Below are 72,089 nucleotides of genomic sequence, written 5' to 3' on the forward strand. Positions count from 1 at the left end.
TCTCTTTTCTTAGTTTTAGACATACTGTATAATATAACTGCTTTTCTTTCCTTCCTTTCTCTTTCCTTTCTTTTGCATTTATGCAACCTTTTATATGCCATGGTTATCATCATCTGTGCCTATAGGGACTAATCTCCATCCCTCCCAACCTTCCATTGCCATTGTCAGTATCAATCCATTCTAAATATGCTTTCTCCCAAAAGTTGCTTACTTTGTAGTACAGCATAATCATTGTGGCTAAGAGAGTAAACTACAGCTAGCATAAAACCTGCATAATATTCTCCAACTTGCTTTCCAGAAGCGTTGGACTTTAAATCCCCTAAATCCCCAGGCTGGATGGAGGATTATGGGTGTTAAATCCAACACATCTAGAAGACATTAAATTGAGGAAGGCTATGCTAGCATCGAAGCAATCATTCTGTGAGGATCCCCTGGGATGTTATTCTGCACTGTAATGATTGGGATTTGCACCAGAGCACTAACATTCATCCCGGTACGGTTTGCACAATTCTTCTTGATGGATTGTGTCCCTGGTGCAAATCATTGTAATTTTTGTTTTGTTCAGAGGACATTTCAAATATACTCAGAATATTGTGTGTATAAAGACTGGGGAGTATTTTCAATGAATTCTACCAGGCCTGGTTTCATTTAAATCACAGCTCTTTCCCAACGCTGTAAATTCACAACATTTTATAACTGCTCTAAAATGACATCAGGTTTTACAAATGCCAATGCACAGAGGAATGCAAAGCATAGTCATCAACAACTAAACCCTGATGGCGGCGGTTAAAAGTTTTCAAAACATACATTGTAAAAAGAGAAAAAGAAGAAAAGAAGGGGGAGAAGGAGAAAGAAATATAGGGTTTCCTGCCTTAGCAGGGAGTTGGACTAGAAGTCCTCCAAGGACCCTTCCAACTCTGTTATTCTGCTATCTTGCTTAAAACATAAGGGCTTCAACCTTTGTACAACTCCAGTGTGAAATTGGGTTGCTAAGGCATTACTCTTTTCAGCTCTTACTCAAGTTTACCCAAAAACTTCTACCAAATGCAGTGATGGAATTCAATTTTTTTTACTACCGGTTCTGTGGGTGTGGCTTGGTGGGCGTGGTGTGGCTTGGTGGGCGTGGCTTGGTGGGCGTGGCAGGGGAAGGATACTGCAAAATATCCCTTCCCACCCCACCCCAGGGGAAGGATACTGCAAAATCCCCATTCCCTCCCCACTCCTGGGGGGAAGGATATTGCAAAATCTCCATTCCCACCCCACTCTGGGGCCAGCCAGAGGTGGTATTTGCCAGCTCTCCGAACTATTCAAAATTTATGCTACCGGTTCTCCAGAACCTGTCAGAACCTGCTGAATAGCACCCCTGAGCAAATGTGATAATCAGTGAAAACTCATGGAATCTAGGAAAAGGAAGATACTAAAAGGAGAGGTCCAAGAATTTCACAAATCACTCTGGACAAATTTCCTTTTGCCATTAACCAAGTAAACTTCATTTAATGTTGTGCCTGGAACAGTTTAAACCAATGATTCTATAGTTTTTTAACCATTCTTACTTCTGTTGTATATGATCAAGAAAACTCTGCACTATTCCCTTCTACACACTTAAACAGTCTTCCTGGCACACAGATGCCTTTTCAAAAGGCAACTGGACTTTCTTGTTTTTAGCTTGAAGATGTTCTGCTTCTCATCCAAGAAGTTTCTTTAGTTCTGACTGGAGGGGAGGATGGAAGCATTTATATTCAGAACTGAAGAAGCTTCTTGGATGAGAAGCAAAACGTCTTCAAGCAAAAACAAAGAAAGTCCAGCTGCCTTTTGAAAAAGCACCTTTGGGACAACCATAACCTGGATGATTTAGAAACTCCATGGACCTCTTCTTGGCTCAATTGCTGGGATCAAGAGAAAGGATAAAAGAAAGAAAAAGAAAAGAAAGCAAAAGAACCAACATTTGCTTTCAGTTATTGCATATTCTCTATCTGGACACAATTTCCAGGAATGATTGGAAGAGATATTCATTGGATGATTTTAGCAAATCAGTTCATTCTAGAAAATTATTTCTAAGAGAAATAATAACAAAGGAAAGTGATGCATATTGGATCAGGTTTAGTCAGAGCAGAAAGAGGATGACCTTGGGCCAGTGATTCTTTTTCAGCCCTAGGAACAAGGTATTGCATGCATTTTAACTAGTTATATTAACTGCATAAATAAGAACAAGTGCCTGAGAGTTTATTCTCCTCTTCCTTTTCAAACTCTTTTTCTTTTGTCTTTTAAATACTAAACCTGACAGCAGGATGAGAGAAGGATTTGAGACAAAATAATGAATACCACATTACAGAATTATGATAAGCATAGTAACTAAAATTGCTTTTCAATCTGCAAAGGATATCTGATATTCAGAAACCATGAAAGCATTAAAAAGAATTTAGCATATATGTTAATGCGCTTCCTGTGTGCTTATAAAAAATTCTTAAACTACTCTTTTCAATTTTTTTCCAAAGAGGTTTCTTGCAACACTAAGCCCTGAGTTTTATCTGATTCAAGAATTTAAAAACTACAAGTTTTAAATAGTCTTGTTTGAAGTCAGGGATTCAATTCCTTATGCTTGATTTAATTATATAACAATACAACCCAATTTATCTTTTACAGCTAGATAATGTCCATCATCTGTTTTCAAGGCTAACTGATACAAGAGTAATAATAAAAAAAGACAAGCCATTACATCTGCAGTTCCCACCAATGTTGAAAATACAGGTAGTCCTTGACCACAATTGATCCCAACTTTTCTGTTGCTAAGCAAGGCAGTTGCTAAGTGAATCATGTCCCATTGTGTAACCATTTTATAACAGAGTAGGATCTTGCTTTCTAATCTACCAGAAAGGTCTTTGCCATTAAAGAATTTAGGAATAAGAAGAATATGGTTAAAAGATTCTAAGCCACCTTTTATTACTACGATATCTTATACCTGCAGTAAAAGAATAGTCATTCTTATACATAAAATGCTTAAATTTGCATCACTTATAATGAGTGAGTCGAAAACCCAAAAGAAATTTTCACTATGATGATATGTAAAATAAGTACTATTTGTCTGTACTAATATCTTTGCAAGGTTTTGGTAGTTAAAACTGGAGAAGAAATGGATATCCGGTCACAATTAAACGAAACACTTGGTTGTCTCCATTTATCTCTGTAGACAATTCTTCCACTGGGTCAGGACTACTTTTAAATATCAACTAGGAAACAACCTACCAAATGGTTGGCTGACCCTGGTCTTCTAATATTTGTCTGTGGATGATCACTCTCTTTCTCCTTCTTCCCTTATTTTTCTCAACAGAATTTAATAGATGGCTTTAAAAGGTTTCATGGTTACATTGTCATTAGATTATGCAGTAGTATAGAGATTTTAGTGGCTCACTTAGACCATTTCCACAGCTTTACAGAAATTTTTCATTCGTGCCATTTGGCTGAAATTTCCTCTTTCCAGTTTCAGTTTCTCTACTAACAATGTCTAAAGGGCAGAGAGATGTGCACCAATCAATTGGACCAAATGGTCATGAGGGAATATCGCTCACAAGCAAAGAGAAAGAAAGAAAGAAAGAAAGAAAGAAAGAAAGAAAGAAAGAAAGAAAGAAAGAAAGAAAGAAAGAAAGAAAGAAGTGTGTGTATATGTGTGTGTGTGTGTATATATATATATAATTTCAATTAAGTGATAAAATTAAAACAAATAAAAGCTAATAAGAATTATATAGGGGAAATTACAATAGAGGTATAATGAAATTATTGCAAAAATGACACCTATGAAACATTATAATCTACACTGATTGCTCAAGAATTGATGCAAATCTCATTATCTGCATCATTTATTTGTGGCTTCATGTTGCATTGGACATCATTGTGCCTTGCATCCAACATCTATGAAAAAGTAATAAATTATTTGCAGTACATAAATGAGAGGAAAAAAAATAAGTAAGAAAACCCTTAGCATAATTGTAAAAGTGTTTTCTTTAAACAAAATGAACAATTGAGATGTGTTTAGCAAAGGGAAAGGATGGATTTTGAAACAAGAGAGATGGAAAATTGGATAAATTTATTACAGCAGACCCTGTGAGGAAGAAAATTAGGATAATAAAAAATAAAATGGGTGGAGGAGTGTTGCAGGAATACAAGACAACACAGAAATTACAGAGGGGGGGAATGCATCTCAGCCAATGATGAGATGTGACTGCAATAACAGCAAAATTGCATCCATGAATTTGAGTTAAAGGCTGGATTGGAGTACAAGGTCACTCTGGTTTGGGGATAGGTTTGTCAGACTCAGAAACAAAGACTTTAATTTCCTCCCCTCAAGGTATTACTTGAGCAACCATTAAAAGATAAAGCTTTTGTGTCTCTATTCTCATTTGGGGCATGCATTTTTATTCCCTTTCCAGCATGATAAACTTCCAAAATATTTATCAGAAGCAAAGCTTCATGGAGGATTTTAGATTAAAAATATGGTAAATTAGTCACCTATGTCTTGCCTCACTGTGTTCCATATTGGATTTTACATTCTTTAAGATACTTGGTTTGGGTACACAGGCAATTTGCAATTTAAGTGGTTGTCCCAAAAGTGCTTTCTTTTTCTTTTTCAAGAGGCAACTGGACTTTCTGAGCAAATATAAGGGTCAAGAAAAACAAAGTAAGTTAGATGGAAGAGGCTAATTAGGGAAGACTAATTAGCTGAATTAAGAAATTTCAGTGATAGCTTCTAGCCTGAACAGGCTGCATTTGTGGATTGGAACATAACCACTTAAATATCTATGGAGATTCTCAGTCATCCAGGTCATCCAGGGGTTTTTTGGAAGACATTTTGCTTTTCATTCAAGAAGCCTCTTCAGCTCTGACTGGATGGAGGGAAATGGAAGGATTTATACTCCTTACAGATAGTTGGTCATTGGCATTCTTTTAGCGGGTTGTTAAGGTTACCTGGAGATTTATCTGTGCCATTAGGATCACCTGAGTGGTGGAAATTGGTGTGGAGCCTTCTTGGAATTGTTGAAAGGACCGTGTTGTAGATTGGAGATAGTTGATGTCATATCCCTCCCCCTCTGGTGAGAGAGGGCTGTTCAGTTTTGACATAGATGGCCTCTTTAACCCCTCTTTCAAACCAGCGATTCTCCCTGTCCAAAATATGGACTTTGTTGTCTTCAAAAGAGTGGCCTGTGTCTTTTAAATGCAGATGGAATGCAGATGCTGAATCTAGTCCTGATATGTTTGTTTTCCTATGTTGTGCCATGCATTTATGAAGTGGTTGTTTAAGTTCCCCAATGTACAGATCTGCACATGGCTCATTGCATTGTACTGCATATACCACGTTGCTCAGTTTCTGTCTGGGTGTTTTATCCTTGGGGTAGACAAGCTTCTGCTTTAGTGTATTCTTGGGTTTGAAGTGTGCATGTATGTTATGTTGGCTGAAGATCCTCCTTAGCTTTTCCAATATGCCTGCAACGTACTGAATGACAACTTTGCTTCATTCCTTCCGTTTCCCACCATCCAGTCAGCGCTGAAGAAGCTTCTTGGATGAGAAGCAAAACATCTTCAAAGAAAAACCAGAAAGTCCAGTTGCCTCTTGAAAAAAAAAATCACCTTTGGGATAACCATGACTTGGATGACTGAGAATCACCATAGATATTTAAGTGGTTATGTTCCAATCCATGAATGCACAGTGGCTGTGCCCTGCTTGATCATCAGTTTTCAGCTATTATTTGATTTTTAAGTAATAAAAAACTTTTACTTTCACTCAATCATGGTGATTAAAATGTTAACCAACTCCATCTGTATCTAACACATATATCTAAAATATGTGTAGCTGTAGAGGACTGGTGCTTTAAGAATCCTAACAGTAGTGATCTGACAGATTTTATATACGGGTTTAGCTCCATATTTCAGAATTGTAATGAATTGTTACTTACTTGACTATGTCTCTGGTTGGGTAGTTTTTTTTCTACTCTTCAAATTTTCTTAACCAGAGTTTAGCTGAAAATTACTAGAGCAGACTTTTGTACCAAAAACAAGGTGATTGATCATAAGCAAGGACAATATATAGTACTTTGCTGCTGCGTGCATGCTTAGTTATTATTATGCTGGGGCAATGCCACAAAACATACTACTATATACATTATAAAGGCATTAGCAAAAAGCAAGTGTAGGGGTCTGGGAGCAGGGTGTTGGGGTTCTCAGAACAGATCTTATCAAATGCTTGTGTTGTCACCTTCATAATTTTGTTCCCTCCCCCCAACCACCATTTCAATGGGACAATTGTCATTTAGCAGTAATTGAAATGCCAACCATCTAAGTCAGGGGTCCCCAACCTGTGGGCCATGAGGGGTTTGCAAGCAGGTCATGGAAACGGCTGGCAAGCGCATGCGCAAGCGCATCCTCACTTGCACGAGCAGTGGGCGAGTGCATTGCACAAGTGCTCCGTTTGCATGAGTGGCAGGCATGCATACATGCTGCTCACACAAATGGAGCTGTGTGCACACATGCGAACTTGCCAGCCACTTACCTGGAACCATCCCATCTCCCCACAGCACCGGTCTGCAACTTTGGAAATGTTGGGGAACTCTGATCTAAGTAATTTATTGCACTAAGGTAAACAGTTGTTCTTATCAGTGTTCAGAGTTCCAGTATGTTTGGAACATAAGTGTAACAAAGTATCAATGGAGCCAATAGGATATGATAGTAAAACTAGGTGATCAGGTATGTTTTTTATGAATAACAGTGAAATAGCAATAGCACTTAGGCTTAAATATTGCTTCATAGTTCTTTACAGCCCTCTCTAAGCGGTTTACAGAGTCAGCCTATTGCTCCCAACAATCTGGCTCCTCATTTTACCAACATTGGAAGAATGGAAGGCTGAGTCAACCTTGAGCCAGTGAGAATTAAACTGCTGGCAGTTGGCAGAATTAGCCTGCAATACTGCATTCTAACCACTGCGCCACCACAGAATCAATAATTAAGGGACCTGAAAAAAAGTTATTTGCATTATACACAAAGAAAATTGTCTAGATATCTATGTTTAGATGTTCTAATTTTTCAGTCAAGATGTGGGGATTTTTTTTTTCTTGCAAATCACTTCCGCTCCACTGATCATTCTGCTAAGGATGGATAAAAGTTTGACCTTAATAGCAGTCATAGTTTTAGAAATAGGATACTAAGAATAGTGCCTCAAACCTTTGTGTATGGTAAATGACTGTTTATGTTAATTGTGATTTAGTCAATAAAATACATTTAAATTAGATATTATTTAGAACAGCCTTCCTTAATGTTGATCCTCACCAAATGTGTGAATTTAATGGTCTAATTTTGAAATCTACTTCTCTAGAGGACAAGAAGTTGGGAGAATTTTTCTTAGCATGAAATGCAAATAGGATCCAGAAAATTTTATGCAAACTATTAGTTAAATACATTTATTTGCAACCATAGGTTTTAGCCAATTTCATATAAAATTACAACAATTCATACCAGTTCACTTCGTTTTGCCCCCAAAATTAAAACTCTCAACATCTGCCTTTATATCTTCCTTGTAGTTATTTTAGAAACAATGCAACATGTTTGTTACATGTTCATCTATATCAGTGAGCAGGAAATCAGGGTTTTTTTTTTCTTTTCCTTCTATTCTGGACTGATTCAGATAAGTTCACAAAGACATAATAAATCTAGCTCTGAGTTCCTGAAATAATTTGCAATGTAATAAGTAACAGATAAGATCTTCCACCTAGGAATTATCACAGATGCATAAATGCTGTGTAATTGGCAATCCTTTGTATCTTTCATTCAGATAAGCTGTTGGCATTATCTGAAAATTAAGTTTTGTGAAAGCTTGTCTCAGGGAGTGGGATGTGAAAGGCTATAAATAAGATGATATTCTTTTTACATTTTTAAGTGATCCATACCACTTGGCCAACTTTAGCTTGTATACATGCTCTCTATTTTGCCTAAAATCTTTAAAAAGTAAACGATCCCTCAATAATGTGTGATCAATCATGTCATTCAACAGTTCTAGATCTAGTGATAATTGTGAGAATATTTTTAGACACAAATTCACCCATCCAGTATTATTAAATTGTTCATGGAGGCATGGTTTTGCCAAATAAGTATCAAACTACTGCTTTCTTTACCCTTATATAAACTGATGGAAATCCCACTTATAATCTCAAGACTGGAGTAAAGCTAGAACTGACCTCATAAATTTGCTCTGGACACCCTCTAATTCTTCTGGTTCACTTAAATCCCAAATTGGGCCCCCACATGTTCCCCCCACTATGAACATCTTCATGTCAACTGTGAGATTGTCCTTCTCCCTCCCCCAGATCTTGTGAGCAAACTGGCCTCCTTATGAATAAAAAAGGGAATAAATTATTGCCATGGATAATGTTTTAGTAAAATGGGAGCTCAAATACTTGAATGATTTCACTTCATTTAGGGTTCATCTATGATGCTTTGGCCTTTTGCCAAATACTATCTTGGTTTTGAAATAATTTATTTGTATTTATTCTTTCCTAGAATAAATGCCAAATTCGGTCAAGATTCCTGCCCTCGCAATTGTTGACATAAGTACTGTATCATTGGCATACAATAATATAGAGACCTACCTACTTCCGACTGATGGAGCATAATGTGAAGGAGCTTGTCTACAATGTTGTTTATACAGAAGTTAAAGAGGAAAGGAACCATGCAAATTGTTGATTCCGATAACCTTCAAGCTTGTTTCAACCTTTCAACCAGTTAATCTTATGACAAACATAAAATAAGCTGTGTTGTAAACTGATTTGTCATACGGTAATATTATCTAGGTGAAGACAATCATGTTTACAATTTATTCCCCTGTGGAATAAAAATAAACCAGCTTGTTTTCACAATGTTGTATCCAGCCCAAGGTTCATTCATATCTCACCTGGAGCCCATACAGTAACTTGAATTGCTCTTGAAATTGCCAGGTTCTAGAATTTGTCAAAATCTGTGTGTTTTTCTTCTCTTTTTCATTTTAGCTTTGAATCTAATTCTAGAACTTCTGTACGTATCTGCCTCCTGGCATGTGTAGAAAACAGCCAATCTTAATACAACATAACACATGAACATGTTCTCAAAAACTTAGTAACCACCCAAGAAACTCGTACTTTTGATGATCCAGTCAATCTTGGCCAAGTTAATGTCTTCCAGATCAGTTGCACAATAATTCCAGTTTAATAGGAAATTGTAAAAACTAATATTTAATAATCTGAGGAGTGCTTGCTTATGGAAGACAGATCTTGTTACAGATAGTCCCCACTTAATAGCCATAGTCGGAGCTGGCAACCCATGCAATTGTTAAGTGAAGCATCATATGATCATGTCTAAGTTACATCAGTTCCACTGTAGGCATTAAGTAGGTCTAGGGGTCATTAATTATGACATCATATAAATAAGATTTGTGACTTCCTGCCAGTTTTCCCATTGACTTACTTCTTAAAAGCCAACTGTAAAACTATAAATAGTGATCATGTGACTTCAAGACACTGTAACTGCCATAAATGTGTGCCAATTGTGTAGTACCTAAATCACAACTGCCATAAGTTCAAGAACTAGTTGTAAATCTACATTTTCAGTGCCATCATAATTTTGAAGAGTTGGACACAGCAGTTTGTAACTGTCTGTATTTGAATGAAAAAAGCTTATACTGAAAATATTGCAGTTTTTTTAGCTCAGAAAATCTTTCCTACTCTACTTTAATAGAAAGACATAGTAGAAATATATCTTTCCACCTAAAGCAGATAGAAAAAACACACCAAAGTAGCTTGTGAAAACACAATTCATGAGCTTGAGGGACAAGATTACAATAACCATTCTGACATTAATCAGCACTGACTGGAAATAAGATAACTATCTTATCTATAAAGTTCTTTTTAATCAATCAAACAAGGATGATTATGGATCCAGCAATGATATCACAAATGTATCAGATTTTAAAGTATAAGACTGTCATTCTGAGAGTCTTGGCTTCTCTGTATGTATGTGTGCACACATGAGAGAGGGAAAGAGAGAGAATTAAACTGAACCATTTTTTTGTTTACACCAAGAAAATTCCATGCCTAGCAATTCACATGGGACAGTTCTAGGACAGTTAACTCTAAAGCTGAATTTATAAAGTTTTTATGTCACCTTCAACTGAACCCTATTAGATGGCTTTACAACTGTTATTACTTTATAACCTCCTGACTGTAAATTCTTCCATTATACTTTATTTATTCAAGGATAAAAATGTGTGCCCTGATGGTTTGTTATTTAAAAATAAAGGATTGCATGCACTTAAAAATAAGATGATTGGTAGATTAGATAAAGGAAATGGAAACCATTCCCAGTTACAGGTCTCTGGGTCCGCTGTGAACATGTACAGTAGATGGAACCGGAAGATATGGTAGATAGCCTTTTACTCTCAAATGGAATTCTCAGAACACAGAAAGCTCTTAAGAATAAAAAGTAATGCAAGAAATAATAGCTATAACATTCCAGTGGGGAAGTCCATTCTTAAAATAGTTCAACATTTAGCAACATCCAGGAATTCAGATGATTTGAGTGAATTTCAGATTTCAGCGTATCTTTATGGTTAAGTACATCTTTTTCAAAGACAATTCATTTCATTTAGAACAAATCAATTGATTCAAATGGACAGTTGTGGGTGCTCTTTTTTTATATATATAAATTCTAATTATTATTTTGGATCCCTCTGAGATGTCTTTTAACTACAGATTTCTTCATCGACAGTTAGCATTTCAGTCTAACATCCTTCGATAAAAATGTGGATATGGTTTATGAATTATTCATACAATATATACTCACAGGTAAGCTGAGAATTTTTGGTACCAAAATACACTCCCAAAATTAGGTTTGGCTTATCTGTAGATGGATCTATCCATGAATGTGTATGGTAATAGTGCTGCTTAGCTATCAGTAATATTATAGGAACTTTGTAAAACAACTTCTGCCACTGTAATCATCTTTAGAAGGCAATAGTTAGCATCATATCATGGAAATCTGTGAAGAATGTCAAAAAAAATCAAGATGGCAGCTGCAATCACACTATAGAAGCCCTGCTTTTTGATCATGTTCTGGCTGCCATCTTCACTGCTACCTGCAGACACTTCTGTACAAAAGCATCCTTCTTTCTAGACCAGTGCTGTCCTTTGGTTCTGCAGTGGTAGTGGCCAGGTGGTGGAGTAAACTTTTTTATTCATAGTTTAGCCCTATGTTTTTATTTGTAAACTTGACAATGAATTTACATCATAAGAACATATCATCTCTGAGTACAGGTAAGCTATGCTATTTAAATTTCTCCCATATGTTAAAAAACTTACAGAAAGAAAGGGAAAAAGATGTCCTTGTATAGAGTAGAATATTAGAAATAGGGCTATGCTTAAATTTTTCTTCCAAACTGTAAAAATATAACACACAAAGATTTGTAAGCATGAACATTTATTGATCAAATATCTATATCTTAAAGAGAAATTTATTTAAATTTCTAACCTGTAGGGGGAAAAAAGACAAAACACTTGTGATCTACTATGAAGTATTGCTTCTTCATTGTGTGTGGATTTTAATCACAGTGCAACAACTATGTCAGTCTTTTTCTGTTAGCATCACATTTGCAAATATTCACTCAAATATCCATTCCATTTTAATGTGTTTTTAATTTTATTTATTTCATTTATATATTAATCTTTTATGCTGCCCATTTTCCCTAGGACAGCTTACAAGTTATAAAATAAGTAAAAATAGTTAAAATATTTTTTTAAAAAATAGAATGACACATATTAACATGTTATTAAGATTAATATGAACTTTCATACTAATGAATGAACATTAATAATATGAACATTTGGATTTAAATATATATTTCAACATTTATTCTCAAAATATATATTCCTACATGAACCAAATACCTATTTATGCATTCATGATCTGTTGTTTTGAGTGAAGAATTGTACCACAAAATTTTGACAGCAAAATCCTAGATCTTGCTTTGGGAAGGATTGCAAAGCACAGATTAGTGAAGCAGCCCTAGATTTATAGCTTCTTGTCTCAAAGAACAGCAATATCTTCTTACATTCCAAAAAGATCAGTCTTTTATATTGTATTTTATCATCAGAACAACTCTATGAGATAACTTTGTCTGAAGGATGGTGATTTGCTCAGTGTAAAAAAATTTCATGGCTGAATAGGAATTTGAATTTGAATTCCCATTAAATTCCTACTCTGAAACTGCACAGAGCTTTTTATTATTGTTATTACTTCTCTACATAGAAATATTGAATAAACCATTCTTCACACTAACAATTTCTATATCAAATGATTCCAATTGCCACGCCACAAATATTTTGAAGTACAAATGCTAGTATTCCAAGTTATCATGGCCAATATTTATATTGATTGTGTACATGCTTAAGTAAGAGACAGTTTGGTGTAGTGATTAAGGCACCAGGCTAGAAATCAAGAGAAACTAATCCTGCCCCAGTTGAATGACCTTGAGCCAGTCATTTTCTGTCAACCCTAGAAGGGAGGAAATGGCAAATCACTTCTAAAAAACCTTGACAAGAAAACCTGAACATGATTGAATGGAAGAAAAAAAAATATTGTGTTTCTAATGTAGATAGAAGAAATGTTCCGCCTCTGTCTTGAATTATGATGCTGCTTAATTTATTTCAGTCCAAGAATTATATTTGTTTTTTGAATGACAATTTACTGGTGAGAGAAAGAAGGGAGGAGGAGGAGAAGAAGACTATTTAAAAAAAAAAAAAGGCTTTCACAGTGCCCATATTCAACACAAACATTGATATCCTTTGGCGTAAATTATGTGGGGTCTGTCTGTCTTTCTAGATATGCTGTTTGCTGAAAACATCACCTCCAGGTTCAAAAACAGTAGACAGGAGTTAGCTAAATGAAAAGTGATATGAGGCCACAGTCAGAATAAAGCTAATATTATATTTCTTCACAAAGTATCCCATTTAAGCATGTTTCATAAGACAATGTGAAAGACAACATGGCCCTGAGGGACAGAGTCAACAGTCCACAATATTTATTGTTTGGGTTATAGTTTTAAAAGGCCTTTTTAAAGATCGTCCTGCTGCACATAAAATCGGGGTTACAATTTCAGATATTGATAAGGGGAGGAACATTTTTTTAAAACACAATGTATAGGATTACTGATGGATACTTTCTGTATTATACTGAAAAAACAGTGAACATTAATTATAATTTTGTTTAACTTATTCTAATATTGATAATAACTATACAGAGCGTCAACATGCACCAGATAACTTTATATTGGTATGTTTATTGTACATCTTTGGGAGTAACTGGCACATATAGATATTGAATAGTTTATAGAACAGGAATGGAATGGAATGGAATGGAATGGAATGGAATAGAATAGAATAGAATAGAATAGAATAGAATAGAATAGAATAGAATAGAATAGAATAGAATAGAATAGAATAGAATAGAATAGAATATTCACCAAGGGTGATTAGACACACAAGAAATTTGTCTCTGGTGCAGAAGATCTTAGTGTACATGCACAGCAACATAATAATGATAACCATGATAATATACCAATAAGAGGAGAAAGTAAGAAATATAATAAGAAGGATAAATAATAATGCTACAGCCATACTAATTCAGTAAATATGCATACATATTAGACAGCACTGTGAAAATTGGGTGTTCAGAGAGTGATGTCCTCAGGGAAAAAAATGTCCCTATCTCTAGTTGTTTTGACTTGCAATGCCCTGTAGTGTCAACCTGAGGGGAAGAGTTGAAACAATTTATGTCCAGGATGTGAGGGGGTCTGCAGATATCTTCTCAGCCCTCCCTCTGACCCACTCAATATACAGGTCTTCTATGGAAGGCAAGCTGATTGCAGTTATTCTTTCTACAGTCTTAACTATGTGTTGGAATCAGTACTTGTCTTGTTTGGTTGTTGTACCAAACCAGATAATTATAGAAGTACATATGATAGACTAAGAGGACTATATCAACAGTTCCTGGGGCAGTCTGAACTTCCTGAGTTGACACAGAAAGAAAATTCTTTGTTTTCCTTTTTAATAATGGTTCTAATGTTGAGTGTATAGTTCAAATCCTGGGAGATTTGCTGTTTTCCACGCTTTGTTGGAATCAGTCTTCCAATATCCTTGAAAATGTTTCATTCTAGCTGGGATGTTGGATCTGAGGTCAGTAACATCTAGCTAATTCCCAACTCCTGCCAATTCAAATGTGGAAACAGGAGCTGAAAATATAAGCTAAATTGACACATTGACTGAAATCTTAGTTTCTCAAACCACAGTCTGTTAAATCTGCTTTAAATGGCTTAGTTTGTATAATACAGAACAACATACCATAAACCAGGAATAGATTTTCAGCTAGAATTGTGTTTAGAATTTTAATAGCACTTACTGGGTGCAATCACAAAATGACCACCATAACAGACAAATCACAAACTGTCCATCTGCCAGTGTGATGTTGCAAGCCTGAAGATGTTGCAGCAAATAAATGTATTAATAAATAGAAACTCAAACTAGTGCTTTCCTCTGCAAGTTGCTAGCTTTGTATTCATTTTGATTAAGTAATCTTTTTAAACTACAGGTACCAAACCTCAAAGGAGATCTCTGATGGTACATTGGCAATTAAAGGCTCAACATTGCCTATCTGCCATTCTGTAAATTATGGCTTCTAAATCACATTAGCTATGTTTACATAAAAGAATAAGCCAAATCCAAACAAACTTCAATAACCTTTAGCCTAGGTAAACCTAGTCATGAATCTTTTAAAGTAACAGTACTAACAGTTATGAAGGTAATTGTTGTTTCAGCCTTCCAAAATGTTTCCTCTCTTCAAAGATCTTCTGGAAAATGATAGATATCTCTGCTTTTTAATCCAATCTAGAAATTCATCCTTAGATAATATTCACAGAAAGAGTAAGAAGAGAACATACACAGAGGCACCATTTTGTTCCAATTAACTGATTTAACCAATCTTGATTTTGGCAAAACATTTGATGCAATACCCCATGACATGTTGATTAACAAGGTAATTAAATATAGAATGAACAGCATGACATGTAACTGTCAGGCCTAACCCAAGAATGATGTAAAACAATCAGCCAAAGTTCAGTTCTTTATTTGCTTATCTGTATAAACAAAAATCTTGCCAGACTAAACCTCTATCGCCCTAACCTAATGGATATATCTGGAAGGTTCTTTTTTTTTTTTTTTTTTAAATACTTTATTGAATTTTCCAATTTTTTAAAAAGACAATGTACAATCACAATCTTGATCCGAGGTGCAATGTTTACACATTTCATAGATCAAACATTAAGTGAATTTCATCCATAGCTATACAATATACAGTTCTATACAATTCTCTACATTTCTATACAATTAAGTCCATTTCGGGTGTCTAACAAATCGTAGCCTATTATAATATTTTTATCCTATTCTTTAACCAGTTATACCAAATTCCCCATATTTCATAGTACTTGAAGTTCTCTTCATTTTTTAGCTCGCTCGTCAATTTAGCCATCTCTGCGCACTCTAGAATTTTATTTATTAATGCTTCTTCAGAGGGGGTAGAGTTGGATTTCCAGAGTTTCGCAAAGGCTAATCTAGCCGCAGTAATAATTTGAATTGCCAATTGGGTTTTATTGTTGTCGAGACCATCTTCAATCATACCTAGGAGGAAGGATTCCGGGGCCAGGGCTATCTCTTGTCCCATTATTTCCGAGAGCCAGAGTCGGATCTTTAACCAAAACTTTTTGGTCTCAGGGCAAGTCCACCACAGATGGTAAAAGGTGCCGACCGTCTTTCCACATTTCCAACATAAAGCAGAAGAATTTGGAAATATTTTGGCCAGCCTGTCCGGGGCTAGGTACCACCTATGCAGCATTTTGTAGTGATTTTCCCTGAATGTTACCGATTTCGTTATTTTGAGATTTCTGTTCCAAGCTATCTCCCAGTCATTGAAATTAAGGCCATATCCTAAATTTTTCTCCCAAATGCTTAGCTGATTTTTAGCTATCTTCTCAGCTCTATCCTCATCTAATATAAAGTTATAGATTTTCGATAGCATTTTCTTATCTGGTCCCCAAATAATTTTGTCAAAATATCCATATTTCATTTCAATACCACGTTTATCTCTATCTTCTTGAAATCTAGACTTAATCTGAAGATATTTCCACCAATCCAGAATAAACCCCTGGTCCCTCAGCACTTCCAAGGGCTTGAGCTTCCCTTCTTCATCCAAGATATCCTTATATGTGCCCATTTTATAGTTCTCTCTTCTATTTGGGGCCACTAGAGCATCCATAATCGACAACCAGCTAGGAACCTTGGTATATATCTTCTGTCTAATTTCCAGCCACGTACGGATCAATGTCTCTCTAATTTTATGTTTATAGAAATGAGTTTTCTTCCTATCCTTTATGTCCCAGAGATAAGCGTGCCATCCTTCAAGGAGATCGTGTCCTTCTAGTGTCAAGATTCTACCTTCTTGTAATTTGATCCACTCCTTTATCCAAATTATTTTTGCTGCCTTTTGATATGATTCCCAGTCAGGGAGCCCGAACCCTCCCAAATTTCTTTTCCCTTGAAGTGTCTTGAGAGAAATCCTCGATTTCTTACCCTCCCACAAAAAATTCCTGATATGTTTATTCAGATCCGAAAATTTTTTTTTATCTAGTGATATCGGTATATTTTGAAATAGAAATAGAAATTTCGGTAAAATATTCATTTTGATCGCCGCAATTTTACCAGTCAGGGACAATTTAAGCCTCCTCCACCTATCAAGGTCTTGATTAGTTTTCTGCAATAAAGGGATATAGTTATCATCTTTTAATGAAGAGAGTCTCGCCGTAATCCATATTCCCAGATATTTTATCTTCTTAACTACCTGGAGGCCTAATAAATCTTCTAATTCTTTCGTTTGTGGGTTCGTCATATTTTTCACAATTATTTTGGTTTTGTTCTTATTAAGTTTAAGGCCCGCAACTTCTCCATAATTCTGAACTTCCTGCATTAATTTTGGGCCGGTGTCTAATGGGTCTTCTAATATGAAGGCAATGTCATCCGCAAAAGCCTGTGTTTTAAATATTTCCTTCCTAATCTTCAAGCCTTTGATATTTTCATTAGTTCTAATCTAACTAATGAACAAAAGAATTAGAAATTATATCTGGAAGGTTCTACGCTGTGGCTATCCTAAGTCTGTTTGTTTTTTCCCATGGTCCAACTCCAGTCTATGATGTCTCTTGTTTTACCACCACCCCGTCCTTGGAATGTGCTCCCTCCTTCCTGGGAACCTGCTGCGTTACTGTAGTTCATCACAATAGTCGTCATGTAGTTTGTGATGAAATGGGGAAAAATTATCACAAGGATCAGTCTGATTCTCAAGTCTTCAATATTGTTATTAATCACTTAGATGTAGAGGAAGGAAATGTTTATCAGACTTGGCAGTTGACTCAAAGCTGCCTGAGGTAAATAATATCCTAAAATATGGGAGATAATCTTGATAGGTTACTAGTAACAGAATGAAAACATCAAAGGTAAAGAGATTTTCAATTACAAAAAACAAATCAAATGCATATTAATGGCACTATGGAAATAGATATTGGAGTAATAATTGACCGCAAACTAAAAATGGGTCAACAAAAAATGCAAATGCAGTTTTAGACAACATTAACAAAAACATACTTCTAAATCATGGGAAATCATTATTGCTCTTTACTTTGTTTATGCCAAATCCCACCTTAAGTATTATCACAGGACACCATGAACATGTCACTAAATCTCTCTTTTGGAATACAATCATACATTCATAGGTTTGCTTATTTGTTTTATTATATTTATACATCACTGCATTGTATTGTATTTTGCATTGTATTATACATCACTATGATCTATAAGGACTTCAAAGGACTTCATACCAAAAACACTAAAACATAATTAAAACATATTACATATCAGGAGGTGTTTGTGTGTGTGTGTGTGTTGGTTACTCATTTCTCAGCATTAGATGCTGATAGCATCTGTACCATATTCGAGAAATGAAACTCTCTGATTTTAGACTCTTTACACAGCTTTGCCACCTTCAGCCCTCAGAAGAACTAACAAATTTTTGCAGAATCCTTTAAAAAGGATTAATAGAATCAGAGAGTTGTGAGTTAGAAGGAACCACCAGGATTATCTGGTCCAGAAGGGCAACATGGATGATGAGGGGACTAGAAACTAAATTCTATGGAAAGATATTGAAAGATTGTGTAGTTGTTGATGTTTTTACCCCTGTAAAAATGCAGTTTTCTCTGCCTTATTTGATGAATAAAAAATATTTTGGGGCAAATTTTGCTATGCCTTCAAGACCAGGAAAGTCATCTTCTTTGCCTTATTGTTCCTTTATAGGAAACGGAGAAATTTGTTACAGCCCCATGGCAACATGTCTTTGACTGCTTTCCTTTCTCCTCCCCTTCTTGTAAAATGGCCCACTCACCATACAATACTACTTTGTCATCTTCTTCCTCCAGGGTCTTTCCAAAAGCAGAATGAAAGAGGGATAATACTGTTCCGTTGGTGCCATCAGACTGGATTTGGTGACCATAAACCTTAGTAGAAGTAGCAAGACACTCCCCATTGGCCAACCAGTAGGGGTCTCCAATCGTGGGCCTTGAGCCCTTTGGAACTGGGCCACAGAAGTGGCAGGCAAGTAAGTGTGCATCCCCACTTGAGCGAGCAGTGGAGAAGTGCGGGTCTGCATGCTCCATTTGTGTGAGCAGTGAGAAAGTGCATGCTTACAGGCTCTATTTGCGCAACCAGCGGACACACATGCCCACCACTCATGCAAATGGAGCTGCACATGCTTACCCAGTGCTCACGTGGAACCATCCTCTCTTTCACATACACACACCCAGCCAGTCCAGAAAGGTTGGGGAACTCTGAGTTAGAGATTATAACTACCTAATCACACTTTGTTCTAAATGGTCAACTTGGATGGAATGTGAAAAGGAACTGAATTGAGCAGCACAGACTTGATCCAAATATATATCATGAAGTGCAAGTAATGCAGTTTGCCAGTAATCCACCAAATCCCAATCACTGATCTATTTGTTTTATCAACTGCAGATAAACAAGATTTATTTTGAAAAAAAATTGTCATCATATATTAATTAACTTCTCATTAACAGAGAGGAAAAGCCTCCAAACTACCATAGTTTTATGCTTTAAGAATAAACATTTATATACAGACTTTAGCAAGAAAAGCTTCCCACAGCCTAGGGATACCCAGTCTACTAACTGAACTGTTATCAGTCCATCTGCCCTTAAAGTCAGAACTACAAAAGCTAATTCAGAATATAGCAATATTTTTGTTCCTCTCTCTGTATATAATATATTCCCTTGAAGTGGAAGGGAAGGGGAAAACAGCATGCCAACAAACTGAGTTAATATTTGGATTACTCAAAAAATTGGACAAGTGATTTTTACGCAAATGTATAGGGAAAGATGGAAAATTATACATTAAATTATAAAAGGCTCTCTGCAAAATCAAAGATGTACCTGAGAAGATACAAATTGGTACATGTGATCCTTTAAAAAGCCAAGCGTCGTTATCATTCCAATATAACATCTTTTCAGACAATTAACATCGTTCCTCATCTGTTTGACTTCAAGCATACACCATTCTCAAGATCTTTAAAAGTTGATGTCTCAGTTCTTCTGCCACAGGCGAACATCATGGTCATTAAAGCAATGTTAATTAATTAATATCCATAATTTGATGTGAATAACCATTCTAATCTAGCTTTTCACCACCATTACTTTCTTCTTCTAATTGATTGAACATTTCCAGGGCTGCTTTTGATGCAGAAAAGGAGATATTCTCAGATTGAATTAAACTGTGGATCTTGCTATGCAGAGCAACTTACACTAAAGCAGTAAATACAGTTCATGAAGGGCATATTGCATAGTGCAATAATTCTGTTTGTGTGGTTTTCTTCCTTCCAATGCTGTCATTATATATTTTGATATTTGCAAACATTGAGTAAAAGCTTGGAAGAGAATTGTCCAGCTTGACTTTCAGGTGAAAAAAATAGACAAGCTAGCTATGTCAAATATGAAAGATCAAATGAAGGCTCCTTCAATCTATTTGTGTAACTATGACATCAGCTGTCATCAGTAGCTCATCGATGACAACAACAAAGAATTCTGTACAGTCTTTAAATTCCAGAGGTAGTAGACAGCTGGATACTTTTCCTCTTCATTTTAGGGGTGGAGAGATTAAGCTTTGCAGAATCTAAAAAACATAAAGCAGGGGTGTTAAACTCGTGGTACACAAGCTGGATGAGTCACGCACTGGCCACGCCCACCCCCGGTTTAGCGAAGGGGAAATATGTCATGTGACAACAATGTGACACCGCAACTTTGACACCCCTGACATAAAGCAACCATAGTATCTGCTGAAAATGAAACTTCCTCAGACTGAATGATTTTTCATACTCAAGGCAATTAAGGGGGAAATTATGTCTTCAACCTTTGAAGATACTCACCCACTAAATCCCCCCAAAATGAAAAGGGGCCTGGAAAATTAAAGCCCAGCCCATTCCAGTAATGCAGTAACAAGACTAGTGATACTACATCTCAATAGATTCCACCCAAGCTTTGTTTTGACTCTCCCTAAGCAAGAAGGCAAATTAAAGTATTTCCATGACAAGGAACCTTTGAGCAGCACAAGTGTTGTTTCAGTTCTTTCTGCTTGGTTCTTACTCCAGATTCTGCACCACAGCTCAGTGCTAACAGTAGTACTACAATTTCATTAGAGATGCAAGAAAGGAACACAAAGCCCTTTTGTATCCACATCTAGTAAGCTGATTGATTTCTAGGTGGATTTAGATTACAGCTTAAGTGCTCCTGTATGAAAACACGGATAGACTGCTTTAAGCCAGTTTTAGTTGTCATGGTTTCCTGTAAGAAATCCTGAAGCTGCAGTTTGGTGCCAATGATAAAATTCTGAAGCAGAGAACAATAACTACTCACCACACACACACACCCTCAGCATACACAAATATAGAGAAAGCACAGGCCCTAGAATGTTATCAAAAGCATGTTTTTTGGTGCAGCATAGAAAAATTATCCTGCTTTTTGCCTATTAGTTCTCATTCCATTTGCTTAGGATTTGCTTAGAATTCTTTCAAAAGATAATATTGGAGAAATTGTTCTTGCAATTATTTTGTTATGTGATAATCATGTGATGTAAGGACCACTGAGTGTGCTTCACATTTTGCCAAGACTTAGCCAACAGAGGGTAAGTGGATGCTACCACTGCCATCCCCAACCTGTGACATACTAGTTTAATGTCTTGTCTAGGACTCTTCAAGGATACAGAACCACTCAGAGACTCTCATGGGCCTTTGTGAGAACCAAGTATTGACCGATGGATCTGAATAGCACAGGGAGCTTCTGATCCTTGGCATTCAGCATGTCAGGATAGAAAGGGAAAGTAATGAAGGCATACTATCATGGCAAGCCATCCTAAAAAGGCTTATGGAGGCCCAAGAGAAGGCTTATGCTCAGTGCAAGCCAGCTAGAAGCCAGAGAAAGCAAACCCACTCATTTTAGCTCTTTTGAGGATGGAAACAAAGCCTGGTTCATCTCAGGCAGTAAACAGCTTTTTCTTGGACCAAAAGATATAGATCGTTTTCCAGGGAATCTATCTCTGTGTTTGTAGATATAGCTGTACCTACCTCTATCTATATGTGAGTTTCTGTGTATGTGCATTTACATTAATAAAAATGATGAGATATGAAAATGAAACACATATATCACACATAAGTAGCTCTTCGGTTATTTTATTTTCATGTCGGAAAATTTATAAGAATATCCTATAAAATAATGGCTGGAATCTAACATCACTTTAAACCTAACTAAGTCTTATTAATTAAGCTATCATGGGCTGGGATTGCACAACATGCTAATAAAACATAAAATAAGTTTTATGATGCTCAAACATAAGTCTTCTTCAAGATTTTGATGCTTATATAAACCCCTTGCTCTAAAATAGGCCTGTCAAACTCATGGTCTCTGGGCCAGATGCGTCACACGCTGGCCACACCCACACCCGGTTTAGCGAAGGCAGGAAAGTTGTGATATGTCACATGACGCTGCCATGATGATGCGAGTTTGACACACTTGTTCTAAAGGATTTAATTAAGAAAGATTAGAACTGAATAGAGCCAGCCAATTACCTTAACTTTAAAATAAAACTCCAAGTAGTGGGATTGAGAACAAGGCAAAATGTTACAGAAATACACAGAAGAAAGAGATAAGAAAACAAAAGGAAGAGAAAGCAGAAACATCTCAAGGATAAATTTGTGTTTTCAGGGAGACTGTCATGACCCTGTTGGAGTCTGAATCTGTGGGGGAAGATGAGCTGGAACAAGAATTGACAGCAATTGAGAGGGCAGCTCCATTGGCATTGGAGGTAATTGGGGAAGGACAGAGTCAGTCCAGGCAAGGCTTTTCAAAATTAGTAAGGCCTACAGGCAGGGAGGAACAGAGGCAGGATGAACATGAGAGACAGAGCTCAGATGAGGAGCAAGGACCACCCACTCCTGATCCAAGGGCTCGGAGAGTGCAGAGAAGGCATGATCAACGCAGACTGAGCAGGCTACTCGGGAGGAGAGTGCCCGCCCATCTTCACCAGGCCCACCTGGGGAATGAGACGCTGTGGGAAGGAGCCTTTGTTGGGAACAAACACTGAGTTTCTGAAGTGTTGCATGCCGATGTTTGAATTTGCCAAGAGTCCTTTTGGCATTCTGGACTAATTACCTGGATCTTTTGCTCCCTGAACTCCTTGATTTTTCCTTGATTTTCCAAATACATTTGGATTTATTGCCATGCAGCCTTGGTGCAGACAGCACTGGGCTGGATTAATTGCAGCCAGAGGCTGCTTGACGTTTGTTATCACTCTGCTCTGGGACTTTCCAGAAACATGGGAGTGTTTGGAGAGATTTAAAGTAATAAAGGGGTGGTTTGAACTTCCAGCTGTTTGTGTTATCTCTATGCCGTGCCCTGGGTTATCACAGAGATGATGGAAGAGTCTATAACATAGTACAAATGGTACAAATCTATTTGTCTATACTATATACAGTAGAAGGTCCAGGAAGAATAAATAGTAATCATAATGGTCAAGCATAATGGAGCAAACTTTCATAGGATGTTAATTTGACCACTCAAGATTTTCCTACAGACCAGAGACACCTTCTGAGTCACAGAGAGAATCAATGATATAACCTGTTACTAACTGAAATGGAGTGTGTGACTCACTCACTGAAGAATAATGTTGTCGTGCCACTTAGCTTTACAGGCATTTCCCATAGAAGGAACTCACTTTAGTAACACCTGAGTGCTGATAATTGGCCCATTTCCAAAGGACAAAGACAAGAGAAGCTGATTAAATCTTATTATACAATATTAATTAAAGCTGGTGTCACAAGTCCAAGAACATTGGCTCTGTCACTTTCCAACCTTACATAAAGCCTACTGCATGAGCCTACTGTTGAGAACTGAAGAAGCTCCTTGGATGAGAAGCGAAATGTTTCCAAACCAAAAACAAAGAAAGTCCAGTTGCCATTTGGAAAAAGCACTTTTTGGACAACCATGACCTGGATGATTGGGAATCTCTATAGACAAGGCATGTTGACTTTTTTTGAACAGGAGCTAATGAGTGCTTAGGTAGCAGATACCATTGGCTGGCCTCACTTGAAGAACAAAAGTGAGATTCTTAAAGCTCAAGCTACCTACTTACATAGTTATACGATCTGGAGTTAGTAGAATTTCGAGAACACAGAATCTAGAAGTGGCTTTCCAATGACAAGAAAGTTTTTGTAGGCAATTCATGATAGAATTATCAGTGGCATGCTGACCGTGACTCTCCTCAGGTTACAGGGAACATGGTATGTGTTAAGTAGATCCTTTGGAAGTTTCCTGTCAATTATCAATCTTCTTGCCAAAAAAAAAAAATCCTCTTTGGCACAAAATTCTTGAGGATGAAGGATGATAGAAGAAACTCTGACTTGCAGAATGCGTTGATTATCATTCTTTCTTACTCTGTCAGAGATGGCATCGTAAAATGTATAAAGAAAGCTCCATTTCTCCCTGTGATTATGGATACAGGTCAGCATATGCATTTATATCCTTACTTAGACTTCTGTGCTGCTGCAAACAAACAAGACTAAGCAGAATAAAACTCCTCTAAGCTGTAAATCAGAATAAATAAAACAATACAAAACTATAATAATAATTTGGCATCTAGAAATATTCCCTCACATCCACAATATACACAGTGTACCTAACAGCAGAAAATGCACTACATACTATACCCAAAGGGGTGCATTGGAAGATCCAGGTTTAAATGAAACCTTGAACCATAAACTAGCCCACTACAATTTAATTTACTGTGTAACACAAATACAGTCTGTGTGGTTAGTTGGGGATAGAATACCTTGCCAGTCCAGAAAATTAGGTTAATGAATATATAATGATAAAGTAATCTGTGGTAAGCCACTGTGGTAGAGCAGGCCTACTTTATATTACCTCACAGATGTTTCAAATATTATTTTTATAGAGCCAGTTTGGTTTAGTGGTTAAGGCCCCAGGCTAGAAACCAGGAGAGTCTGAGTTTTTTCAATAAGCAGAAGTAATTTTTTATGAACCCTCCTAAAAAGATAAAAGGGGATCAGCTTCTGGCTTCAATGTTAAGTAGATAATATCAAGTTAATATACTGTATGTTGAGATAGATATTTCTCTTTTGTTTGCTTCTTTCTCACACTAGCAGAGAATTTAAATATTCTGGCTGCTTTTTCTCTCCCACTGTCAGATTTCTCTTGTTCGGTTTGCCTAACCACAAACCACCTTCATATGCAGGAGTGATAAATCTAGAAGGAAACAGCTCTGTCCTTTTCTAAAAAGGTTGCTCTTTCACCTGCTATCCACTAGAGCATATCTTCCAGCTGCCTAGTAATGACATTACGAAAAGCAATTCAGCCCACATTGAAGCACAGATGGTACTCTGAGGTAGTGTGCTCCAACCAGTCATTTTATGTATTGTTTTGGAAAAAAGCTGGAATCTGTTACTGCTTGCCATGATGTTAAAGCACATATTGCCTGAAAATTTCATGGTAAACTGGAAACTGGGGGCGGGGGGGAGGGGGGGCTTCTAAAAAAACAAAACTGAATTTTATTTTATTACATTTCCAGTGATACCTTTGTCATGTGCCAGTACATTTCATATTATATTGATAATTCCTGATAACAAAGTCTATGACCTACAGGGAGATTTGCCTATTTCCAAAGTAGCCATCCTGATGGACATGGGCAGTCATAAAACTCAATTTTCCAGCAGACAGAGATGGGTGAGATTGTTCTCTGCCCCTTTCTCTAAGCGGCTTCCTACCAACTTAAGGGCATCTTCATTGGCAGGCAAGCAAAGCACTAGGCTGTAGGAAACACCATTTTAATTTTTTAAGAATGTCTCAGGGCCTGTGTAAAGTCTAGAAGTATTAGGTAAATAAAGATTATGCAAGAGTCTGCACTTTGTTTTACGGTGTGCCAGTTTTCCATGTGTTGATGATTTTGGCAATAGTGTGGTTTGCTATTGCCTTCTTCCGATATTTTTTTTTCAACTTCTCAGATCATTCTGTAGAATTTTCCATATGATGCCCGTCTAAGCTTCTGAAATTAGCTAAAGGCAGTTAAGTGCTTTCACATAACTAAACAATCAATTAATAAATAGAATCTTTAAAACCATTAACTCAGCCTCAGATTGGTGAAAACCAGTGAAATGTCCATGGACATCCAATTGACTACTCCAGTCATAGTCCAAGGGACAAGAACAAAATGATGGCTAGCTTGGTATGTGCTACACTTAAGAAATACATAATATTCATATGGGAGATTTGTTTGCTATGGTGTCACGTGTTGAATCTGTTTTTTGTCCAGGGCACTGGTAACTCCAGTAGAAGTTGGGAGTGTTCTTATCGGTCCCTTTTCATTGATAGATCACTCCATGCTAATCTTAGAGTTCTCTGTGGCTCTCCCTTTGCAGGGAGGAAGGGTCAGTTTGAATGGTCCACCCCAGACACTTCATGGACCAAATAAAGATCCAAATAGAATTTGAAGTAGTCCCTGAAGCCTGTTGCATGGCTCAACCAAGAACTCAATCAGTAAGAGGCAGTGCTGGCTTGGATCATATTGTGCTTTTGTTCACTCTCTATGCAATTGAATCTCAGAGACACCTCTAATTCTCAAAAGAGATGAAGTAACATAGACACTTAGACCATTGTTAGAGACAAAAGGCAAGTATGATCCAAAACATGTAAGGGTCTTTATTAAGGATTACCTTATAGAAATGAGAGCAGTGAAATGTACTCATTTCTCTATTTATTGCATCCATAGATTATTAGCTGGTGACCCTGTTCCATGTGATTAATACACTCCTAGATAAGAATTCCTGCATGGTCTTTGTGGGGATTACTCTGTCCATCTGTTAAAAAAAAGATTGTTTCGATTTGTTTAGAGGTGGACTTCGGCTCTACATATCCTATGAAATTGATTGATTGAATTGATTGAAATTGAAATAAACAACTTTGTTCATTATCTCTGAACCTGTTACCCCTGATGAAATAGGGTCTTGGCACATTAAATTATAACACCATTGTTAATGATAAATCAAGTTGCATCCCAGTGGTGGGATTCAAATTTGTTTACTACCGGTTCTGTGGGCATGGCTTGGTGGGCGTGTCATGGCTTGGTGGGTGTGGCTTGGTGGGCGTGGTAGGGGAAGGATACTGTTAAATCTCCATTCCCTCCCCACTCCAGGGGAAGATTACTGCAAAATCCCCATTTCCTCCTGATCAGCTGGGACTCGGGAGGCAGAGAATAGATGGGGGCAGGGCCAATCAGAGATGGTATTTACCAGTTCTCCGAACTACTCAAAATTTCCTCTACCGGTACTCCAGAACTGATCAGAACTTGCTATACCACCTCTATTGCACCCCCAACCCCCAAGAGTTGGTGCACAATCTAGCTGTTCTCCGGGACAGACAGTTCCTGCCTGAGGAGTGGGTAGAAACTTGTTAGCCCTTCAAAGTACATCAGAATAAGAAAGCTATGCAGGTAAGTCAAGACTACATTTATTATAACAGTTATAGTAACAGAGTCTTGCAAATCTGAATGAGCTTCCCTGCCTTTATCTTTGTGAAAGCTAAGAAAGGGTCTGACTGAGATGTTTACCCTTGTTATTTTCTTGACTTGGGCTCAAACCCCTTTTATCTGACTGTTCCCTTGGTAGTGGATACCAGTCAGATACTAGGGTTAGCCATTTTAAAACTTTAGTTTAAATATTAATAGATACACTTCCCTCCCCTTCTGTCTGGTCCTTTAGTCCCCTCTAGTGTCCATTTGCAACATTCAGAGAATCTTAGTTCCTAATATGTAGTTAGTTCAATTTCAATTGTTTTGCCTGTATGTATTAATTACATACATGTTTTTCACATTTTACAGCAAAACTATAAATGTTCCAAATTCTTCTGGTCTTCTAATCTGTTTATAACTTTCTTAAATCAAGAAAATGGTTTGGGGTTGGTTTTTTGTTGTTGTTATGGGTATATTTTTGCTTTCTGCCAATTATATTTTTAAAGTCTTAAGTCTCTATTATAAAATTTCTTGTATTGAAGAAAGGTAAAACACACCAGGTGTTAAATTAAAATTAAACTTGATTTTTTGAACGTAATAATATCCATGAGATAGTTACATACAAGATATGATTAGAAAGTGACTACAGCTGGCTTAAGGTTTCACCTTAAAGGTTTCACCTTTTAAGCTTTTTAAGGTTTTTAAAAGGTTTTTAAGGTTTAACCTTTTTAAAGGTTTCACCATGGCTGAGTACAAGATTTTGTCTTCCTCATTTCCTGGTGTTCAATCTCTCATATGAGACTGCTGTTCTTTGTTCCCTTTGCAAGGAGCTGCCATTTGGAGTTTCTGTGGATAACCCACCATTCTCTCCTTCTCCTGAGAGGTTCTGAAGGATCAAGCTACTTGCCGGTCTCTTGTTCTTCATCATGGTTGTCACCAGAGAAATCATCAGTCAGCAATGCTTCATCTTCAAACTTACCTAATTTTGTTTTGTTGATATAGGCCAAAGAGACAGAATCTTGAAAACCTGACTCTGTAAATATAATTCCCCCATTGTTCACCTTTACAGCCTGAAAATTTAGAAAATTCCTTCTAAACTTTTTGTTCCACCCATTATACAGCTGAAGGCTATGCTGTCTCTTATCTGATGATTATCTAGACAGTATCTCTCTTCATCATCTTTAAAGGTATTTCTCATATATCAATACAATAAATAGCTTTAACTGTTACTTTGAATTGTTGCTGTTGTGCTTACCTGTTTTTGTTAGTTTCCCAGAGATACTAGCTTCAGATGGGCAGTCATATAGATTCTTTTAAACAAATAAAGTAAAACTGACTTGTCAGCAACATGGCTGACAAAAATGTTACGGCTTACAAACATTTGTTGAAGCTATCCCTTATTTTATCTTGTTTGGCAATATATTTAGTAGTGCCAAATGTTAGTATTAAATAAGAATACATCTCTTTTTTTAAAATGACACACTAAGGAATAAAGGGAAAATCTGTTTTATTAAAACTCCTGGCAGTTCTATATAAAAATTCTGAACCAATTTAAAAGAACTTTAGACTTCTGCATTCGCAGCTGTGTTACTTCCAGCTCAACTCCAATGTATTTGGATCCAATGTGAAGTTAGGCTTCAAGGTGTTTATTTTGGTGCTGCAAGTTCATTTCCCCAATATAGGAAAGGAAGTCTTATCTCATCCTTCAGCTCTTGGAAGAGGCTTAGTTAAGGTTTGCAATTCAGACAAAAACAACAGGGGTGAAATTGACAAAGGTTTTGCCAGTTTTTTGCTTCCAAGTTTTCAGTCCCAGAGTAACTGCAATTTGTCCAAAATTCAGTAAGGGCAGGGGTGAAATGCTACCGGTTCGGACTGGTTCAGGAGAATGGGAGCGGAGATTGGGGCTGGTTCACCAAACTGGTAGCAATCGCTGGCTGGCCACGCCCCTGAACCAGCCCTGCCATGCTTCCCTGCCTTCCACTTGGCCTTCCCGGCATCCCCATGGCCAGCTTGTGAAGGCAAGCAAGCGGAAGGCCACGTGGAAGGCGGGCAAGCATGGCAGGGTGCAGGGAAGGGAGCTAGGAGCCTACTCCCTTCCCTGCAGCCCACCCATGCTTGCCTGCCTTCCATGCTGCCTTCCCGGCAGTCCCCCATGCCCGCTTGCCTTCCAAGGTCGGTGTCCAGCCCGGCCAGGCCAGCCACTGTTCTGAGGCTGAGAAGGGTGGTGGAGGTGGCGGTGGTGTTCCAGGAGGATGGAGCTGCAGCCGCCAGCCTTACCAATGCTCCCTATCAGAGGATCCCACCACTGGGTGGTTCCTCCCCTCCCCCTCACTCTTTGCCTGCCCTAAGAAGAAAAGGGTGATTGTGGCGGATGGAGACTCACTCCCTATTCATCTCTCATCTCTCTCTTTCTTTCATCTTTCTCTTTCTCCCTCTCTCTTTCTCCCTCTCTTGTTTGTGTGTTTGCGTGCATGCACACGTGCATGTTCCCTCTTGAACCATTTCAATATGGGGAGACGTGCTCCAGCCGGTGTCTTGGGATGGAGAAAGTCCCCATATTCCTCTCACCGCCTCCATGGCTGCTTGCTGCTTTTGCATTTAAACTTAGCGTGCTGCACAATGGGGGAGACGGCATCCCGTCCTCCTCCTCCTGAAGCCCATTACGATGCGGAGCACTGGCTGCAGCCGAGCAGCCCAGCCAGTGTCTAGGCGTGGAGAAAAGTCATGCATCTCCCAACAAGGGCTGGAAAAAGAGGCAAGTAGAGGGGCGCTTCGCTTCCACTCTGGATTACAGATTACATTATTAGTGAGTCTCCATCTGCCACCGTTGCCCTTCTCTTCTCAGGACAGGCAAGGAGTGAGGGAGAGGGAAGGGGGAGGGGGGAAGCCAGCTGACAGGGAACCACAGCAGGGGGACGAAAGAGCTTCATTTATTTGGGAACCTGATATGACTCTTGATTTAAATCATATGGTAAAAAGCACCTAGAGAAGAAAGAACAACATCAGCAAAAAAACCCCAAACAAACTCAACCCTCGCCTGTTTTTGGAAATAGTTCAAGAGAGAACATGCACACATGCGCACGCACACACACACACACACACACACACACACACACACACAAAGAGAGAGGGAGAATGAGAAAGATGAGAGATGATAGGCAGAGAGGGCTGCCTGCCGTTTCCTGCTGCAGTCAGGCAGTGAGAGAGAGTGAGAGAGAGAGAGAGAGAGATTCAGCTCTGTCTGGTCCCCTCGAGGCAACAGCCTGACAGTCACTCCTTTTGCAATGCAAGGTTTATTTTGGTATCTTTCCAGAGACAGAAAGAACATGGCCGAATTTCCTTACAGTTATTCCCTTTTTTTTTTTAATTTGTTATTAAGTTTTTAATTAAAGACAAAACACAAAACACAAAACCACACCCAGTGTATAATACTGTTATGTCCTTATAAGGACATCCGCCCTGATTGGCTGCCAGCCATCGGGCGGGAGATTTGAATCCCTGTCAAGGGGCGGTGCGTCTGCCGGGAGCGAATATAAGGAGAGCTCCGGCAGCGCGCCAGCAGTCTTGACTCGTTACTTTGTAATGAATAAAAGTTACTTTATGTATCGAGCTGGTCCAGTCTTCTTTTCCCTGCGCCGGATCTAACACTGGCGACGAAGGACTAGAGAGAAGAACCTTCACAAGACTCTTGGCACGATCGCCCACCGAACAAAATCACCACACCACAGCGATCTTCCAGAATGGCCACCCCGCAAGCCCCGATGACCGCGCTGAACCCGTTCGACCCATCCCGGGAGAAGTGGAGGTCATACATGGTCCGATTCCGGCAGTTCCTGCGAGGAAATGGATACCAGAACCTCGATGAGGAGAGAAAAAGAGCCCTCTTCCTGGCTCATTGCGGATCGGACGTTCTGGAGATGGCGATTGACCTCGTGGCACCCAGGGACATCGAGGAGATGTCCTGGAACGACCTGCAGGAAGTCCTACAGGAGCACTATGCACCTACAGGCACCCCCATCGCAAACAGGTTCACCTTCCAGCAAAGAAACCAGCGGGAAGGTGAATCCATCAAGGAATTCGTGGCAGCGCTTCGCCAAATCGCTGCCAACTGCGAGTTCGACAATGTGGACAATGACATCCGGGACCGCATTGTGTTTGGAATGCGAGATGTGGGGCTGCAGAAGAAGTTCCTCAGCCGGAAGAAGATTCCGCTAAAAGATGTCCTCGACGAGGCAACGGCGGCTGAAACGTCTGAGCAAGCAGCCGCCGCGATGGTAAAAGCAAGGGGGATCCATAAGATCCACAAGTCGGGCCCGACCTCATCAGACGAGGCAACTACTCAATCCGAGTCTGATGAGGAAATGGCCGTCCACAAGGTGTCCCGCCCTCCCAGGCGGGAAAACCCACAGCATGGCGACCGGGGAGAGCGATGCGGCAGCTGCAGAGGCGACCACCCCAGGGCAAACTGCAGATGGAGGGACGCGACCTGCCGCCGATGCCTGAAGAGGGGCCACATCGCAGAGGCCTGCAGAGCCACAGATCCAGCCCCGGAACCACCCAGACCACGATTCAGGGAAAATCGCAAAGATAACCAGAGGACATCCAAACGGTCCTCGAACCAGTCCCGGCGCGGGGAGGAGGAATATCCCCGCAACAGGACGGTGCACCAGACCACCACCATTGCTCACACAAGCGACGAGGGAACCACCAAGTTCCACGTGACGCTGCTAGCAGAGGGGTCTCCGTGCAAGATGGAGGTAGACTCCGGATCCGCCTACTCCATCATGGACTGGCAGCAGCTACAGCAGCTGAACCCGGCATACAAAAGGACCCAGCTGAAAACCCCGAAGGCGAGACTTGTGGACTTCAACGGGAACCCCATTGAAATCCTAGGCAGAGCCACAATCCGGGTGAAGTACAACGACTTCAACGGAAAACTACCCATCACCATCGTGCAGCACAGCCGACCGAACCTGTTGGGTGTGGAGTGGTTCAAGCCGCTGGGACTTTCACTTCAGGGCATCCACGAGATCCGCAGGGACGAACTCGACTCCATCATCGAAGAGTTCAAAGAAGTCTTCGATGGTAAGCTGGGGAAATTTGTGGGGAGGCCAATCTCCTTTAATCTGGACAAGGGAATCACCCCAATCAGGCTCAAGCCCCGCCGAGTTCCATTTGCCCTGCGGCCGAAAGTAGATGAGCAGCTGGATAAGCTGATCGCCCAGGGCGTCCTGGAACCGATCGATCATGCCTCATGGGAGACCCCCATTGTGACCCCACTGAAGCATGATGGGTCTGTGCGCATCTGTGCTGACTACCGTTGTACCATCAACAAGGCGTTGGCACAGAGCGCATACCCAGTCCCAGTGGTGCAACATCTGCTGCATTCCCTGGGATCTGGATCAATTTTCGCGAAACTGGACTTGGCCCAGGCTTACCAGCAACTGCCAGTGGATGACAAAACGGCGGAGGCTCAAACAATTGTCACGCACAGAGGGGCATTTAAATGCAACCGCCTCCAATTTGGAGTCAGCGCTGCCCCTGGCATCTTCCAATCCATGATGGAACGCCTTCTCCAAGGCGTTCCAGGGGTGGTGCCTTACTTCGATGATGTGCTCATCTCCGGTGACTCAAGAACCCAACTCCTTGAAAGGCTCAGGCTTGTCCTGCAGCGGTTCAAGGCCAAGGGTTTGAGGGTCAGGCGGGACAAGTGCATCATAGGAGTACAGGAAGTCGAGTTCCTGGGCTTCCTCATTGATAGCACGGGCATCCACCCCACCAAATCAAAAGTGGAAGCAATCCATGAAGCTCCAAGCCCAAAAAACAAAACGGAGCTTCAGGCTTTCCTTGGGTTGCTCAACTTTTACGCCATTTTTTTAAAACAGAAAGCCACAGTTGCTGAGCCACTCCACCGCCTGCTGGGAAAATCGGCTTCCTGGAAGTGGGGCCAGGAAGAGGAAGCGGCATTCCGGGCCATCAAAGGACTATTGACGTCCAAAAGCGTACTCATTCAGTACAGCGAGACGCTTCCCATCAGACTGACCTGCGACGCGTCGCCTTACGGGGTGGGGGCAGTCCTCAGCCACGAACTGCCCAATGGCTCGGAAGCCCCAATCGCGTACTTCTCAAAGACTATGTCCGGCGCAGAACGGAACTATAGCCAGCTGGACAAAGAAGCCCTGGCCATCGTGGCTGGAGTGAAGCGCTTCCACGAATACCTCTACGGAAGAAGCTTCACCATAGTCACAGACCACAAGCCTCTCCTGGGACTCCTCGCAGGCGACCAACCAACCCCGACCTTCATGTCCCCGAGAATGACGAGATGGTCAATCTTCCTAGCGGGCTACTCCTATAGGCTCGTGCACCAGCCAGGCACAGCCATAGGAAACGCCGACGCCCTCAGCAGATGCCCGTCGAAGAAGCCGGTCGAAGACCCAGCCCCCACACTCCACCTACTGCACATTGATGACGACGCCAGCTGCCCGGTGTCATCCGCAGATGTGGCCGTCCACACCCAAAAGGACCCCACACTCCGCACAGTGAAATCCTGGATCCTCAGAGGGTGGCCGTCGGGAAAGCCAGAGGAAAGATTCAGCCCGTTCGCCAGGAAACAGGAGGAGCTGTCCACCATGAAGGGCTGTCTGCTATGGGGAGACAGGGTGCTGATTCCAAGCACTCTGCAACGGCGAACGTTGGAGACCTTGCACAAGGGGCACCCGGGCATCGTCCGCATGAAGGCACTGGCACGGAGTTATGTCTGGTGGCCCTCCATGGACAAAGACATTGAACAATGGGTCTCCAGATGTGACCCGTGCCAAGAAGTTCGCCCAGCGCCGCCGCAATCCGAGGTCGCGAAGTGGGAGACCCCCGGCAACCCCTGGTCGAGGGTCCACATTGACTTCGCGGGTCCGATGCAGGGGCGACACCTCCTCATCGTGGTAGATGCCTTCTCCAAATGGCTCGAGGTGGTGCCCATGGCATCTACCACAACGGACGCGACGATCCGAGCCCTGCGCCGTCTCTTCGCCACTCATGGTCTACCGGATGTGCTGGTCTCAGACAACGGCCCCCAGCTCACATCCTTGGCCATGGAATCCTTCCTGGCGGGACTGGGCATCCGCCACGCCCTGTCCGCCCCTTACAGGCCGGCCGGAAACGGACAAGCGGAACGCATGGTCCGACTGACCAAAGAGGCCCTCACCAAGATGGGCCCGGGGGACTGGCAAGAGCGCATAGACAATTTCCTCCTCACCCAGCACATCACGCCACACGCCACCACCCACAAGAGCCCGGCCGAACTGTTGATGGGCAGAAGGTTGAGGTCACCCTTGGACCGGCTGCACCCCCAATACAGCCCGGAAGTGACCGCAACCGCCAGCCGCCCGCTTCGCGCCTTCAGCAACGGAGATTCAATTTTCGCGCTGAACTTCAGCGGCTCTCCTAAGTGGCTGAAGGGGAAGATTGCCAGCACAACCGGCCCCAAATCATACATCGTCGAGTTGGAAGATGGACAGTTCGCGAGACGTCACATCGACCAACTCCGAAAAAGGTGGGGGGGAGCGCATGAAAACCAGCCTGACGAGGGAGGCCTACAACACCCCGATGAGGTAGACCTCCAACACCCCAGCGAGGTAGGCCTACCACACCCAGACCCGGTAGGCCTACAACAACCCGGCGAGGTAGGCCTACGACACCCCGACGAGGTAGGCCTACCACACCCCTGCGAGGCAGAGCAGCACCACCCCGTCAAGGTCGGCCCAGCCCACTACCAGATGCTGACACGCCGGCAGCCCAGCGAGGTAGACCGGGGCCAACCGCACGGAGGATGGCAACAACAACCCAGCCAGGTGGGCACCGGGCACAGCAAGGCCAGGGACCACCAACCCAGCCCGCAGGTAGACCAGGACCTGCCCAGAGGAGGAGCAACGCACCCCACCAGTGACAGCAGCCCATGCCAGCCCAGCCAGGGAGACTGCAGTTCAAGGCGAGTAGACCGGGACCCAGCCAAGACGGGCAACCCACGACCCACGGGCGAGGGTGGCACACTACTCACCGACGTGGGGGACCCCCGCCCATCACAAGAGACAGCCAAGAAACGACACCCCGACCAGGATGGCCCCAGGCACCAACCAACGGTAGACCAGGGACTAGGGGGAAGGGGAAGTCGACAACAACCCGGCCAGGGAGACCTGCACCACCCCGGCAGGGGAGACCTCCGCCGCCCCGCGGAGGTAGCACCGCAACAACACCCCGACCAGGTCGACCACCGCCAGCCAGACAAGGTAGACCGACGCCAGCCCAACCGAGGGGACCAACGCCACCCCTGCGAGGTCGGATGGCACAACAACAACAACGAGAGCCAGCACCACCCGAACCGAGCGGAACCGCCACCCGAGCGGCAGCAAGCCGGACCGAGACCGAACCACAGCGCCCGGGAGACCAGGGAAGAGCAAGAAATGGACTTACCGAGACTCAGACGCTCTTCCCGGGTCGGAACCGAGCAGCCGAGGCGAGGCGAGAGATCCACAGGACAGGAGGAAGACCACCAGGACCAGCGATCCAAGGTCTGCGGTCCGGCCGGAGGCGCTGGGGGTGGCCCCGCTCACTCGACAGCCGAACCGAGCCCGGTTCCGGAGAGGGAACCAGGAGACGAAAGAGCCCCGTCCTTCCAGGCCGGAGACGGAGGAGAAGTGAGACTGCGCAGGTCAGCTAGGGTGCCGAGGCGTCCGGCGTACCTGCGCGACTACGTAACGTTTGTGAATGAGATTGACATTTTGGACTAAGGGGGGAGGAGTGTTATGTCCTTATAAGGACATCCGCCCTGATTGGCTGCCAGCCATCGGGCGGGAGATTTGAATCCCTGTCAAGGGGCGGTGCGTCTGCCGGGAGCGAATATAAGGAGAGCTCCGGCAGCGCGCCAGCAGTCTTGACTCGTTACTTTGTAATGAATAAAAGTTACTTTATGTATCGAGCTGGTCCAGTCTTCTTTTCCCTGCGCCGGATCTAACAAATACAAAATAGGGAGAAGTGGAGGAATTTTTTCTTCATCTTCAGGTCTTCCAAAATTCTCTTTGCATTGGCACTGGCATTATTTCTTCCAAGTTCCCGATTGCGTAGTCCACAAATGGTTGCCATATCCTCCAAAATATATTTTCTTTCAATAGTCCTTTTTTGAATTTTATATCACACGTTAACTTATCATTAAGAGCAATTTTCCAAACTTCTCTAAACCATTCATTTATTTTGTATTCAATATTCAATTTCCAGTATCTTGCAATCACAATTCGTCCCATAATGACCAATATCCTTACAAGCTCTCTTTCATCAATTGTTAACACCTTGTCATTCAACTTTAATATGAGGATGGTATCTACTCCCAACTTTACCTTCTTTTTAATTATTTTACTAGATTCTTCTTCTATTCGTAACCAGAAATTCTTCACTTTACGACATCCATACCAAATGTGTTCATATGTCCCATTCTCCACTTTACATCTCCAACATAACTTGCTAGCATTTTTATTCATTTTATATAATCTTATTGGGAACAGGTACCATTTCCAGATAATTTTATAACTATGCTCCTTTATTCTTATTGATAAGGTCCTCATTATTCTACTATTCCAATTCAAAATCCATTCCTGTTCTATAATATCTGTTTCTAAATCTTTTACCCAATTATCTTTCATCACCATTTGTAAATTACTATCCAAATTAATAATTTTATATACCTTACTAACCAATCCCTTAATTCCAATTTCTTCCATTCCTAATTGGGATACTATTTCTTCAAATTCCGTTTTTAACCTTTCTACCCTCGTTCTATCCTTATATTTCTTATTCCAATTATTAACCTGTATCTTCTCCCACCAATTCAATTTCCACTTTTCATATATTTCCTCTTTTTTAAAATCATCTCTTACCATGTTTATCCATTCTTTTATTCCTTCCAGATTTTCCTCTTTTAACACCTGTTTCCTCTCCCTATTTAAATTTATGGGAAAATCCCCATCTTCCAAATTCCCCAGTTGTAATCTGTCTGGAATCAATTTTCTGTCAAATTTACTCCAAGTTTTCAACAAACTATTTAACAAATCATTTCTAACTTTAATTTTTTCCGCTCTATTCTCCATAAAATATATTCTTCCCCATTTTTCAATTTCTCCCAACTCCAATTTTCCCCATAATTCATTTCGACCAACAATTATTTTAACTACAGTCCTCACTTGAAAGGATCTATAATAATTAATCAATTTAGGTATCCCAAGACCTCCTTCCTTTTGATTTTGATACCATAATTTTTTAACTATCCTAGACCTTTTATCCCCATTACAAAATTTGTCAATTTTCTTTTGATATAATTCCATATCCTTTTCAGAGATATATATTGGGAGCATTTCAAATAGAAAATTGAATTTCTGTAATAACATCATTTTACTTAATGCCACTCTCCCAAACCAAGAGAAATTTAATTTCTTATACTTCCCGATTTTCTCATCAATTTCTCTTATCAGTCTGTCATAATTCAACTTTTTCATTTCATTTATCTTTGTTGATAATATTATTCCTAAATATCTTATATTTTCTTTAACTTTTATTCCAAATTGATTTTTAAATTTCTCTTTACCTTTTTTTATATCCCAATTTAATAACATTTCTGATTTAGCCCAATTTATAGATAATCCAGTAAGCTCTTCAAATTCCTCTAAATGCATCTTAATCTTTTCAATATCTTTTTCTGGATTTTTCATTACAATCAGGGTGTCATCGGCATACAAATTAATTTTAACATCTTTATATCCAATAATATCTTCGTCTTCTTCTATTTTTACTGCTAAGATCTCCATAGCTAGTAAAAACAATACTGGGGATAGAGGACACCCTTGTCTTGTACCCGCTTCCAAAATTATCTCTTTTGTTAAGATCCCATTCACTTTTACTCTGGCAACCCCCTTTTGATATAATTTTGAAATAACTTGAGTAAATTTATCTCCAAATCCATAAGCCTTAATCAATTCTATAATCGTTTCCCATTGAATTGAATCAAATGCTTTAAATATATCCAACGCTAATATTCCTATTCTATCCTTATTATACTCTGCAATATTTATAATATTCAAAACTCTCCTAACTATGTCTGACATATATCTATCTACCTTTCAAAAAACCTACTTGATTACCATTTATATATTTATCTAAAGCTATTTAATCTATTCACTAAAATAGCTGTAAATATTTTTGCATCCTGATTTATTAGGGAAATAGGCCTTACAGTTATTCCCTGGGAGTGGGTGTGGGGAGTGGGGGAGAGGGAGGGAGGAAGAGAGAGAGAGAGAGTGAGAGTAAGAGTAAGAGGAAGGAATTTTTAGATTTCACCACTGGTTTGTACGGAGGATTGGCGGTGGGAAATGTGCAGCCCTCCGGGATGGAGAGCAGGGCAAGAGAAGGCTCCGATGTTCACTTGGGTAGCGGAGGGAAATTCAAAGCGTTGGGGGCTTCAGAAGGGGCAGAATGTGCTTCAAAATGTACAGCTCTTGGTTCTAACAGTGAGTGACATCAAGTTGGCAATGCCCACCCAGTCACATGACCACCAAGCCACACCCATCAAGTCACACCCACAGAACCGGTAGCAAACATTTTTACATTTCACCCCTGAGTAACTGTAGTTCTTGCCTTACAACAGTTTGTTGAGTGAAAGTTCAAAGTTGCAATAGCACTGAAAAAAGGTGACGTAACTGTTGCAGCATCCCCATGGTCACATGATCAGAATTCAGATGCTGACTCATCTTTATGATGGTTGCAGTGTTCCTGGATCATGTGTAGTGCTAGGAGGCACTGAAGCTCTGGAACAGCTTGTCTACAGAGATCATATTACATCCCTTCCCGCTGGCTTTCAGAACACTATTGAAAATGAAACTATTCCAAAGGTCATTATCTTCATTTAAACATTGTTACCTCTTTGTTTTTTGCTCGTTTGCTGTCTTGGAGGAGCTTACTATGCTACCATTTGTTTTAATCATAATATGGATGTTGTTTTATTGTATTCTCTGTAAACTGCTGAGAGTCGTTAAATTGCAATGGGATAGAAGTTTAATAAATACTGTAAAAAAGAATAAAAGCTGCCTGATGGTTTATGCTCTCGTTCCCTTTTGAGGGAGTGTTTTTGATAACACAGAACCCACAGCAGCTCTAGCCTCTGAAAAACAGTGAAAAAAACTGATTTTTCACTCCTTGCTCTTAGTATTTCAAGCTAGCAGAAGTGAAGGTGATCCTGGGTCACCTTCAAGCTGCTTCTAAGGCTTGGAAGTACAAAGAATAACAATGCCCTTTGTTGTATATGTAAGGTGGCTAAACTGGGGGCCTGCTTCTTATCACCCACCCCACCCCCTACATACTCATACACAGTATATAAGGGTAAGAAAGTATTTTGGAGCAGCCTTTGTGCTTACTCTTTTCTAAAAGATAAGCATTGGAACAAATTATTTTCTTTCCAAATCGCAGGTAAGTTTTAGTATGAATTGATTTTATTTGTTACATTTATAAACTGTCTTTCTCCAGAAGCTTAAGCCAGCATATGTAGAACTCCTTCTATTTATCATCATGCTACCCTGTGTTATTCTACTGCTGCTAAAGCCTTTTCATGTTATTCTTACTACTGCAGCAAAGTAGTAATGTGATTCCCCTCAATGAGATATTTTTCATCAGTTCAGAGCCTCATCTGGTAGTTGCTGAAGTGCAAAGGCCTCTTTGGGCTACTGGAACTGCTAGAAGAGGCCTTAAAGCAAAAACAGTGCAGACATATTGTTTCCTGTTAGAAAGTAAAAATTGTATCCTAGAGTGGTTTCAACGGGGTGCTTTGCACCAGCCTTCAAGCAAAACACCTTTGAAGATCTACCATATATACCCATATTATATTTATGTAGTTAAACTCTGGCAGATTTCTCTTTCCTTTATAAAATCCTAAACTCACAAATATATATAAACCTACCACACAGGGAAAAACATTTCAGAAATAGGTTGATTTCCAGTGAATGGAAATCAACGGAAGGCACCAACTGTGGATTTCTTCAACAAGATATGGATTCATCCCCCAAGTCAAATAAAGCAGTTGCCAAATCAGTCTGAGGCTAATTAGATGATTATCTGAACCCAAGGTGGTAGTTACGCATACTCCTAATTTAAATCCAACACTCCTCCTTTATTATCACATTTGAAAGAAGGAAGCATGGATATTTTCCCCTTTGGGTTAGTGAAACTTTTTTTTAGCAATTTATCTTTGCCACATCCCTTGAAGGACAATGCATCACTTACTCTCTCTTTACCTTTTCACCCCTATAGCCCTGGTTATAATGTGAAGTTTATGATGTAATTATATCAGACCCAAGTGAAATAGCCCTCCCTCCCTTATCACTAAGCTGATTACACTTAGCATGGCATAAACTCCTTCTCCCACTCTCTGCCAGGAGTCCAATTTTAAGCTCTAATTGTTTTATAGGCCCTTTGCACTCTGAGGAAAGGGATGGGGGCAGAGAAAATAAGGGGAGGGGGAGTTTCCATTTACATATCTTGCACCAGAAGACACATTCATCACCTGTCTTTCTAAGCAAGCCACCCTCAGCTTCCCCCCCGCCACCCCATTTGAACAACTACTTAAATACAAAGCGGAGGCTATGAATCATTAACTCTGAGGACTATCAACAGTAGGGGAACAAAATTATCTATGACTGTTGTGCCTTGTGGGGGGGCAGGACAAAAGCTTTCTTTGACAAGAGTCTACCACTCGGTTTGTGTGTTTACAATATATACTACCAAATTAGACCAGCCTTCCTCAAGTCGGTGCCCTCCAGAACTGTTTGCCCATTCTCTACAACAGAAATGGAAATGCAATAGATGCCCAGATGCCTTTCTGAACAGACCCACTCTCTCCCTTGTTGTCTTTCTGTGGTTCAGAGCCACACAATATGAGGCAGAAGACTTTTGGGGTGGTAGTTTGTTTTTGTTTTCTTTTGTTATAACAAACCTTTTCGATTTAGGAGACCTATCTGCACGCCTGTTTGATTTATGAGTGTATATAGCACATTTCTGATCATGTCTTTCTTATTTATGGACAGGACATTTAGGAAAAACATTGGGGTATATACTCTTAAAATGTAATTTGAGAATCATTATGATATGGATTTGGTGGTGCAAATCTTTCAGTTACCAATGCTGATTTGCAATTAGAAAATGTTATTTTTCACAAACTGAATCATGCCTGCATAGCTAATATTTGAGAAAGACAGGAATTATTCATACACCAAATCTCATCTAGTTTAGTACTCAATGGAAGAAATGGAAAATCATCTAGATCCAGATATTATAGGCAGCACTGAATGGTTTAAAGATGCATATATACAAATATACACATAAAGGTGGGTGACAAAGTTGCCAACTGGTTGGGACATGGTGAAGCAGGGGGTTTGGAGGGAGGCATATAAATTCCATTCCAGTAACTAATAAGAACTCCATCTTTCCACTGATAACCTACAGGCAGTCCTCACAACAACCACAGTCGTAACTGGTAATTCCATCACTAAGCAATGTGGTTATTAAGTGAAACATTACATGATCACATCCAATTCACAATGTCAGTACTGCTACAATCATTAAGCAAATTACCTACAGCATGATGTCACATGATCACAACTTGTAAATTCCTGCTGCCTTCCCCATTAATTGTTTGTCAGAAGCCTGCTCTGAAGGTTGCAAAATGTGATCATGCAATAACAGACTACTACAACCATTTTAAAGATGCACCCAAGCATGATCATATGGCCATATATTTGAGAACTGATCACAAATCTAGTTTTTCAACAGTCTTAAATTTAAATGATTGTTGAACAAGGCAGCTGTTAACCAAGGACTACCTGTATCAAACTTTTTCAGCTAGAGATTGCATTTCATTAAATGCATTAAATTAAATGCATTCCTAGTCATTAGAAGCTTCATGGCATTGACTAAGGGTATAATGCAAGAAGGGAAGAGTTAAACAATGCTAGTGATTTGGAGGGTTGCAATATGCACTAATCCCAGTTTGTTTTTCCATTTAAACTCAATGTTTGGAACCATCATTCTAGTGAGCCACTGAAAAGGGGATTTGGGGCTGCAAGCTACTCAGTTCAGGTAGACATTGTCCAAAGTTTCATACATGATTGTCCCACAGTCCAACCTTGAGATTCCAAAGTAGACCTACAACCTAGCTCCACCATCTGTCAGAGAAAAGTGGTTTAAAGAAGTTGTGCTAGCCATGTCAGAATCAGTTTCTTTTTCACCAGCAGCATCCTCGGCCTCTAGGTCCACCTGTCATTCCTGCCCATCACTATTTTAAGGAACTGGCCCTAATTTAAGTTTCAATCACATGAAGATAAGTTTGGACACTATTGTAAAAGAAGAGTCACCACCAATGTTTCCCTGAGGAATAAAACCATTTCTCTTAATGGAGGCTGTGTAAATTGTTGACTTGATTTAGATCAATCCAATTTGAAAAACTGAATTGATTCATTTTTGTGAAGTGATTTGGGATAAAGAGTTTCTGTGCATGTGTCTGATTCAATGCAATCTGAGTCATCAGTCTGGTTTGAAAAGTTGATCCAATTGTCTTTGACTGAATATCCAGGCTGAAGCTTTATTCGAATTTAATACCCATGAACTGAATGCTACTTCATATGATAATCTTATTTTTCAGAGTCATAATAACTGTAATTAATAGTTCCTTAAAACAGTGACACCTTTTTTTTCAGTCTTATGTTGAAGGGATTCAAACCCAGGGATGTCCTAAGTAACTCGAATGCTTTGCACCACAAGATAGGTGACAAATACATTTGATGATAGATAGATAGAATGATAGGTACATAGGTAGGTTCAGTAGACAGACAGACAGATCCAAAACAGTTTTGAAATCTGCATATCCCTACCCTTCAAATAAGTCCAGCTTGGGTACTTTTATGGATTCTTGCTTGTCACATAGGGTATTGGCAGCTTTCTTCTCCTTCTCACTGATTAGTCCTATGGTGTGAATGAGTAGACAAAACATGATCTTAAACAAAGGGAAACAATATACAGATAGTTCTCGATTTATAACAGTTCATTTAGTGATTGGTTGAAGTTACAATAGCATTGAAAAAAAATGACTTATGACCGTTTTTCATACTTATGACCATTGTAGCATCCCCATTGTCATGTGATCAATACAAGACTACCTGAAATAGGGACAGATTAATTCTTGGAATTATAGCCTTTATGACCTAATGAAGGTTGTCTATAAAAATGTATTCACACCTTCATAGTGACTGATAACAATCTAAGTCACGGGTGTCAAACTCAATCGCATCACATGATGTATTGTGACTTTTTTTGCCTTTGTGGAGCTAGAGTGGGCATGGCCTGTGCGTGATGCAACCACCAGTTTGACAGGCCTGATCTAAGTGATGAAAAATAAGATTCGGTAAAAGGTGCAATAAAAAAGAACTTGGAGAAGATAATTACCCATTCCATGGAATGGACTCCAATAACTTCATGTTGTTAACATATGTTTTGGCTTCAATACCCATAAATGGATGTTCAGAGAATTGTAATTTCCAGCAGGCAAAAGGTTGGGAGAAGACTGGGAGAGTTTGCAACAGAAAACTTCTAACATTCTTTTTATACCTTTTACACCCCTGTATACTTTTCTGTTCAGATCATGTTAGTCATTAAGCATACTAGGGCTAAAAAAAATGTTACTTCCAATGATTATTGGACAGGACAAGCAAATATAATTGTAGGTGGACATCTTGATGATTTTAAGGATGAATCAGAAGGTTAATTGGGGAAAGAAAAGGTTGGGATTCAAGAAAGAAAGGCAGAATACATTTTTGAAATTTATTTATGTCAGATGTAAATGCCTTATTCTCCAATGTGTAAATAATGTATATATGGAACATCAGAGGTTAACTTATTCTTTGGACTTTAATGTATTCATAACTTACCACTCCCATTCCTAGCTCCACCCCTTGTATATATAAGGAGCCACCCTCACCATTCTCGTCGCTTCTACCTTGAATATTCAGTGAATATAGAATGCCTATCATAATTAAAAAGAAATATATTTAAAGCTTTAACTTCTATTATCTTTATTGAGTCTGATCCTGAAAATATTGCAACAAGCTGGTAGCAGAGGATGGTTAATTGACTCAATAAGTAATTAAAAATGTCCAAGAAAAATAGGCCCAACACCAGGGCCTACAGCAAAGAAATAGAAACTGATCAAGAGATGATCAACGAATCCACCAATGCGATTTCGAGAGAATCCGAAGAATACACCACTGAAGAAGAAGAACTAATGAGTGAAAATAATGACCAGAAAGAAATCGAAATAGAAAATAACGAACTCAGGTCAGAGATATTAAAGATACTAAAAAGCCAAAAGGATGATGAAAGTCTCATCGCGGACCTCCAGGAGATGCTGAAGAACAGCGGAGCAGCGAGAGAAAAAAACGTCATTAAAGAAAAACCCAAAGATCAAAAAATCGTAAGTGAGATGACTACTGAGAAAATAGTTGTTAAAAAGAAAAGATGTGATCCCGCGCGAAATTTTGAATGGCAGCCATCTTGGTTTCAACGAACTTTAAAAGAGAATGGAGCAGAACCAATCAAAACGCTCAGTTCAAAATTTCTGGCGCGAAAAACACTATCAGACGAAGAAAGTGAGAAAGAAGTCTCAAACTCTTCAGATGATCCAAAATCAGAAAGTGAAGACGATTTAACAAAATCTCAAGTAAAATCAGCAATGAAAACGCTTTTTGCTGCTTTTGGGCCAAGACTGAAAATTACCAAGACATCTACGAAGAAGCAAGAAATCAAACCGGCGACTCAAGACCTGCACGCTCCCATCCTGACTTCGAAAGCGACGACGCCCGAGCCCAGAGAGCCATGCCGATTTCGCCCTACACCACAGACAAAATCGAATACCAACGCACACAAAAAGAAGAAAAGAACCGTCACCACCACCAGAACCCCAAAAACCGAGCCAGAGACCGACTCATCTGAGGAGGAGCGGATCGAGAGAGCTGAAAGGGAGAGAACCTTCCACGACGCCACCAAAGAAGAAATGAACAACGCGCATGTGCGAAACTACGTAGACGACCCAGAAGGACTTGAACTGGCCAGAGAACCGCGCAGACTCATTGCAAGCATCCCAATGCCGTTCTGTAATTTCCTGCACTTGAGAGATCACGGACTGCCCCAGGTTGTAAGTAATGGACAGAATAATGTAGGTAACTTACCCAGTGACTTCCCAAAACTTAGAATTGATGGCATTAATTTACAAGAGTGGTATCAACAGCTTCAGGTTATTTTCATGAAAGAAAATTTACTATTCTTTATAACTAGCCCTCCAAGAAGACCTTGGACTTTAAAAATAGATTGTTTACATCATAGAGCATTTTTCATAATAATATCTAGCGTGTCTCCTGCAATGTATCATAGCATCAAACCAAACCTAACTGTATCAGAAATAATTCAATGCATGTTTAATCTATTTCACAGCGATAGCGTAGCTACAACCACAAGAATGTCTAAGGATTTCTTTTCCTCTAGAGTAAAACCAGGGGTTTCTATAAGTGAGCATTTGATAAATCTAAACAAAATAAGAGCTGAGCTACAATTGAGGGGGGAAGTGATTTCAGATCAAACAATGAAAAGTGTTATTATCAATTCACTTGATCCATCATGGGATAGCTTTATGTCACACTTAGATACCATTAATTTGGGATATTTATCCATAGAAAGTCTATCTAACAAATTGATAGCAGAAGACAATTCAAGAAAAAATCGATCCAGTAACCAAACAGACCACAAACCCTTTAGAAAAGTAGTCTTTCAAGATAAACATAATGAGGCCTTTAGATGCTACAATTGTGGATCCAGGGAACATAGTAGAAGAGACTGCCCCAAAGTCTCAAGAGAGAGACATAGACCAGAATATAGGAGCAAATATAATTACAGACAATCTTCCACAGATAGACACAAATATAGAAGCCCACCAAATTACAAAGAAGGTAGAGGGGGTAGAGAAAATTCAAAAGAGAGGAAATCTGGGTCACTGAATGGGCTAAATAAACAAGACAGCAACAGAACACAGCAGGATGAGAATAACAATTGGCTTATTGATTCTGGTGCAACAAATCACACCACCAACAACAAAAGTATATTATCTTCATTTATAGAAGATAAGTTTGTGATAAAGGTAGCTAATCAAGAAAAGGTTCAAGTACTAGGCAAAGGAAATGTGACCTTGCCTGGTCTAGGGAAAATAGAGGGGGTATTATTAATCCCAGAAATACCTCACAACATACTAAGTGCCATAAAATTAAGCAGAGAATCTGATATCAATATAGTTTTCTCAAAGGGGAAAGCAACTATAGAAAAGAACAAAACAAATGTAGGTACTGTAATGATAAAAGGAGGTCTACCCTATCTGATAACTAAAGAAAGATGTTTACATAACATTGATTCAAATATGGAAGATTGTATTGAAGCAGATGATGAAAATGTCAGTAACAGTGACAATGATGAGTGTAGAATAGCTCATGATCACAAAAACACATACAAGGAAAAGAAACCAAAAATAGGTAAACCAATTCATGATGAGTGTGCCCACATCTTACACAGGAAGTTAGGACATGCAAGCTTTCCTGTAGTACAAAAAATGACTGAACACGCAGAAGGTGTCAAAATAAAAAATTGTGAAAATTATTTGGAATGCTCAGTATGTAAGTCCACCAAACTAAAAACCAGTCCCAGACCAAAAAAATCTAACAGATCAACTAACAATATTTTTGATTTGGTACATATGGACTTAGTTGGTCCATTAAGTCCCTCAATTACCTATAGAAAACGTTACTTCCTAACAATAGTGGATGACTACAGCCGATATGGTTTTGTTTACACATTAAAGCACAAAGATGAAACATTTCAGAAATTCAAGGAATTCTACAAACGTATAGAAACACAACATAATATCAGAATAAAGCAAATTATGACAGATAGGGGATGTGAGTTCATGTCTAAAGAATTCTCCCAATGGTTAAAGGATAGAGGAATGTTACATTTCACGTCCAATCCTTTTTCTGCATTTCAAAATGGAGTTGCAGAGAGGAAAAATTCCACACTACAAACCATGATTAGGTGCACATTAGAGGATGCTGGTTTAGGCAAACAATTTTGGTCAGAGGCATTACATTATTCGAATTACACTCAAAATAGAACCTGGTCCAGTATTGTGAATAAGACACCATATGAGGTGATGTACAATAGAAAACCCAAATTATCACACATGCACATATTTGGAGTCACTGCAGACGTACACATACCTAACCAATTGAGGAGAAAGGGAGAAAACGTATCCAGGAGATTAAGATTCATGGGATACGAAACTGGAACCAAAGGGTACAGATTTATTGATAGTAATAACAAATTTATAGTATCCAGAACAGCTGTGTTCCATGAACAGGCCAATTGGTCAAAATTGCACCTTAATGAAATATTTCCTAATAAATGTAAAGATACGATATCTTGCGAGGAAGGAACAACAGAAAATCAAAATATTAACAAAAGTAAGAACAAAACCAAAACTTGGACTAATAGTCAACATAAAATAAAGACAGACACATTAACAAAAAAGGAAGCTAGATATTTGCATGATAACCATAGCAAGCCTGAAAGAACTATTAGAAACAATAGAAACCAAATACCAAATAAATACAAAGATTACATAATGCATATGAATGGAGAACAAATAACACCTAATACATATGAAGAAGTATTGAAACTTCCACATGAAGAAAGAGAAAAATGGGAACTAGCTATGGAAAAAGAGATGGAAAGTTTACAAGGATTAAATGTATTCACACCTGCGATCGCACCTAAGGATAAAACAATTATAGGTACCAGGTGGATTTATAAAATTAAGAACTTAGAAGGAGGCAATACCTTATACAAGGCTAGACTAGTTGCACAAGGCTATGCACAAAAATATCCAGAAGACTATACTGATACATATTCACCCACAGTGAGAACAGAGAGTGTCAAAACAGCCCTTGTAGTAGCATCTGCACTCAATCTGGACGTATTCCAATATGACATACAGACCGCATACTTACATGCAAAATTAGATAAGGAAATATATGTAAGAGCACCACACAGTCAATACACTAATAAGAACGAAATTTGGTTATTAAATAAGAGTCTGTACGGATTAAAGCAATCCGGCAAAAGATGGTACGATTGCTTGGTAAAAGTACTTAAGACCATGGATTTCAACGCCACCACTGCTGATAACTGTTTCTTTGTAAAAAAGAGTAATGATCATATTGAATTTGTATTAATTTACGTGGACGATATTTTATACATTGGAAAGCATAAAGAGAGCAGGGAAATCTTTGTAAATAAGTTAAATGAACACTTCTCACTGAAATCTCTGGGTAAAGTGAATAAATACCTTGGTGTGCAAATTAACAAAACTAAAAGGGGATTCAAACTTACACAGAAAGATAAAATCATCGAACTCCTAAACAAATGTAACTTAAATAATGCTAAAACCTGTGACACCCCTATGCAAACTGATTTTCTTAGAAACACTGATGAATCTTCCCCTGAGTTTAAAGACAACACATTTTACAGATCAGTTATAGGTTCACTCCTTTATATATCTAATTGGACTAGGCCAGATATTGCATTACCTCTCAATCTATTGTCAAGATATGTTAGTAAACCAACCTTGTATCATTGGGAAGCTGTCAAAAGAATTCTAAGATATCTGAAGGGTACATTAGATTTTTGTTTAATGTTGGAACCCAATAATGACAGAGAACCAAAAATTACTTGTTATGCTGATGCAGATTGGGCTGGTGATACATCATGCAGAAAGAGTACTTCTGGTTATGTTTTTCTATTGAATGATTGTCCAGTTTACTGGTATACTGGTAAACAAGAACTAGTAGCCACTTCTACTACAGAAGCGGAATATGTTTGTTTGTCCAAAGCTGCAAATAACCTTGTATGGTTCAATGATCTGATCACTGATGTTTGGAAGAAACCCACCTTACCATTTATTATGCATGAAGACAATAAAGCGGCCATTGAAATATCCAGATCCGATGCAATTGGACAAAGGTCCAGGCATATTGATATAAAGTTTAAGCATGTGAGACAACTGTCTCAAGACGGATTCATTAAAGCAATACATTGCGATACTTCTGAACAATTAGCTGACATATTAACAAAACCCTTACCTTCTAAACAACACAAATATTTAACTTCTAAATTATATGTATTATATTGTCCTGAATCAGAATGTAATTGGTGTTGTGTAACGAACCGGCATTTAGAGGGGGATTTGTCAGATGTAAATGCCTTATTCTCCAATGTGTAAATAATGTATATATGGAACATCAGAGGTTAACTTATTCTTTGGACTTTAATGTATTCATAACTTACCACTCCCATTCCTAGCTCCACCCCTTGTATATATAAGGAGCCACCCTCACCATTCTCGTCGCTTCTACCTTGAATATTCAGTGAATATAGAATGCCTATCATAATTAAAAAGAAATATATTTAAAGCTTTAACTTCTATTATCTTTATTGAGTCTGATCCTGAAAATATTGCAACAATTTATTTATTCAATTTGTATGCCGCCCCTCTCAGAAGACTCAGGGCGGCTTACAATGCATTTAAAATCATTATAAAAAACATTAAAAATTAAAAACATTAAAACTCATTCACACCATTCATGGCCGGATCTCGCCAGATCTCAAGAGCAAGATCAACGGCCCCAGGCCTGCCGGAAAAGCCAGATCTTCACTGCTTTTCAGAAGGCCAATAAGGTGGGATGGTCCGGACCTCAGGAGGTAACTGGTTTCAGAGAGCCGGGGCAGCCACAGAGAAGGTCCTCCCCCGCGGGCCTGCCAGCCGGCATTGTTTAGCTGATGGGACCCAGAGGAGACCAACTCTGTGGGATCTTACTGGTCGTTGGGAGTTATGCGGTAGACATTTTTTTTGTTGTTGTTGTTGCTTCTGCTCATATTGCAATTTGGCACCACAACTTAATTTTGCAAACAGTCTCCATGATATAAGGCCTTTAAACATATTGTCACTTGGCTACATTTATTATATGGAATTAGTTTCCAGTTGCTTGGAAGGATAGATTCTAGAAGCATCAAATAATTCATCCTGATCTCTATTTTTATGTCCTGCTTGATTTTAATAGCCTGGAATGTTGCAGGTGAAGATCAAGGAGAGCATTAGCAGGCTTGAGAAGAAGGAGGAAGATGAGTTGAGGTGCAGCTGAATTTAACAGAGTGAAATGAGATGGAGTGAGCTTGCATAATGCATCTTGCCATTACTGGCTCCAGCTACTACCATTCATCTCTCTTCCTTCACAATGTAATATGCAAGCTTTGCGCTTACGAGTAATGAAACGTAGGCAATTATCTTTCCCTATGGCACCGTTAGTCAGAGTCTATTCTGCTTCTGAAATGTTTACCTCCAACCAAACTGTGCATTAAGTACAGCCTGTTCCATCTTTCCTTTTTACACTACATCACTAAATGAGATTACGTGGCAATAGGTTCCTTTGATACCAAGAATTTACTGCCACATAATCTTCTTAGGGTCAAGTAAGATTTGTTGAAACATTTGGTTTTCAAATAGAAAAGATGTCTGAAGAGACTGTTGCTGTGCTTCTGTCTTGCAATTGGGCCTATAGTCCTTTGAACCAGATCAATAATTCCATTGTGTCATTTTAAAATTTTTATTTATTTTGCTGGATTTGTTGACTATTGCAAGTAGCCTATAACTATATAATGTATATATCTTAAATTTGCCTTGCTTTTGCAATGACATATGTGTACTTTGTGTAAATCACAGCAAATTATTTCAGAAATAAACTGAGTATGACTGACTACTTCCAAGCCAATTTTTATTCAGTCACTTTCCAGAATTGATTGATGTAAGCTAATGGGATAATATTACTTCGCTGAATTTCATAGAGAATATTAAAGAAGCTACAACCTTGAAAATACCTAGTAGTGATGAAAAAATACAAGCCAAGCTGAAGCACTTGGGTTGAAGCCTAGCAATAGATACCAATTTGAATGGCTTTAAAAGAGCTTATACAGACTGAGGGGGAATAAAACTGTTGGTGGCTACTAGTCCTGAAGAATATTCAACAGTAATGTTTTTGGGAACAGAAGTGGAACAGCTCTATTGGCACCCAAGCCAATTTATCTTATTTTAGGCATCTGGTTGGCACTGTAGAATCAGTATGCTAATTAGTTGGATTGGGGTTGGCAATATGGTACCCCAAAGTGCTGGAACATCTGGACATTATTTTTGATGCCTATCACATTCATTCCCTCACCGACATTTTAAAAAGATAGTTTAATCAAAAGTGAAATAGGTAAATGTCCTTTGGCAATGTAAAGAATTGTTTCTGGTATCATAATTTATTAACACACATGCTATTTCTGAGATGATAGAAATCAATCTGGGTTAATAGTTAATCTGATAAATTGACATTTTGTAACAGAACATTTCAACCACGGCAGCCATTTTGTGAAGAGAATTGTCACATTCCCTCATAATTCTAAAAGACTGTCTATCCCTGAGTAAACGAATGGATCAATCTAACATCACTTTTCTTATTTTCTTCTGTGACGGAGTTGGTTTTATAACAGTATCTTATAACAGTAACAGAGTTGGAAGGCACCTTGGAGGTCATCTAGTCCAACCCCCTGCTCACGCAGGAGACCCATACTAGGGATTTAAACCACCGAACTGCCGACCTTTCTGATCAACAAGGTCAGTGTCTTAGCCACTGAGCCACCTAGTCAGGTCCACCATTCTTTTTTACTTCCTTTTCTTAATATGCAGATGCAGTTGGCTAAAATGATTACATCCTTTCTCTTTCCTACAGAAGAACATGGGTTCTCTACCATCCTGAATCTTCTGCAGACTTGAGCCAAATACATTCAAACAAAACTTTATTCATCCAGTTTGCCAGAAGACCTTGGGGATCAGGAGTTGCTGAAAGTTTGTTTATATTTTCATTACTAGAAGTACAGCTGGCAGAGGAGATTGCAGTTTAGGTTGCCTCAGAGGAAAGAACATCACATTTTCGGCTGAAGAATAAATAGCTTTAAAATTGTCTGAAAAGAAAATTTGAATGAAACCCCACTGACCCACTCCCCCACCTGTTCTCCAAGCTTCTTAAAACCCAATAATTAGCAGGCATGAGCAGTAGGGAATATTTCAGGAGATCTATCCATATGCAAAGCTCTTTGGATTAGAAACCCTCATGTCCAATGATGCCAAAATGTCTGTACAATCTCTGGCAGTCAGAAAACAGGTTTAACAAAACTGGTTTGATGTCTCTAACCACAGTAGCAAAGTCTTGCTTTTAAAAAAGACTAGAGCAAATTGATTTTCTGGTTCAGAAATCCTGAGCATAAGGGTCAGGGTGTTATGAGCTACTTTGTCTCACAGTGTAAAGGGTACCTTGAAAGATATGTCACTATGCACATCGTTATGTCTGACAAACATAGGGATGTACTGTAAATGGCTGCCTGAACCATCCAGGAATGCTGCAGGAATTGAAGGAGCATAGAAAACATTTTCAAACTCACAATTCTTTCCCTCCCATGATTCCTTGAATCCCCTATATACTTTTTCTTCTTTCCCATCCTTTCTGCATTTCATCACTCTCCCTTTGCTTGTTCTGCTATCTACGTCCATGTTTGCTACTACCGTGTTTCCCTGAAAATAAGATCCTGTCTTATATTTTTTTAAACTCCGAAATAAGTGCTTGCCCTTATTTTTGGGGAGGTCTTATTATTTCGGGGTACGTGGAGCAAGTTGGGGCTCCTCTTGCCATCTTACTTGATTTCCAGCTCTGCATTTAAATATTTTCGGGGAGGGCTTATTTTTGGGGGGAGCCTTATTTTAGCCCATGCGCTCAAAAGCCCAATTGGGCTTATTATCAGGGAATGCCTTATTTTCGGGAAAACAGGGTAGATAGAAGCCACTCTTTTAGAAAAAGTTGGACAAGCTGGATTTTCATCTCATAAATTAATTCCTTAGAGAGCCTCTGGATGCACAAGGGACTGATCAGAAGCCCTCTGGAGCAATTTAAATTTCATCCACAGGATACTTGGCCCTTTCTAAACAAGTTTCAAAAGATGATTAAACCCAGGAAGATAGGGATAAAAAACATAACAGAGAACAAGTACTTCAAAATAATGCTATGCTGAATTCTATGCCTTGCAGTTTCTCAAATGTTTTCTCTCCCTAAGAAAGAGTCTTCTGCTCATTTGTTTTATTCTCAGGGTATCTGAGAATTTTTGAGTTTGTTTTATTATCAAAGGTTTGGGGAGGAAATGCTCTGATGTTATGGTTGTCTATGATACATCTTCATAAGTGTCTGGGGTAAGTTAAGAACATTTCAAAGTACCAACATGCATGGTGATATCATAATGTAAAACCCACCCTTACTTATTTATATCTCAACCTTTGACACACACAAATAATGTGAGTTTTGTGTTAGGATACTGTGGCACACAGTTCATCACTTGCCCGCCCTCCCTCCCACAGATTCCTGTGTACGTCTTTCCATCATTTTGAAGCTGCCTCATAAGGTCTTCCTAAGGAATGCAGAATTCTGGAAATATTGTATGATGAAAGATCTTGCTCTCTTTGTGGCTAAGTAAGTGCAATAACTTATGCTCCAGTTATGATCATAGTGTTGAAATTACTTATAAATAATTTAATGTTTTCAAGTTTCAACTTCAAATTTTGTTTGTCAAATTAAATAAGATCTGGAAGGGGGTAAAAGGCAGGAGAACTTTCTCTCCCACTGCACCAGAAATTTTAAAAACCTCTGGGCTATTATTTTGGAGTCCTACTAGAAAATGGAGCCCTGACCTCTCTCTTGTCGTCTGGCTGTAATGTGACAGAAAGAACTGTTCAAGTTAGCATCACAACCACTGACTGTGGTTTGCAAAAGTTGTAGTCAGCTGCTTTTTTCAGTTCTGCTGCCTGAAATAATTGAATTAGACATTTCAGAACCTGTATTGAGGATCTTACACATCCACTGAGATTAAGGCAAACACTGCAAGGAGGGTGGGAATTGCTTTGTAACTGGGATGATTGCAGTCCATATCTGGCCAACTTTGTGACCTGCATCCAGTCAGGATTTTTATTCTACCTATCCCACAAACCAATGTGTTTTCTGGACTTAAAGCACAGACTGCAGTGCCTCAGGGCATAATGTATCTTTTTACTAAAGTCAGGCTCTCTTAAATAGATTTGTATCAAAGCTACACCTGGGAAGCCCTTAAAACAACAGACATTGCATTAATTGCTTTCACAGATGGCAGGAAAGTAATCGGCATTGTAAATACTAGTGAAGATAGAGCTGTAACATTCAAAGGGCGCCTATGAGAAATAATGAAATGAGATTCATCTTTGAAGCTGTTTGAAACCTAATCAATGTGAAAAAGGACCTCAGAATGCAATGATTGCCAAAAGTGACTTTCTGATGAGGGATCCTGAAGAGCAAATTAAATATGACTATGTAAAGCAATACAAAAAGAGAGCAATATGGGCCAGTGGAGTGGCATCCAAGTTATATTTTTACAAAGACAACAAATCATTACTGATAATTGTCACAAAAATTTCCTTCCGCAGACTGTCAGTAGGTGCTGAAAGCTTCCATATAATTTCATAGAGATAAAAGCTTGGTCCTGGCCATACTGAAAGTTCTTTAGTCTAATCAACCCAACAATATTTTACAAACTGTGATTTAAAGAGGAACTAGCTAACCTCGGCATTTTCCAGCTGCCCAGTTTTCCCAACAGTGAGGATCCAAATTACAGACACTGAAATAGAAAAATCACTAAAATAACTTACCTGGAATTCTTTCTGCCCTCTTTGAAAGAAGTTCCACTTTGGGTCACTTGATTAGGAATGAGGAAAGAAAAGTGTATAATATAAAACAATTAGCATTTGTAGCCACTACCCAACTGCCTCTTCTCTAGGAATGAATTGGGATTATTTTTTCTGGCTTTTTTTCTGTCACAGCTCCCAGAATGGATCTGGCACATTTTCAAATTATTTCTTTGTTGGCATCTCTTTCCATACAGAACAGGTTGTGTTATGTTTTGATCACTCTTAATCCTGCTGACTGACAGACTGTCCCAAACCTCTCTACATAATTTCTTTACAACATTCTGTCCATCTGGAAAAAAAAATACAAAACATATGAACTAGTATGGCAGAACAGCATTAGAACTTAAATCTGTCTCCTGATCTGTAACAGAGCTTTGTAGGAATTCAGGAGCAATGGATTGGAGGCAGAAATATTTACAGATGATCAGCCAGGGTTCTAAAGTGCAGCAGAACCAATCAGCCAGTGGCCCAGAGAGTGGAATTGGCCCTCAAAACAATTATGATTAATTTTTGATTGATTGATCATTGGGGGATTAATGTTTCCCCATGGTTTATTTTTTTCCTTTATTTTTTATTATATTTATTTGCCTCCCATCTCACCACAAGTAGTCTCTGGGAGGCTTAAAAAGTTAAAAGCAATACGTACATACAATAAAATTATAAATTATGATAAAAAGATAGGAAGGGAACAAGGTGTACAGGGGATGATGGGATCTGCTATTAATCCATCAACCACCTCCAGGATGACATTCCCCCACTGGGTCCCGAAGCCAATTGGCAGAATTAAGCCTTCAGGACCATACAAAAGGTCAGGTGGGTGGGAGTACTTCTCACTTCAGGGGGCAAGTTGTTCCAAAGGGCAGGAGCCATGGCAGAGAAGGCTCTTCTCATGGACTCCACCAGTCCATGAAATTCCTTGACTAATGGGATCTGCAGTATGCCTCCTGTGCCAGTGTGGGTGGGTTGGGATTTTCCCATTGGGATGAGACAATTCCTGAGGTAACCTAGACCCATGCCATGCAGGGCTTTATGGGTAATAACACTTTGAATTGCTACTAGAAGCAAACCAGCAGCCAGTACAACTCATGAAACTTCAGTAAGGCTTTCTAGGAGCCTTAAAGGCTGCCCACACCACCACACTCTTCACCAGTTATAGCTTCCAAATGCTGTCAAGGATAGCTCCATATAGAGCACATTATTTTACTTTGAAAATCAGGGAAAATAGTAATATTTATGCATGTATTCTACATTGCAATTACAAAATTAAAATCAGTCAACAATGCTCATCGTCCTCCTAGACAGGTGTCGTGAAACTTTTTATGGATTCCAGCTCTATACTTGTCTGGGTATTATGAAGGCCAAACCCCAGGATATCTGAAGAAGATTTACTTATCTAAGACCATTAATTAAAAACAAAACATGCAGGTTCTAGAATACTCTGGTGCCTGAGTGGTTCAAGGATTAAAAAGAATTTTCATCTAAAGTGGAAATAAACTTAACTATTTTCTTCTCCTAGTTCCATGAAATAGCAACACCAACATTTCTCTATAATTTCTGTACCATGCATTATTCAGAAGACTTAGGTAGCACATCTGGTTGCTTTATAAGGCTTTTATTTTTTAAAAAAAGGCAGAAAAATCCTTCGTTTAAAAAAAAATATTCATTTTTTTTCTTTCACCCAACAAATTAGTGTGTGTGTATGTGTACACACACACACACACACATGCACACACTTGGCTAAACTGGAAGTTGAATTCCACACCACTCTTATGTTTTGATTTTTGAACTGCTCTCTGAAAAACACAGTGCCTACCTGGAAAGATAGAAATAGACAATTCCTGTGATAGGAAAATGAGAGAAAAAAATAAGTTCTGGGATGTGGAGAATGAGAAGTGTTATAAGAGAAGCTATAAAATTCGACCACTTCTGATCTTCATAATCAAAATGTTCTGCATTGATGTGTGAAATGGCCTGTGGTGCTCTGGCCTATTGGAAAGGAAACAAGTAGATTTCTTTGAATGACAGTTTATTTTGCTATTGACCACTGAAGCATCCCCTAAACAAGGAGCAAGATGATAGCTTGTATTTGTTGAGTGTCAGTTAGAATAGAGCTGGAGTTTTCCACAATAGCCCTTGATGTTTGAAATACACTGTTGATGAACAAAAAGAGAGTTCACAAAAGAGCTCAAAGAACGCCGAAAGGAACAGGGAGTACTAACTGATGAGAGGAAAAAAATAAGAGCATCCTTAGCTCAGCTGAAGAGCAATGACAAAATGATTAGCAGATCATCTCCTGAAAGCATCTGAAGGATAAAGAGGAGAAGAAAGAAGCAGTGGAAGTTGAGGATTGGTTCAAGCCACTCAAATGAAGACTAATGATCTTATACTGAGCAGAAGAAAGGCTGAATATGAGAGAGGGTTGGCTGGCTTTTGTCTGTGAGATTGATTAAATTGTGGAGCAATTTCCCAAGAAGAAGGGGCGGGAGGGCTTGGATGAATTATTAAGATAAGCAGTAAAAAGGAGAGGACAGCCATAAACCATTCACCACTTGAGGACTTAACATTTGTATTAGTAGCAGAGAAGTTTTTAGATGCTGGGCAAAATCCAGCAGGAACTTTCGTACAATATTCATTCCACTGGAATTTGTTGCAGAAATTTTCTTGCGGGCCCGGTTATTAGCGCACATTTAAAAGAACCCACTGAGCCCCATAGCTATATATGTACTGGGAACATACTTGGCACATAGCAATTCTGCTCCCATCTTTAAATGACCTGATGAAAAGCTGCCATGGACTGCCCTATGATTACCAATCTGAGCATATCTAATTGCAAGCAAATATTGTTATAAAGGTATATCACTTCCAGTATAGTAATTTGTATGTGTGGGTGCCATCATCAGATATTGGAGGTATCACCTATTTGAAAAGTGGTGTTGTTTAGTTGCTAAGTCATATCTAACTCTCTGTGACTCCATGAACCATAACATGCCAGGCCCCCGTCCTCCACTGGCTCCCAGAATTTGCCCAAATTCATGTTCATTGAGTTGATGACACTATCTAACCTCTTCCTCTACTGTCCCCTTCTCCTTTGCTTTCAATCTTTCCCAACAACTGAAATGTATAATGCCGTGATGATGAACCTATGACACGTGTGCCCAAAGTGGCACATGGAGCCATGTTGCCTGGCACGTGCAGCATTGCCCATCCCTCTTCTGGGTTTCTGGCACGCATGTACACACGATGATCAGCTGGCCTTTGTGCGTGTGGCAGTGCCAGAAACCGGAAGAGCTGGTCTCCCGTTTTCAGGCGTCAGCTGGTCGGCATGTGTGCATGCACGGCAGTAGCCAGAAGATTTGCTTGACGGTGCCATGCGCACACAGGAAACCGAAAGTACCCTATCCGGCATGCACATGCCCCCTGGGCAGCTCCTCTTCCTGGTCACGGCCCTGACAATCAGTGCTCCATTTTCGGCACTTGGTGCCATACACACGCACGCTCCCTTTTCGGCACTCAGTGCCGAAAAGGCTCGCCATCACTGGTATAATGTAATAATCAACATGTTTAGAGCAACAAGTGCAAAATTCAGCATTCTGAAAATTTCCATTCCATTTCTATCCATTCTAAGAAGCAAGCTGATGGACCGTAGTACTGCAGTTACAAGCTTGAAAGCCCTCCTCATGTGCTTCCTTGTCTCTTCCACCTTGTTAGGAGAAACCGAATCAACTCATCAAAATAAGCAACTATGCTTAATTCACATAATTAAAATTGCAGGATCTGCATTTTGCTTGTTTGTTACCTTGTTTCCTGCAAAGAAAAAAAAAAGCACAGGCAAATGCAGTTCCTACAGAGACTGTGAAGGACCTCCTGCGATTGGAAACTCTGCTGGGTGTTTCCATTGCATTTAATGTCCTGCTGTGCTTAACATTGTTCCTGAAGCTGTACATAGAAGAGAAGCCCACAGGCAAAGCAGAGGAGGGGAGATGTTTCTCTTTCATACATTATTTTCAATGCACAGTACTATAATGAATCAGAATGCTTATTCTTCACAGATGCATTTAATTCTATCACCATTTTTTCCCCCAGCTAAGAATGCTTACTGTTAAGAAATGCCAAAACTGAAAAAAACCACTTTCCTGTTTAACTGACCTTTTTTAAGCCACTCAGGGTGTACTCTAATAAAAGCCAGAAGAAATACCTTGGGGACGGGGGGACTACTAAGGTTTTATTGTTTCGTCTTCCAAGAAACAATGCACGGTACTTCCTTATTTTTCTGCCATGAGAATTGTCAGCAAATCCAAACATATAATTGGCATATGCAGAACAGTGTGTGTGTGTGTGTGTGTGTGTGTATGCTTATCGAGCCACAGGCTAGATAAATCTGATAAACAAAATATGAGATTTAAAAAGGAAGGTGGAGAAAGCTACTTCAGAAGAAACCCTCCCTAGTTTTCAGAATAGAAGTACATATGGGACAGAAGGGGTATTGTCACACTTGCAAGATATTGTCAATGTAACCTTACAGTAAGGATAGAGTTAGTACTCAGTTAGTATCAGAATATTTCATCTGACTGGGAATCTTAAAATAGCTAAAATTTATGGGGTGCTTTCTGCATTTATTAGGAGTTTGGCATAGCCTCTGAGCCGCCTTACTCACCTCCCCATACATACCCACAACCTTCTTCCTATTCTGTATTCATGTGACATCCTACTGTTTTCTCAATCTTCCAGCTTTCCTTTCTCCGTATCCTCCGTATCTCTACTCTTTGCCATTTTTGTCTTCACCTCCTTTCCTCTGCCTTGCTGTCATACCATTTCCTAGATTTGTCTCCCCAACTGCCCAGCCACTTTCTTATCACTCTCCCCAGAGAGTTGCAGAAGATAATCAGCAACAAAGGCAGGGTGCAGGATGAGTATAGTTAAAAACATAAATGTGTATATTGATGTTAACAAGGTAACATTACCATGTTAGTGAGTAGAAGTGTGAATATTTATGTGAAATGATTTAATTTTGACTGGAGAGACCCAGGTTGAATCTCTACTTGACCACGGAAGTCACTATCTCGTTGTGGGGATAATATGAGGGAAGAAACTCCACCCCACTTCCTTTAGTTGTCAGAAAAAGGACAACATAAGAAAGCAAAATTACTTTCTCATCCATTCTTTATAGAAAGATCAGATATGGCTGGAGTGGGGAATGTAAATTGTAGGCTATTAATTGTAGGTAACTAGATAGAGCAATAATAGTCAGAACTTTAGCTATAGAACACACAAGAACCCCCAAATCCCAAAGGTGATATTCTGCTGGTTCAAAATGAACACTAATTTCCTGAGCCTTGTGTCCAACTTTCACTTCTTTCAAAGCTCACTTTGCATTCCGTGCACGAATAAAGAAATGGAAAACCTCAGCAGGGGCAGAGATTAAGGGAAAGATTTCTGCTGATGTTTTGTGGTAGCAATTACTACATAACTCCATTTACCCTTTAATAAAGCAGCATATTAGCCCTAAGCAGATTAAAAAGAGGACAAGAGACGGCTGAGGTGAGAGGCTTGTATAAAGTTCCTTCATTTCTAGTATTTTAAAAAATGAACATCTCCTAGGCTCTGTAATAGGCATAGCTTGATTTTAAAAAATGTTAAATGATCCTTCTCAGTCGCTAGTTCCTCATTAGTCGCTGTCTTAGTCGCTAGTTCCTCATTACCTCCACAAACCATTGATTCCTTGCTATGACCAACAAAAATACTGACATAACAGTGGAATCTAAGTTGGGGAGGAAATATTTGAAATAGAAATGCAAACACCCACAACAATCAGTAAAAGACCCTATATCTAGGCTGTCCATGTGGCTGTGGGTAAAGTAAGTTCATTCTACATTCCACCTACCTGGGTTTGATCATAGCCATATTTAAACGAATGATTCAATTCTTATTTCCTAATCTGGGCTTCTCCAGATAAGAAGGATCAAATTCCCATAATTCCTTCCATGGCCATTGAACATTCTGTTTGATGTGCTAAATGTTGTAATACTGGGAGAAATTATTATTATTATTATTATTATTATTATTATTATTATTTAATAATTTATTTATTTTGCCTTTATCGTTGTATAAATAACTAAGGTGGGAAGCATGCCTAAATGCTCCTTCCTCCTCCCATATTCTCCATAACAACAAGCCTGTGAGGTGAGCTGAATTGAGAGAGAATGACTGGCCAAAGTCATGCAGCTGGCTTTCATGCCTGAGCTGGGTCTAGATCTCACAGTCTCCTACCTTCTAACTAGGTGCCTTAGCCATTAGAAAGAGACATATATGAAAGAATGTAAAGAAAAGGATAACATGGAATACTACTGGAAAATTGACCAAGATTTGGTTTTCTTAGAAGGAGGTCACTGAAAACTACTTAATTTTATATAGCAAATATAGTGCAATAGTTAAGGTATTGGACTGGTACATGGGATACCTGGGTCCATCCTTCACAGTGGAAGCTCACAGGGTGACTTGTACCAGCCACAAACTCTTACCCCAATCTACCTCGCAGGTTTGTTACTTTGGGGGGAAATAGGAAGAAATACAATACACATACTGTCTTGAACTCCTGCATAAAAACAACAGGACATAAGCAAAAGACTGAATGAAGTGATCATTAGTTTAGATCTACTCAGATTTCAGATCTGAAAAGAGCAAGATTCAGTCTGAATCTGGTCCAGGATTGAAAGAAAAACATTTTCAATTTGAACTGATTTAAGAGTCAACATGCAATTTGATAAATTATTCAAACTATCAATGGGAAGCATCAACATGTCAGCAGCTGCTTCATATTTTTTTGGTCAGGCCGAAATGAAAATAACACATTAGAAAATATTAATCCTGCAAAGTTTCACTTGGATATTTTCACATTTTCAATGCAATATATTTTTTTGAAATATTTCACCTGAATCTTATTTAAAGCAGAGATTAGGGACAGACAGTACTGTAGCTTCCATGTTTTCCAGCAAAGTATCAACAGAGATGTTGTGCTAAATCAAAGCAGAAAATGCCCTACTCCATTTTAAAAATAAACACCATTATCATTCTCTGACCTCTTTTTTTTCTGGCTGGCTAGTTTGTTTCCATAGGTCTTTAGCATTAGATTAGCAACTCCTTGGAATCATATGCTATCAGCTAATTCAACTTCTTCTTCTTCTTCTTCTTCTTTTTATGCAAAATGTCTGTGTGACCATTATTATATATGATAATAACACTTCTAAAAAGGTGTAATATTTCAAAAATCTGTATTCTGTTGTAATGGTCACTTCTAGCTTCATAAGCCATAGAATGTTAAACTAGAAATCACACACAAGTGACTGCATCTTTGTAGCTTTACTTCTAGTAGGGAAATTATGGAAGGACATTGAGCTAAATTTCCTCTGTAAATGCAACTCCCCTCCCCTTTTGATGTTAAATAGCCAAAGAGGAATGTGATTAAGAATTTTGTCATGGAATCTTCTCAAGCAGGAGGGTCTGGGGGAAAGAGAAAACCTGTTATATACTATGAGAAATTTCTAGGACTAAGGAAAGAATTGATCACATGTAGATACATAGGATTAATAATTAGTCAGACTGTGTTAGAATTTTTTATTAGGAGTATATTAAAAATCATGCCCAGTTATCTGTCCCTATATATTCACTTGCCAATTTACTCTGTCTCTTTATATATTTGCATATATTCACTCATTCATTGAGAATAAACACACACACTTCACACACATACATACTTCTTGAATGATTTTAATATAATAATATTGTTACTTTTAGGACACTTGTCCTTTGATTCATTTACATTTACTCTTTGAAGCCAGTTCTTTTTCTAAGATCAATACCTATTCATGTTCCTCTTCGCTGCCAAGCATCTTGAAATGAAATAAATGCTATTTTTATACAGAAATTTATGGTCATAGCTGTGTCTTGGGAAGTTATAAACAGGTGGTATGCCAGGTGCAAATTAAATCTCAGTGATCAGAATTTTGCTTCCTTTGGCCTTGCTCCTAGTTGTAAGGAGAGAAAAATAATGATGCAGAGACACAAATGAAAAGAATTCCTGCTGCACTCAGTCCTGCCACTATAGCTTGAAAGACCACACATACAACTTACATTGTGCATATTGTCAACAGCAAAACACAAGATGAAACTGGCACGTTCAGTAAAGAAGATACAGTGTATGGAAGGCAAGAAAAGAAGTTTTGTTTTTAAATGTGGAGGGTGAACATGGAAACTGAAAAGACGACTTAAAAATCTGAAGAACTGCAAATAGAATAGACACAAAAACTAACAGAGGCTATACTACAAGTCAGACAAGTAAGTAGAGAAGTAAAGAAAAATAAAAGATAAAAGAAGTGGTGTCGGGAAAAGGTAGTTTATTTAAGAAGAAAACAAGTCCTGATTTTTTTAAAAAGCATCGCAGAATATATCTGAGGTCCATTCTCAATTTTTCCCTTCCTCTCTCTAAACATCCTTAGATGCCTCTCCTGCTGACAAACGTATTGAACTGATATCGGGCTCGACAGCTGTTTAAACAAGTCCTAACAAAAAAAGTGAGTGTGATGGAACAATCTTCCTACAAAACCTCTGATAGGCAGGGTTTGAGTGGTGATAAATTGTGTAGAAGGTATTTATAGTAATATCAGAGATCCCATTACATTAGCCAAGACCCCCATACATATCTTTGTCTGTTTATAGAATGAAAGTTAAAGCCAGACAATCCATTGGCCCTTCAGATCCTCTTGGAACCTCTCTAAATCAATTTTAAAGCATTTGCTTTAATTCGGTTCTAATCTGCAGTTTGAAGGGATGATTTGATCGAATTGAGTGAATCACCATTTGAACAACCCTAATATTAAGCTATATATTTTTTTATTTGCAACTATGCAGGGTGATCATAGTGAAGACACTGCTGAAAGCAACCAAAGCAGCTCCCATAGAAACTGATATATTCTGTTCTCTCTGTGTTTCTCCATTTTTCTCAGGCTAAGTGATAATTAATTGGGCTGTACAAAGCCTTCAAAAGAGGTTATTTGCAACGTGTGGTAGCGCATACAAAATACCTGTTTCTGATTCATTAAAGCAATCACTTTTTGCAAGCTTCACAAGTCTGCTTTGGAAGCTGATGTGAGCTGTCTCCCAATGCATGTTTATACACAGCTACTTTGCTTTACTTTTGTACCATTCACTGTGCATGTACACACATATAGAGAAAATTAGAAACAGTTTCTGAAGCAACTCCATGAGCTTTGCAAATATTTTAACAATAAATGAAATGAAGAATGGAAAATAATAGTGTGAAGGACTTTTTTGGAAAGCTTTGCATAGTCACAATGCTTCAAATGCACATGTATCCCTTGGTCTAGTTTCCATCTAGGATGTTCTTTTCTAAAACAAATGCTGTATAGCATTTGATGACATACTAACTTTTCCAATCACAACTGCACCAGGATTTACTATAATTAGTTCGCAAACCCAGCACACTATTATATAGTCTAAAGCAGTGTTTTGTTTTGTTTTCAGAACTGGCAATCTTAAGATGCATTGCATGGACTTCAACTCCCAGAACCACCCCCATCCCCATCAAAATTCTGGCTGGAGAATTCTGTGAATTGAAGTCTGCACATCTTAAGGTGCCAAATCTGAAAAACACTAATCTAAGGCATCCTTTTAGGGCCAGTTTGGAATATATCCGAGTCTGTAGATGCAGATCTTTGAGTTTAAACTTTTCCATAAGCTGAACAATTCCAAGTATTTTTCACCCTTCTGAGTTTTTTGTACCCATGAAATTTGAGAAAAGATCAGGCCATAGACCATAAAATCTGCCATCTGCATTTTGAAGTGTACAGTCTCTGTGATTAGAAATTTTTTTTTCTAAGTTTGATATCTTTGGTTTTTGCTACTGATTTAAGATGATATTCAGAGTGTCAGGATAACCATCAGAGAAATGCAATACAGGGAAAAATAAACTAGTCATTCAAATAATTCTTGCTTATGGTTTTAGTTATACAATTACATAAAGTTTCCACAATGTTCTCCTTTCTTTTTTTTAAAAAAAACCTACCTTATCAATTTCATTTGTTGTGATTTCAAAAATTCCCTTCTATCTTCATTTAGCAACTAAAATGAATGCAAATACATCTTCTATGTTCCTTGAAGTCTTCATACTGTATCAAAGAGGAGGAAAAGTTTTAAGCAACTCAATGTTGATTTCATATATGTGTTCTTTTCTCTCCTACCACCTCTTATAATAAAGTGCATTTGGATTTGCTCTTTAAAGACTAGGAGTCTCCTTTCAAAAAATCAGCATTTAAATAAGGCTGAGGGGGAAATAGCAATAAAGTAGTTGGACACAGATAATTAATCCAAGGAAAAGTTCAGTATAATATTATCTCAAACAAGCCAATTGATTCCTTGGAGTAATATTAGGATGAAAGTAAACTTTATTTAAATACTGCTGCCACCTCTTAACACTATGCAGAACTCAGCATGGTGCAGAGGTTTGAAGGGAGAAAGGGAGAAAAGAAAGAGACCAGAATTATTTTCTCTTTTTTTCTGATAAAATATGAGAAATGGAACTGATTGGTCAAACAAATGCAAGCAATTTGTAACATAACAAACAATTTGGGGATGAATGATTCCAATGAATGCATTTTAGTTCCAGATTCACTACCTATCATAATAAAATTGCATACAGCTTTACAGGGCAATTTTAAACTCAGAATGGACAGATGAAGTTCCTCTGATCACAAAAAGAAGCCCTATTTGGAAGGCTCCTTGTAACAGTGACCAAAAACAACTAGCCTGCAGCAGTCGTCTCTAATCTGTTAGGATTGCAACATCCAGAATTCTTGGCCATTATATGTTGAAATAAATTGGCCATTATGTGTTGCTAGTAAATTGCATAAAGCAATGCCAAGTATGTGACTATACGTAATGCAGAGAATCTTCATAAAAATATCAGGAGAATTCTAGCTACTGGAGAATAATGTTGCTTATCTTGAAAATGAACACTAACTGGACAAGTCTGAATGAGTCAACTGTTACCCTATTACATGGCAAATGCATCATTCTGAAACTGTTGAGAAAACAGACAGGTTCACTGAGACTGTTAAACTAACTGCTTTTTCCATTAGATGCATGCCCTTCCTGTCTAAAAGCCTCCCAACAGGTGACACAAGGTTTAGTCTTTGGGTAGTATATGCATCTTTGAGTTAGAATGATCCCACCTGCTTGAAAAAAAATGGTGGATGCCATCACTGAGCCAAACATTTCTGGGCAATTTTCATCCAATCTCCAAGCTTCCCTTTTATAGAACTGTTGTTGAGAAAATAATTGGGTTGAAGTTATTGAATTAAGTTTATAGCATGTCCAGAATACAGAGTTCTGCTGATTACCAACAAACTTTCATGGTGTAACTCAAGATACTGGTTGTTACCTATAAAGTTCTTCATAGTAGGCATTCTGGTTATCTGAGGAACCATCTCTCTCCATTATTACTGCTGATCCAGGAAAAAATCAACATACTTGGAATACTTTAAAACAGTGTGTGCTTGTGTGTATGTGTCTATACAAATATATACATATGTATATATACATATTTTCAATTGCTTAACCGCCATCTCCTTCCTTGGTAGCATCCCACTGGAGTTTAACTAACCCAATCCTACTCTGTCCCAAAGGTGCTTTTTTAAGAGGCAACTGGACTTTCTGATTTTTCAGAAAGTTTTCTTTGAAGACATTTTGCTTCTCACCCAAGAAGCTTCTTCAGCTCTGACTGGATGGTGAGGAAATGGAAGGATTTATACTCCTTGCAGACAGCTGATCATTTAATGACAGCATGATTCACTTAACAAATTATACTGTAAGGAGTATAAATCCTTTCATTCCCCCATCCAGTCAGACCTGAAGGAGCTTCTTGAATGAGAAGTGAAATGCCTTTCAAACAAAAACCAGAAAGTTTCTAGTTGCCTCTTGAAAAAAGCATTTTTGGGACCTGGATGACTGAGAATCTCCAAAGGCCAACCCTGCTCTGTTATTGTATTGATGTAGTTTTTAACTCGCATGCTACTCAAACTCATTGTGAACATTGAAAATATTGAGAGCCTTAACACAAGTCCTGCTCTTACCTCTAAAATAAAACTACCAGCCAACCATTTTATGGTGAGAAAAAATTAGGAGCATCCTTATTTCTTTGTTGACATTTAAAGTCTGTTTGAATTTTGCAACCAATAACTGGTGGCCCAAGCCAAAATATTTTTTTCCTTCCCGCAGGCTTTGCTCCCTCCTATTCATACAAGTTGCCCTTGCCTGCACCTCATTCAGTATATCAGCAAATGTGACTTCGTTCAACCACTCAGTATATTTCTCCTTTAGAAAAAGGGAATCATATTTCTCCATGAATCAAGAAAGCATGCTCTTATAATCTGCTTGACATTTCTCCATGTTTCAGATAGAGAACAATCTCTTAACTTTATTGTTGCATGGAGAGTGATGTCAAGGAGCAAAGCTTAATGTGGCATTTGGTAATACTTCAGGTGACATTATCTGATCTACTAGTGTCCCAGATTGAATCTAGTTTCTCAATTTTCTGTAGTCAGTTTCAGCTAATAGATATATATAGTAGATATATAGGACACAGGACAGAGAAGGGGGAAAAAAGCTTACAGGATGCAGGCAGTCCTTGACTTATAACTACAATTTGGATCAGAATTTCTGTTCCTAAACAAGGCACATGTTAAGTGAGTCATGCCCAAGGTTATGACCTTTTTGCTACAGTTGTTCAGTGAATCTTAGCATTTGTCATGCTGTCATTAAATTAATATGGCTTCCTCTATTGACTTTGCTTGTTGGAAAGTTCCAAATGGCAGTCACATGACCCTGGGATGATTCAACTGTCATAAATACATGCCAGTTGCCAAGGGTCTGAATTTTAATCATGTAGGCAGTGGGGATGCTGCAATGGTTGTAAGCATGAAGATCAGTTATATGTCACTTTTTTCAATAATTTCAAATGGACACTAAACAAATGTTTGCATTTAATAATTAACCTTTCCCTCTCCAAATTACATTAAAAATTGTATACATTCCAGACAGGTTTGAATGGAATAAAAAGCCAAAATTAGTACCAGTTTTTCTAACACCAAAAGTAATGGTCATGTTGACCATTAAAACTTTCAAAATATGGAAACTCCATAGTGGCTTTCCTAAAGAAACTAAATGTCAAAAATGCAAACTCTTCCAGATTGATTAACCTTTTTGACATCTGGTTTGTTTAGGAAACAAAAGGAAAAAAGGGGAAAAAAGAAGGAAAAAATTATAGGTGGTGTCATAATTATGATAGATGCATTCTTAATTATTCTTAATGAATTATCTCTTTAAAAGGCAGATCTTGGAACAGCAGTGTGTACAGAAAAAATTGCAAATAGTGTACTACTTCGTTCATTTGTTTGTTTTAAAAATTTGTGTGCCGTCCTTCAAATTCATCATCATCAAAATTATATTCACAGGGCAAAGTATAAAATAAGTTATCCTACAGCTTCTGCTTCCAAGCATGTGAAATCCAATCCGTCCCAGCGGCTACCTGGTGGTTGGCAGGGCGGCGGCAGCGACATCCGACGATGGCGACGCTGAGGCCCCCTGCGGAGTCTTCCCATGCCCCCGGATGCCTCGAGAAAGATCTGTGGAGGCTAGGGGTGGCTGGGGGCGGCTGCGGGAGGGCCAATGGCGACGGTGTCAGCAGCGGTGATGGCGTCTGCAACGGCGGTCGGCGAGGATGGCGGCTGGTGCCAGGGCGGCTTCCTAAAGGCCTGCAGACCAACTGAGATGGCGTGGGACTCTTGGCAGCAGCCGTAAAATTGGATTTCCCTGGTGGCTGGAGGGTGTTTGGCCCTTGGGGGCAGGGCCGCCCCCATGCAGACCCGGAGACCTCCATGGTGAGCTGGAGGGGGCAAAACTAGGGAGTGCTATGTTTCATCAATTGGAAGCTGTGAGAGATTGAGGGGGCTGGAAAATGGTTATTGGCACTTGCTGCCTATACTTCTCCCCTCCCCTCCCTCCTTTTTCTACCGAGCTGAGACCTTGTTGGCCTTATTATGGTTATAACTACCCAACCTATCCTGGCCTGCTGAGCTGTTCCTACTTTCCCCCATTTCCATCAAGCCATCTCTGAATCTCCTGCCTTTGCAAAATTTCTCCTGAACTAAATTTCGAACTAAATCCTGCTCATGAGCTGGAGGATTGGGCTTTCTGACTTCTCCTAACCCATATGGGGAACTGGATCTATGGACTCAAGGCCGGTGGGAGTCGGTGTATGGCTGCCTTCACTCCCGGTGTCCATCAAAGTTTTATTGGTCGGCCTCTGTGAGAGGACGGTTGGCCAAGAAACTTCCAGGGGTCGGATGGCATATATGTCCCTCTCTATTGCTGTGAGAGGGCAGTGGAGCCCGGTTGCCTGTGCCATGGACTGGAACTCTTTCCCCTGTACTATAACATCATGGTGGTCTCCCGACCATGGACTTTTCTCACCCCTAACGATTTGATTATTCAGTGTCTGAACTCCTTGCCCTGTGAGATTCCCCCCTCTCGCAGGTTTGGCCCTCCACTTTATCGAGGGCCTATCTCGATGACGGATTTTGGAATCCTGAGAGATGGCATGGCGCGAGGAAGGGCTTGTGGGGTTTTTTGGGGAAGTTTTTTAATAAGATTTTAAAGGGTTCAGGGAGGGGGGGTTAACAATCTTTTAAGGGGAACTGAGAGAACGACCAAAGGGGATGGGGGGGGAAATCCACTAAGGTCGGAGCCGAGCCCGGCACAGGGCAATGGTTTGGAGGGTGCTGGACAAGGGATTGGGGAGGGGATGGAGGGCTATACCAATGAGGGATGGACCATTAGCATGGTGGATGGGAGGGGCAGATATGGCGGGAGCAGGAGACCATATCACGTGTCAGGGGAGCGCACTTGCTGTTTGAGAGCTATTGCGTGCCCCGGTCTCCAAGGCTCCTCTTGGATACTAGGTGGCTCAGATACTCAGGATCTGGGCCTTCGGCTGATGCTGTGCAATGCCAGGTCCGTGGTAAATAAGGCCCCCCTCATCCACGATCTTATACAGGAGGGGGAGCGGACTTGGCGGGTATTACGGAGACCTGGTTGGGCCCAGAGGGAGGGGTCCCCCTGGTTGAGATGTGCCCACCAGGCTTCAGAGCATTCCATCAGCCGAGGGCCCAGGGGAGGGGCGGGGGGTGGCGGTTATTATTAACGAAGGTCTTGGTCTGAGGGAGACCACTGTGCCACAGATTGCCGGATGTGAATCCCTCTTTGTGAGATGGGGTCATGGGGGTTCAGATGGGCTTGTTGCTTGCATACCTGGCTCCCTGCCGTGTGGCAACAGCCCTGCCCAAGCTCCTCGACGTGATAGCCATGGTGGCAGTTGATAAACCCAGGCTTATGGTCATGGGTGATTTCAACTTGCCGTCCATTGGTGAAACGTCCAAGATGGCTTGGGAGTTCATGGCTTCCATGACGACCATGGACCTGACCCAGCTAGTTCATGGCCCCACCCACAGGGGGGGGTCACACTCTGCACTTGATTTTTGTCTCTGGCCAGTGGTTGAGTGGTCTTGTTATAGGGGATATAGACATGGAACCCTTGTCATGGTCAGATCACTTGCTCCTTCGCCTGGACCTTTGAACCGCTACACCCAGCCGCAGGGAGGCGGAGCCAATAAGATGGGTCCTCCCCAGGTGCCTGACGGATCTTGAGAGGTTCCAGATGGAGCTTGGGCCACCTCCTGAAGATCTGGCACATGACTCGGCCGAGGACCTGGTGGCTGCCTGGGATCGGGCAGCTGGTGGGGCCTTGGATCGAGTCGTGCCTCTGCGGCCTCTGACCCGGTGCCAATCCCTCGCGGCTCCTTGGTTTACCAAGGAGCTGAGGGAGATGAAGCGCCGGAAAAGACGCCTGGAGAGCGGTTGGAGGGCCAGTCTTGCTGAATCTGACCAAACACTAGTAAGGTTACATATTAACACCTACTTAGTGGCGATAAAAGCGGCAAAGTTTAATTACCTTTCCGCTCTTATTGCATCGTCAGAGAATCGTCCGGCCGCCCTGTTCAGGGTGACCCACTCCCTGCTTCAACCGGGAGTACAGGAGGACCCCCTGGAAGGCAGGGCTGAGGATTTCAGACAATATCTGTATGACAAAATCGCTCAGATCTGGGGGGATTTGGACTCTGACTGGGTAGATTCGGGCAGGGTGGCGAGGAATAGTCTTGAGAACGTTATCTGGGAAGAATTTGACTCAGTGACCCCTGATGACGTGGACAGGATTTTGGGGAGACTTAGTGCGGCCACATGTTTACTGGATCCGTGTCCCTCCTGGTTAGTACTGGCTTCCCGGGAGGTTACACGAGGCTGGCTCCAGGGAATTATTAACGCTTTGTTGAGTGAGGGTTACTTCCCCACAGCCTTGAAAGAGGCGGTGGTGAGGCCTCTCCTCAAGAAGCCCTCCCTGGACCTGGCAGTATTGGCCAACTACCATCCTGTCTCCAACCTTCGCTTCATGGCGAAGGTTGTTGAGAGTGTGGTCACGCGACAGTTTCCACAATTCCTGGAGGAAACGTCTTATCTAGATCCGTTCCAGTCGGGTTTCAGGCCTGGGCACAGCACGGAAACAGCATTGGTCGCATTGGTAGATGATCTCTGGAGGGCTTGGGACAGGGGTTGCTCCTCTGTTCTAGCCCTGTTAGACCTCTCAGCGGCTTTTGATACCATCGACCATGGTATCGTGCTGCACCGGTTGGAAGAGTTGGGGATGGGG

The 72,089-nt window shown here is 39.9% G+C and overlaps 1 long non-coding RNA gene across 1 annotated transcript; it reads right to left on the reverse strand.

Moving 5' to 3' along the window:
- Positions 1 to 19,166: 19,166 nt before the first annotated feature.
- LOC117655574 (uncharacterized) lies at positions 19,167 to 55,547 on the reverse strand. Its single transcript, XR_004588718.2, has 3 exons — positions 55,220 to 55,547; positions 43,188 to 43,278; positions 19,167 to 20,337 (listed from the first exon to the last, which is right to left on the reverse strand). It is a non-coding gene; the product is annotated as an uncharacterized LOC117655574 (long non-coding RNA).
- Between the last annotated feature and the right edge of the window lie 16,542 nt (positions 55,548 to 72,089).

The sequence above is a fragment of the Pantherophis guttatus genome, chromosome 7 (genome assembly GCF_059756535.1).
Source record: "Pantherophis guttatus breed Tessera chromosome 7, ASM5975653v1, whole genome shotgun sequence".
NCBI classification, from domain to species: domain Eukaryota; kingdom Metazoa; phylum Chordata; class Lepidosauria; order Squamata; family Colubridae; genus Pantherophis; species Pantherophis guttatus.